This window comes from Sarcophilus harrisii, chromosome 3 (assembly GCF_902635505.1).
Source record: "Sarcophilus harrisii chromosome 3, mSarHar1.11, whole genome shotgun sequence".
In the NCBI taxonomy this organism is placed as follows: Eukaryota; Metazoa; Chordata; class Mammalia; order Dasyuromorphia; family Dasyuridae; genus Sarcophilus; species Sarcophilus harrisii.
The window spans coordinates 477,211,450-477,272,397 of NC_045428.1; the positions used below are offsets into that span (position 1 = coordinate 477,211,450).

At 33.7% G+C, this 60,948-nt stretch overlaps 1 protein-coding gene across 1 annotated transcript; it reads right to left on the reverse strand.

Moving 5' to 3' along the window:
* Positions 1 to 42,913: 42,913 nt before the first annotated feature.
* On the reverse strand, positions 42,914 to 54,382 carry LOC100934169 (stromelysin-1). The gene is made up of 10 exons (XM_003764280.3): positions 54,199 to 54,382; positions 53,083 to 53,327; positions 52,833 to 52,981; positions 51,894 to 52,019; positions 49,605 to 49,769; positions 49,334 to 49,472; positions 47,270 to 47,403; positions 45,603 to 45,762; positions 44,389 to 44,492; positions 42,914 to 43,321 (listed from the first exon to the last, which is right to left on the reverse strand). Exons 1-10 carry the CDS (start codon positions 54,307 to 54,309, stop codon positions 43,221 to 43,223), a joined length of 1,434 nt encoding a protein of 477 aa, XP_003764328.1. The 5' UTR covers positions 54,310 to 54,382; the 3' UTR covers positions 42,914 to 43,220.
* Positions 54,383 to 60,948: the final 6,566 nt, after the last annotated feature.

A 60,948-nucleotide genomic window follows, 5' to 3' on the forward strand; every position in this document is an offset into this window, starting at 1 on the left:
CTTTCCAAGCCTCTCTAAAATTATCCTCTTGATTTTTTCTTATAAAACAATAATATTCCATAGCATACATATACCATAACTTATTCAGTCATTTTCCAACTGATGGATATCCACTCTGTTTCCAGTTTATTGACACTATGAAAAGGCCTGCTGAAAATATTTTTGTACATGTGGGTCCCTTTCCTTCCTTTAAGATCTCTTTGGGATATAGACCCAGTAGAAATACTGCTGAATCAAAAGGTATGCACAATTTGATAACTTTTTTTTTATCATAGTTCCAAATTGTTCTCCAGAATGGTTGGATCCATTCACAGTTCCACTAACAATGTATTAGTGCCACATATTCCAACATTCTTCATTATCTTTTCCTATCATCTGAGCCAATCTGAGAGGTGTGTAATGGTGAGTCAGAGTTGTCTTAATTTGCATTTCTCTTATCAATAGTGATTTAGAGCCCCTTTTTATATGATTAGAAATGGTTTTAATTTCTTCATCTGAAAATTATGTGTTCATATCCTTTGACCATTTATCAACTGGAAAATGGCTTGAATTCTTATAAATTTGAGTCAGTTCTCTATATATTTTAGAAATGAAGTCTTTATCAGAACCCTTAAATGTAAAAATGTTTACCCAATTTATTGCTTTCCTTCTGATCATGTCTACATTAGTTTTGTTTGTACAAAAACTTTTTAACTTAATATAATCAAAATTATCTATGTAGTGTTCAGTTATGAGTTTTAGTTCTTCTTTGGACACAAATTTTTTCCTTCTCCCCAGATCTGAGAGGTAAACTATCCCATGTTCTTCTAATTTGCTTATAATATCACTCTTTATGTCTAAATCATGAACCCATTTTGACCTTATTTTGATATGTGTTAGTAGGTTGGGTAAGATACTGTTATTTCAAGATGAAGTTGAATAAGTGACCAGAATTATATCTTAATTAGTAATTCTGCATCATCATCAAACCTAACTGCTCAAAGGAGACATTTGGCAACTAGGATCAATAAATATCAATGGTTTCAGAAACTGCATTATCAGCTGAACTTGGTTAGAACAAAACTGTTTCAAGTTCTTTTAATCTATTTCCTAGTTAGATAAATTGTACTCTTGGAGAGATCTGTGGCATGTACCTTAGCTGTGTTTTTGTTTAACCTAGACAATCAAACACCTATTAAGGTTTTACTGATAATGAAAGCTATATATTAAAAAAAACACTTTCTAGATAACTACCTGCCCTTTATTTCATTAAACTGTTCTCTGGGAAAGAAAGGGCAAGAGAAACAGTTTTTCAAGACAAATGGCTTGTTCCCTGCCATTGGATATTTAAAAGACTAAATTGAACTATTAAGTGAAACATCTCTATATTCATGAAATAGATGACCCTGATGACCCTAAGGCTGAAAGTCAATCTTAAGTAAAAAAAATTCCTATAAGGTTATTAACATGAGTAACTAAGGGAATGCTAGGGCTATCAGCAAAAATAGAGAAATTTATCGAAATGACAACTTTAAAGAAAAGTTGACAAATTGCAGCTTGGGAATGTTATTTCTGAAATTTCTTTTTTCTAGTTCAGTGCTGCTACCAAAGTGCAATGGACACACAGTAGATACTTTTCGATTGAATGATTAAAGGTAGCATCATGTAATAGATTGAATAGTAGATTTAGCCCAAATTCAAATCCCAACTCTCTCACATACTTTGTGTAACCACAGGTAGTTTCTTCACCTCCTCAGCCCTTTGTTTCCACCTGTACAATGAGAAATGTTGGACTAGATGATTTCCAAGATATCTGCCACATTCAGATTTATGATCCTATGAATGATAGGTATATTATTTGCATGCTTCTTAAATATAAAGAGTATCCCTGAAGTGAGTCCTTTCTATCTTACTGACTTTTAGCGACTTGGTAATCTAGTTATGGGGGATAGATTTAAGCCAAAGTAAAATTCAAGAGTATACCCTAATAGTGGAGAAGCAACTTCTATAAAATCAAAAGAGGGCTTCTCTAAGATTTTACTAATCTCTTCCCTCCTGGCAGAAAGTTTCCCAAACTTGGCTGATGATAAACAGGCTGAATGAAGTTATATTATACAGTGGAAAACACCTCCAGTGTCACAAGGAAAAGCTGAAAAACAATGTGACCCCACTGTTTTTTTTTTTTTTAAGTTAATTACCTTTTTTTACTTTTAGCGTAATGTTTGATTCTTCCTTCTTCCTCATTGCCCACATTCATCAATGCCCATATCCAATCTTTCCTTTCCTGTTCTCTGGCCACCAGCTTTGTCCATATTTGCATTACCTGTCATAAATAATAACTGCAGTAAGTTTTTTAAATCATTATTCCATATAAAAGTCTCATTTAATTCACATTCATTCTACATAAAGATAACATATTAAATTCCCTAATGAATAGATCTTATTCTGTTGTTCCTTTGCTTAGAAATCTTTAATAGCTCATTTTTGCCTTTGGTTGAAACACCTTATTCTACCATTCAGTGCTTTCCATAATGTGAATAAATCTTCCTCTACTCCCTTATTTTATGCCATTTACCTTCATCTATGATACATTTCATTCAATCTTCACTTTGTTATTATTACACAAATATATCCTACCTTTTCTTATTGTTTCTGTTCACATTATTCCTTATTCTTCAAAGGTTTTTTTTTTATTTCCTACAATATTCTTTCTTTCCTTCAATATCCATTTTTAATTTTATCTACTCTGTGAAGATTTCATTGCTGCCCTGTTCAAATTTCTTTCCTGACTATTAATTCTTATATATACATATAATATATATATTATTATTAATCTTATATTATTCTGTTTTTTCTCAGACTTATTCCTGCTATGAGATTATACATTCTTTGAGAACAAGTTTATTTGTTTTTATTGGCATCTCCCTCAGAACCGAGCATAATATTTTTCAACTAATAGTCTTTAATAAATGTGAATTTGAAAAAATAGAAGTTACTACAGGATTACAATCTGGAAAATATTAAAATATATACACAATAAGATATATGCAATAATGAGGAGAGTGAGGATCTTTTTTTCTTTTCCCTTTCCTGAATTGACTACAGATAACAGGAAAGTGAGACCTTGGGTAAAAGGGAGGAATGTTTTGGTTAGGAGTAGATTGAAGAGTATATGAAGGGATTCTAAAAATGAATCCCTGAATAGTATGTCTCAGATATCTGCAGCAAGCTAGAGGCACCCTAAAAAGGTACAATTCTCTTCTTGCTGTATCTTTTTCTTGTTTGGGTTGTTGTAAAAATTTTGTCTTTCAGCCAAATTTCTTATGTGTCTATATGTAATTACTGAATATATTGGTTTCCTCTTTGTACTTTGGCCTTGGGAATGCAACCTTGCCACTTAATACTTTAATATCCTTCAATACAAAATTATCAGCAATAGCATACTCTGCCAGCGCTTTCAAATATAAGAAACTATTTTATGACTGGGATCATTGTCAGAAACAAACAAGTCAGCAAGTATCAGGTACATAATCTTAGGAAAAAATTTTCCCCATCTCAATTTAAGAGATTCGTTTTGTTTATTTATTTCCCTCCTTTTTGTCTTCTTTGTATTTTTTTAAGAATGAAGTGATTTGCAAAAATATTTTTAAATATATAGAACAGAACAAGGAAGAATGAAAATAAAAATCTAGTAGAAGCCTGCAAAGTTCTTCAATTCAATAAAATTTTTTTCACCTGTCTGCTATATATCAGACATTCTGCTAGTGCTGGGGGACAAACAAAAAAAGGAAAAAATCCCCATTCTTAAAGAACTACTGTTAAACAGCTCTACTATTGACTATTATAATTGGCCCCATAATTCAGCTTAAGTGGCCTGGTGGAGAAATGTGTTGAGTTAATGAACTTTTGTTAAGACCCAAAGAACTATTATAAATTACCATAGTAACCTAGTGCAGGGCTTATTAAATTTTTTTTCATTTGTGACTTCTTTTCACTGGAGCAAATTTTATATTAAAATATTAAATTTTATTTAATTTTTATATACCTTACTTATTGTGTATCTAATTTATATTTTAATATATTTAACATCTACTGGTCATCCTGCCATCTGGGGGAGGGGATGGAGAGTAAGAGGTAAAAAATTGGAACAAGAGGTTTGGCAATTGTTAATGCTGTAAAGTTATATGTATAGACATATAACCTGTAAATAAAAGGCTATTAAATAAAAAAAAATTTTATATGCCTAGGACATAGGTATATAAAATAGGCATACAGATCAAACATTTGCTTATAATAAATCATAATTTTGCAATCCCCAAATTCAGTTACGGGACCCTGTATGGGGCTTAAAAACTTTGATCTAGTGTATAATAAATTCAAAGTTCTAAGCTTTTGGAACAAAAGCTCATTACCTGACAAAAACCACTGTGAAAACTATAAAAAATATGACAGAAATTAGATAAAAACCTACCTCTCACTACATATGCCAAGATAAGATCAAATGGGTACATGTTTTATAAGTAGGAGATTATATCATAAGCAAATTAGGAGAATATGAAATAGTTTACCTGCCAGATCTATGAATATGGGAAAAATTTAGGACCAAATGAGATATACAGAGCATTATAAAATGTAAAACAGCTAATTTTTATTATCCTGTTTAAAAGTTTTTTTAATTTTTGCACAAAATCAATGCAAAAATATTAAAAGAAAAATGGAAAACCAGAAGAAAATTTTGTAGCAAATATCTCAATAAAGACTTCATTTCTCAAATATGTAGAAAATAAGATCAAAATTATAAGAATACAAATCACTCTTTAATTAATAAATGACCAAAATATATGATCTGCTGGTTTTCAGACAAAGAAATCAAAATTGTCTGTAAGCATATTACAAAATTCTCTACGTCACTATTTCTCAGAGAAATGAAAATTAAAACAACTCTGAGTACCACCTCACTTTATTACGGATGAAGAAATTAAAGCCATATCTAGTCATATGAAAAAATGTGGTCAACAACCTTTGATTAGAGAAATGCAAATTCAGACAACTCTGAGGAACAATTTCACACCTCTCAGATTAACTAATATGACAAAAACAAAAAAATGATAAATATTGTAAGGGATTCCCTGGAAGGAATCCCAGGGAAAACTGGGATACTAATGCACTATTCGTCAATATGTGAACTGATCCAATCATCCTGAAGAACAATGTGGAACTATGCCTAAAGTGCAATAAAACTATTTATACCCTTTGATCCAGCAATCCAGAACTTCTAATTCCAGATCCCAAAGATATACAAAAGGGTGGAGGGAGAACCTCGTTGTACAAAAATACTTATAGCAGCTCTTTTTGTGGTGGCAAAGAATTGAAAATTGAGGGGATACTCATCAATTGGGAATTGGCTGAACAAGTGGCATATTCTTTCCTTTTTTTTTAATTTCCTCCTTTCTTTTTTGTTTGTATCTTCTTACACAAAATGACCAATATGGAAATGTTTTATATGATTGCATATGTATAACATATCAGATTGCTTATTATTTTAGGACAAATTAAATTGTTAGTTTCTGAATTCTCCTAGCTACAAATGGCTAGACATTGATGCCTAATAAAAAGTTTAGACTTAGAAGGAAATTTAGAGATCATTTAGTCCAATTGCTCCATTTTACAGATTAGGAAACTGAGGTGCTGAGAGATTAAATGATTTTCCAAAAGTCATTGGGTATCATGTGGCAGAGACAGGATTCAAACTGAGATCTATTTAAATCAAATCCATTACCCAACCGAACAAAGCTACTTATTTGTTTATTAGTGGCGATTTATGCTTCTCAGATTCTTTCAAATTTACTCTATAAGTGAACAAGAGTTTTAATGGTTTCACCATTGTTTCTGACAATTGAAGTCAAAACCCCTATATTGAAATCTACTGTGATTCAGGAATTTTTGTCAAGGAGTCAAATAATTTATATGTGAATGGATATAAGATGTTTTAAAAATCTTTTAAAAATTTATTTATTTAAAACTTAAGTAGAAAAAGAAAAAAAAAACCTTTCAATATAAACAGCAGAACATAATAGAGAATTCAAAATATGAAACAAGAAAACCTATATAATAAATACTATACACTGGAGTCAGAGTTGTCATTTTTTTTTTTTTGTTTCCTTGTAAGTTTTCTTTTGTTCCCTCTGAATTTTTACTTCATTATTTTTTCCCTTTTACTTCCTAACTTCATTCAAGAAGGCTACAATTAAGCACAGATTTATAGATATAGATAATTGCGCATGCTCATATACACACCCAAATATATATACATACATAGATGTAGATTTATATAATTCATACACATGTACATTTATGTATGATCTTAAGATTTAAGTTTCATTCAAGTCCCTGTTCAAAATGCACAAATTTATCTTGCCTGTATACAGACCTTTTCCCTTTTCCAAAACTCTTTCTCATTAAAAATGCCTTTTAATTCAATAACTTTGAGGTGGGGGCAGGATATAAGTTTTAAAAACAAACAACCCCCTCCACCCCATCATCCCAGAGGATAGTGTTATTTTTTCAATCCTTAGACTTTAAGTGGCTCAATTAGGAATATGAGATCCTCAGGTCCCCTTAGCCTCCTTAAACCATAATGCCACTATTTAATTTTGTGTGGTGAGATTCAGGCTCATTAATGTTGAGGGTCCAACTCTAGGAAAGAGAAAGGCAATGAAGAATTGGTCATTAAAGAGCCAAGCTAATAATCATCATCATCATTAATAATGATCCTGAACACTGACATTTACATAATTATGTTAAAGTTTCCAAAGATATAAAGATATCTTATTTGAGTCTTATAGTTACCGGGGAGGTAGTTTTGTTTTCTAGAAGACATTGTACATTAAAGATGTAGCAGAGAATCATGAAAAATCTGTTGGACTTGGAGTGAGCCCTAAGTTTGAATCCTTACTGATAATGTATAGCTATGTGATCTTGAGCGAGTTATTTTGTGATACCTCAAGACAGTTGCTAATCAATGGTTTTGATTTGCAGTCCAAAGGAGATGTACACAAGGAGATGATATTGCTCATTTAAAGTTGTTTTGGATTTTTCAATATACCTTCTTTCATATCAAAACCCAACAAAATCAAAGGAAATGCTCATGTCATTCTCAATGGCTACATAATCAAGTGCAGGAATAAATGGAAATACAAAAAAGCAAATTCATTATTGAGAAGCACTTGCTTCAAAAAGATATAAATGAAACAAACTGCTAAGCAGAAGCTGTAAAACGGAATGTAGGTGGTATACAGTACAATTATAGCAGCATGTGAATGGCTACTCACAAAAGATAAAAGAAATAAAATGTTTCTTCAGATATAAATTGTTACACATGGCAATCACCCATCAAATTACAACAATTTCGTACTTATATAAAATGAGAAGTTATTTCCCCATTTAGATGGTAAGATCCTTGAGGGTAGGGACATTATTGTTTTGGCCCATTTTTGAGCTTTCAATGCTTGGCACAGTGCTTGACACAAAGCAGATTCTTAGTAAATGTATGGTGACTGACTTAGGTTCATAGGTAAAAACTCACCAAACTTAAATCTTATTTTTATATTTGTAAAATGGGAAGAATAATTCATTTTATCTATAGAGTGATTATGAGAAGAATATTTGTAAATCCTGTGGATCAATATAAACATAAATGATATTGTGGGGCTTACCCAAGCTCACATAGCTAGTAAGAATTAAAGTTGAGACTCCATTTCTCCTGACTTCAAATTCAGTGATGCTTTTGGACTGTTAACTCTAGTTTTCCAGATACATCTGAATTTCTATTTGCTCTAGAAGCTGTTATTTATTTTATTTTAAAAGTTTTAAAATATATTTTTATTTAATCATTTTTGCTAAAAGGATTCACTATTTGTTATATGTTAATTGTGGAATTGGCATTTGATGGGAAGAGAGTAAGCCTTGAATATATTCAATAGTTTGGGTTCCCTATTAAGGAATATTAAGCAGAATCTCATTTTTAACCTAAAATAAAATAAGAACAGCAAAAGCAATATTTAAGAGGGACAGGAATATATAGGTAAAATTCCAGTGCAGTGAGATTTTTGTTTTGTGGGTTGGTTTTGTTTGTTTGTTTTGAGTACAGCAAAGCAGCCAAGCTCTAGTGCTAATGTCCTTCCTTCTCCCCTTGGAAAAAATCTAATTTTTCCTTGGAGAAGAGTTGGTATAGGAGACTAAAGATATATCAGTTCGTGCCACATCTGTGAGCCACATCTAGACACCTAAAAATAGACATTCATAATTAATAAAGTCACACACACCACCACCACCACCACCACCACCATTGCCCTCTTCCTACAGTAATAATAGTAAGGAGAGAGTGCAGTCTTAGAGAAGTTGTCTCCTGGAAAAATTAAATGGTCCTTCAAGTCTGGTTCACAGTCAACAAAAAGATCAACTCTCTTGATTTTAATTATGATATAAAGGATATTTCCTTTAGTTACCAAATGTAAATTTTCTCTGTCTTGTCAATGAGTCTGATATCTCTGAAAAACTAAATACATACTCTATCTTGACATAGGCCATGATTCTATAGAGGCAGATGAACTTTAGAAAAACAAATTAAAATCACATGCAGAATTAATTCTTTTAAACACAACTGGGGCCTTAATGCCAAATGCTTCCACTTTATTTTTAAGGTTTTATTGATGCATTTTTATACAGCAGGGCTTTGTCTTGTATATACTAGTCTACTAGACATAAAGAAAGGTCCTATATATACTAAAATATAGCAGTTCTTTTTTGATAGCATAAATAGCGGGGGCTCCAACATTTGTGCAATGTTCAAACAAACTATGAATGTAAAAGAACTTTGTGGCACTGAATGATGATTATGAAGAATTCAGAGAAAGATATATATATATATAACCTGTGTAAAGAGAAGTTGGGAAAAATTATTGATTACTAAATAAAACAATACAAAATTATTGCAAATCAGATTAATTGCAAAAGTCGGTTTTGGTCTGGGAAAAAGATAATGAAACATACTTCTCAACATTTTTTGGTAAAGAAATGGAGAACTATAAATGGAAATGTTGATGTATGCTTTTGATTGTGGTAATTCATCAATCTATTTTGCATATCTTTTGTTAAAAGGGGAAGTTGGGGCAAATGAAGAAATGTCTGGTGTGAGATAAAGGCATTAATAAAATTTTTAAAATAAAAAAAGATTCTAAAGCAAGTAGAAATTCCCATGTATCTGGAAGACAATTATGGTTAACAATCCAACAATATCATGGCTTTGAAGTAAGGATAAAATCAAAATGTCAAAATAGAAGCAGGATGAGAGAGAGAGAGAGAGAGAGAGAGAGAGAGAGAGAGAAAAGAAGAAGAAGAAGAAGAAGAAGAAGAAGAAGAAGAAGAAGAAGAAGAAGAAGAAGAAGAAGAAGAAGAAGAAGAAGGGAAAGAGGGAGAGAAGGAGGGAGAGAGGGAGAAAGAGAGGGAGAGATAAAGAGAACTATAGAGAATTCCACATTTCTCCCATGGAGAAATTAAAAATTTGGGAATAGGATCATGCTCAAAGTGCCATGTTTTTTCTATGTACATTTCTTTCTGGGGAAAAATCCTTTCAGGGACTGAAGAAGGTGTAAAACCACATCATCCTTACCAAAGCTGAAAACCAGAGAAGTCAATTCTCTCTTTTGCCAAGCTCTCGCTAATTTTGCACCTCATACAGGCTCAGAATCATGAGTTTCCACCAGAGAAGAGGATTTGGGGCAAATAGACTTTGAGCTGGGGGCTACATTATAGTTTTATTTGGCAAAGCAAAAAACCCAAACTTAATATTATGTATTAGGTTATATTTCCTATAAAATGTAAGTTGAAATTTCCTGAAGGAAAGTGGGTATTCTGAAGAACAGAAGGATTCCTGCCCATTTGAACTTCTCTCTATACAGAAATAATTGCATATTAATACATTATCTCTAACAGATATTAGCTTAAAACAGAGTATAACTTGTTTTCTATTACACTATAGGATTAGCTTAGGGGAAATTTTCATATCTCAATGAGTTAAAATTACATTGTTTTCATCTTCCCCACCCCCACCATCCTTTCTTCTAGTCAATATAGTAAGTTTATAAGTAGCCAATATAAAGAAGCAATAACAGGAAATAAGATTTCAAAAGCGAACCTGGAAGTCATGTACTAATCATCTCAAAGACCAAAGCAGCATAATTTACAAATTGTATCATATACTAACTAAATTCACATCCTGGTATTAGGTGATGAATCAGTAAAAGCCATTCATCTTGTCAAAGTTTCTGGTCTTATAATATGTAAATTCCAGACAAAATCCAGACCTCTATAGTTCCAGATCAGGATAGCAAAAGGTGCTGATGACTTTGAGATAATAACTTGGCTATGTTAATAAACTACTCTCAAGATGGCATAGATAAGAGTTTCTCAGAAAGATTATATGAAAATGAGACTTCAAAATCCTGTGCCCAGAGTATTCTTCTATCTCTATGAGGTCCATGTTGCCTAGAGCACCCGACTCTAATTTACGTCTATTAGTGATTCATTATCTCTCTCTCTCTCTCTCTCTCTCTCTCTCTCTCTCTCTCTCTCTCTCTCTCTCTCTCTCCCCTTCTGCTTCCTCCACACTGCCTGCCTTCCTTTACCACCTCATGCTTTATTCCACTGCCATCTCCCTCTAAACATCTGTTGCTGTTTACATTTATATTTGTTCTTATTATAGTATGGTTGCTGCCCCATTTCTACTGTCAATCATGTTTGCACTGATTATCCAAAGAACCAGGTGTGCCTGCCCCAATTTCATAATTTCATGAATTAAGTACCAACCACTCAGATAACATGGGTGTAAGTGAGATAAAATTTGTGAGGGTGTGTGTTGGGGGGCTACATTATGTCATGTTAAAAAGTCATGGTGATCCTTTTTCTTGTTGTTTGTTTGTTTTTTCTTTTTTCCTCATTTTCCTCCTTTTGATATGCTTCCTTTTTTTGCTCAGAATGACAAATATGGAAATATGTTTATAAGAATGACATACCTATATTAGAATGCTTGCTGACTTGGGGAAGGGAAAATAGAGGAGAGGGAGAAAAATTTGCAACACAAGTTTCTGTGCAGGTGAATATTGGAATCTATCTTTTGCTTGTATTTAGAAAAATAAAATACCATTAAATTAAAAAAAACCCAAGATTGCAGGGATTGATGACTTAGTTGCTTTGTTCCGTCCACTGAAGATTCCCCCATCCAATCTGGGTCGTAGACTTCCTGACAAAGCTCTCTTACATAATAAACCTTGCCTGAATCTTTGCTGACTATAATGTTCTTATTTCATCAAATTGTTATGTCAGCTAATGACATTTGATAGAAGAGAAAGTTCAAAAGACTATCAGAATTTTCCATCATTTGAGGGATCAATGTGCAAACTATTGCACAATATATACACATTAAGACAACCATACCATGACATTAGATCAGAAATAGGAGGAAACATTGTTATATAACTAGGTCACTCAGAGTCTGACCCCTGATCTTGAATGAACTCAGAATTATTAGCCCCCCATTAGAAATAAGAGCCTTAGAAAGGGGTTAGTGATAAGTACTGAATTTGTGATTTCATTGGCATAGGGAGCTCTCGGATGAGAAAACTCCCTTTACCAATACAGGCCAGTACCTTTTCTGAGACCTGCAATGTTAAAGCATTGTCTAAAGTTAAGTGACCTTAACATACAGGCAGTATGTGAATAAGATGGGATTTGAACCCATGTCATCTTGATTTCAAAGTTCTAATTTCTTGTCCCCCTTAAAGTTTTATTGATGACCTTTGTTTTTACATTACAATCATTTACAGATCTCTTGTTTAAAAAAAAAAGTAAAACTAATAAAACTAATAGCATGACTTCATCTGGAAGTGCAGTCTATATATCCCCCTGTATTAAAAATTCTAAGAAATCTATTTTCTCTCTCTCCTATCCCTTACCCCATAGAAAAAAATAAAAGAAAACCAAATTTCTTGTAATAAATAAAATTGCTTTTCTAAGACTTTGATTTCATTGGTTTGAGTAATTCCACATTTGTCATGGATCGGAACTCATAACTACATTTTAACTTAATAAGTAAGAGCTGATGAAAGAGAAATAAAGTATAACAAACTATGTAAAGACATAGAAAGGCAAATATCTTCATCGACTTCATCGACTTGTAAAACTATTTATTGTCCCTGAATAAGAGATAAATATAGCTTTATGTAAATGACTAACTCAACCCTATTTTCTTTGAATGAACTCCTTCATTAACCATAAAATTATTTGGTTACCTTCTCTTTTCTACTGCCCTTGAACAGAGAATGTTTTTTCATCTAATCAAAAACCCTGCCAGTTGCCTCAAATTTTACCCCCAGAAACCTGCTATTTTCCCTTGATTATCTTGCTATTGACTAATTCCACCTTACTCTCTCTCCATCTCCTATGGAATACTATATCTATCTGTGCTAAGTTGCTTTGAGTGGCTGTGTATGCTAAATAGGCATGCAAAGTTATGAAAACAAAATATTTTCTGAGGCAACTGAAGCTGATATTGATAAGCAACCTTTGTTACCATACTAATAAATATTTTCTGTTCTTTTTGGCTACTCAGATTATTTGACTTCCAATTGATGGATCCATCATCCATGGGTAAAATTTTCTCTCAGTTCTCTAGGAACCCAGGCTGAGAGAGTTTTCAACATTAACATTTAAGATTTATAGATGATCATTGATTCTGCTTTAGCTGAAAAAAATTATCATTATATAACCAACTTAACAAGGTTTGGTAAGTCAATGGATAATGGGCATACAATTTATTATGAGATGGATTAAAGAATGTCAATTCTTTGAAGGCAGGGACCATGATCTTGTCTTTCTTTATATCTCCATCATGTAGTCTAGTACCTGGGATATGAATGCTTGTTGACTTATTTAAAATTTCTTTCTAGCTTGATGGGATCTACCAAAGCACTGCTTTTTACTGGCATAGCATTAAGGAATTTAGAATCACCTCCATTAAAGTGATGTGTGATTAAGACTTTTGTATTTATATTTAGCTCTTATATTTAGATGCTTATTATACAAGGTGAGAATAAAAAGGTAATTTTTTGTGCTTAATTTTTTATTGTGCCTAGAAGAGGACTTCCAGGCTTCAATTTATTCCTAGTGAGAATTGTAAAGGAATTACAGTTACTAATAACTGTAGTGTTCATAGTGTTCACTGAGTTCCTTTCCCTGAGGAAAAATATATGATTGGGGGGTGGGGTATTACAAATTTCCTGGTCATATGACCCTCACAAAGGAGTGTTGGTGTCTTCATTAAGATGTGTTTGTTAGTATATGTATAGGATCCTGTTAGATAATAAAATAATCAACTGAAATATACATGTCTTCCATTTGAAAGTTTCTGTTTGAAATAATCTTGCCACTAAATTTTTTTCTGTTGGCTTTAAGAAAAAATAAAATAAAATACTCAGCATGGTATTTAAATCCTTTCACAAATAATCTGACTACAATCTACCTTTCCAGGCTCATTTTGAATCACTCCCCTTCACTTACTATTCTTTCCATCCAAGACCTTCTTGCTGTTTCCCAAACCCAATATCCTTTTATTCATCCCAAAGCTCTTACACAGGCTTTCCCTCATATTTGGAATGTATATCCTCCACATCTCATCTGCTTAAATTCTCAGCTTATGGATCATCTCCTATAGAAAACCTTCAGATGATCATCCCTACCTATTGTTAGTGCTCTCTTAGTCAGTATTTATTAAGCATTTATCATGTACTAGTTTCTAAAGCAGGATTTGAACTTATGTCTTCCTATATCATCCATCCACTTCCAATATTCCATTTACTGTGTAATGTGACTGCTTAGGCAAATGGCAATTAAATTTACAGGAACTGGTGTTAGAGAATATAAAAAAGAAAAGAAAGTAAAGGATTGAATCTGAGATTGGGGGGTACCTACAGTAACTAAAATCACATAGATGTAAACCATGAAAGGAAACTGAGAAGTGGTGAGGAAAGTAGGGGAACTATTAGAGAAATGTGTCATGAAAATCCAGAGAAAATTCATAAGAAAGTCAAATGTTATAGAGAGGTTTAAAATAATAAAGATTAGGAAAGGCAATTAGATTTGAAATGAAATATAATTGGTAACTATGCAGAAAACAATTTTAGTTTGTGAAGTTGGAAGATAGAGAGAAGAGAGATTGAAGGAGAAGCAGAGGCACCAAGTATAACTAATTTTTTTCAGAGAATTTACTTGAGGTAAGATTTTCTGGCCAGTCATTTTAGTCATATCAGACTCTGTGATCTCATTTCAAGTTTTCTTGACAGAAATACTGGAGTGGATCACCATTTCCTTCTCCAACTTATTTTATAAATTGTAATGGGCTGAAGCTCAAGTTGATGCACTGAGGTCCCAAGCACGTGAGGCTAAATAGTAATTGGACCATACTCTATTAATATATATGCTTGGAGAAAGAATGGCCCCGCCTATTCTTTGTGCATGTCCTGATGTGTTGTATAGGAAATGACGATTTTGGTGGGTGGAGGCAGACTGTTGGAGAGAGGAGCAGAAAGAGACTGCTGGCTGGCTTCCTGTCTCAGCTGCACACATTGCTATCATGATCCCCCTTCACCTCTGCTGGCTGGGTCCTGTTGCAGCTGCCCATATTGCTATCACAATTCCCCTTCACCTCAAAAAGAATAAAGATTGAAGATTTTCCCTTAACCTGAATTTCTGACTCTGGCTGATTTTAAAATATGCGGTCTTCACAACAGAAAAAATAGAAAATGGAGACAACTAGGATAGACTTGACCAGGGTCACACAGCTAAGTGTCTGAAACTAGATTTGAACTTGGGTAGATGAATCTTCATGAATCCAGGCCTGGCATTCTTTCCACTATACTACCTAGATACCTGCTTAAAGTATGAAAGAGAAGACAAAATTTAGAATAGCTAGCAGAAACAGTATGGTATAATGGGGTCTTTTTTTGCAGGATAAGAGAAAGAAATGTATTTGTCAGCTGCAAGAAAACCAAAATTGGTGAGAAGTGGGAAGAGAATAGGAACAATCTGCTGAAAAAAATGAAAAATGAGGAGATATAGGTTATCTGCTTAATTTTTCAACATGTTTGTGATTTTTTTTAAACAATCATTTCTTCTCAAATTACTGTTTTCCTTTTACCTTTTTAGAGAAGCAGCTTGATAGTACAGAGTTAGCTCTGAAGTCAGAGGACCAAAGTTCAAGTTTTTCTTTCTGCTACATGTAGTTATGTTCACGGATATATATTGTTCAGCCTTTATGAGACTGAAAGTATCTGTGATCTAAATGATTTCTTAAATTCTCTGTCCACTAAACCCCAGAGTTTCCTTAGAGGTAGGTACAAAGTTTTTTGGATCTCCAGTGAAGAAACTCAGAGAGAACTGATCCTTTAGTGCAATGTGCCCAGAAGGTCCTGGGTATCTGTGGGAAGTATATAGGGAGATGAAAGACTCAAATTTGCCTAGAGCTGCTCCCAAATGCCATGGAGAGTTAATGAGAAGTTTGCTTCCTTAACTCTTGCACCTTCTTATGTTTTCCAATATACTTGTTATCTTCTTTATTTACATATTATAAGGAATAGGAAGTAATTCTGTCCCCATTTTTCTCTAACTGACTCAGCAAGATTGGCTGAACAATGGTAATTGTATAGTGTAGCTGTCCTTAGGCCAATTGTTTGTGACGCATTTAAAAATCTTTGGTGAATCATGGAATTACTGATATCAGTAAAGAACTTCTAAGACGGATGTTTATTTCATTCACCTCAGGGATAAAAGGGAACATGTTAGGGCTAGATATGAAGAAAAACAAAGAAATACATTCATATGAGGTTATTCTTGAAAGAAATATTTAATGTTCATACTGTCATTTTTAAACAGAATTTGACTGTGTTTTTATATCATGTTCCATTAAGAGTCACATACAATGATTTTATCATTAAAAAAAAATCTCTATTTCCTGGGCCATCTGTGAAGTTTTGCACCAGAATTAGAGGAGTGATCAGCAAGACTATTTTATGAATCACCAATTACATTTCTAGTCATATCAAGACTTGTGTTAATCCATTATGGAATTCACCCAATTTAGTCAGTTCAATTTAAATAATGTTTATTAAGTGTCTATTTTCTGCAGAGCACCATGCATAAGAGAGTGAAGAGGTGAGGAAACAAGAGTTAAGAAAATAATCTAGAAAAGGTTCCTGCCCTCAAAGTGGTTAAAATCTACTATAGTAGGGGAACTAAGCCATTCATACTAATGGAAATACAATACCAAATAAAGCAACATAAGTACATGGGAACATTTTAGAAATTTTTTTAGAAATGGATCTTGAATGATGAGTATGATTCCAGCAGATAGAGTTGAATAGAAATGGATTCCAAGAATAGTACAGAGGAATTAGAAGACCAAATGATAGATCAAATATATAGGCCAGACTGTAGAAGGAATGAGGGAAAGAAGAAAGGAAGGAAGGGGGAAAAGGATGATGGGAAGGAGGAACAAAGAAAGGAAGAAAGAAACAAAAGAGGGAAGGAGGGAAGGAAGAAAAGGAGGGAGCATCTATACAGCACTTGCTATGTGTTGGCAGGTTCTTGAATGCCACTGTAAGTCACTGAATGTTTCTGAACAGAATGATGATTATAGATCTATGCATGGGAAAATGAATCAAGCAATGACATGTAGGATGATTTGCCAGGGACAGAAACTAGGGGTAAGTGAACCAATAGAAAGCTCTGTGATAGCATGGGTAAGTTGCAGGAAGGAGTGGAACATAGATGGTGATTAATTGTGCTGTTCACTTGTATCTGATTTTCATGACCCCATTTGGGGGATTTTTTGTGGAGATACTACAATCATTTGCCATTTCCTTCTCCAGCTCATTTTACAGAGGAGAAACTCAGGTCAACAGGCTTAAGTGACTTGCCTAAAGTCATACAACTATTAAATGTATGAGGTCCGATTTGAACTCAGGAAAAATTCTTCCTGATTCCAAGCCCAGTGCTCTATTCACTGAACCACCTGGTTGCCAGTGATTAGTGACAATCAATTAGACCAACTAATTTATTAAGCACTGATTATATTCCTGACACTGTGCTAAGCTTTGTGGATACTAGGCAAAGAAAAAAAAAGTTCCTGCCCTCAAGGAGCTCACAATGTAATTCAATCTTGATTCAGACAGTTTGACTTAATATGATGCCCTGATCCTAAAAAAAGAAAAAAAAATCAAACCAGTTGCTCTTCCTTATATATATTTTATATATAAGGAAGGGGGTCACTATCCCCCTCCCCAAAATTCTCAGTTAATATAACCACAGAAGCCCTAGAATGTAATCATAAAGCATAAAGGTAACAAGGAGTTTTGCTACAATCCCATAATGAATATGTGAATTAGTTCTTAATTGATTTCCATGACATTTAAAAAGGTTTTGGATAATTTGATCATTTTGTTAATAAAGCTAGCATGTTATTAGTAAAAAGAGATATGTGAATTCTTGAATGCCAAAGACCCTTCATGGCAGCCAGCTCATAATTTATATGCCATTGGAAGAACATGTGTTCCTAAGTGTGGTAATCAAGTCTAATTGGTTAACAATTAATGAGAGAATGAATATTATAAATAGCAGGTAAACTGTATTACAATGAAGATTTGAGGATATATTACTTGGACTTATTAATTTCCATATCACCTGATTGACATAAGAGAGAATCAACACTTTCCCAAATCTGACTGAGTAAAGACAATGAGCAAGAATCCACCCATTAGCCTAAACTTAATATTTTTTTTCTGTCTTTGATTTAGATCTTTATTCTGGGTAAATCTTTAAGAAAGATTTCTCACATTGATTTCTGATTGAGGAAGTAGAAAAGGAGAAAAACTTTGGCCTTAATTCAATAATTAATTATGAATACAAAGGGAAAATAATTTCTTTCACTGGAAGGGATTTTAAAACCTTAGTCAGTGGATAAAAGCAAATGAATATACCTTAAGCATCATAGTTAATTGAATCAACCGTTCCCAACCTTGGACCTATGCATAAAAACAATAATTAACAGTTTATTTTCAGATATTCCTCAGAAGCAGATCCCTTCACTTCTGTCAGACACAGCAAGGTGGGAGACTGAAATTTTTCTCTTTCCTTTCACCTTGCCTAAACCATTTTAGTAGAATTACTGGACCAGTAGGAGTCACTATATTCATCTGAGAACATAAAATACAGGAATGTATGGGGAAAATAGCTACCTGAAAAGAGAAGAATTTTTAATAGTGGCTGTGTTTGCTTCACTTATCTTATTCCAAGTATGGGCCAATTCTTCTCTGAACACTATGGTTATTATATCCTAGTTTGAGGAGAGGGGAATGTTTTGCACCAACTATACCATATTTCTATATTATCCTAATTAACGTCTTTTAAAAATTCTATGTGGAGGCAGCACTGGATAAAGCACTAGCCCTGAAGTCAGGAAGACCTGAGTTCAAATCTGGTCTCAGACATTTAACATTTCCTAGCTGTGTGACCCTGGGCAAGTCACTTGCCTCAGCAAAATTGCCTCAGCCAAAAAAAAAATTCTATGTATATTGACCGATTGTTAATGGGAAACATCAGTAGAGGCTCATTAGTAGTCACCCACAGGGCTAAAGTTGGATTCTAAAATCCAAGATAGCTGCCATCATCTGGGGATCCAATCTGTGAGTACAAGTTAGTGAAGTACTCCATTGACAATGCTACATATAAATTCCTTCTAAAGAATGGTACTCATATCTGGATATAATAATTCTTTTGTGATTTGACCAGGAAACCCTAGAACACATCACTTTCCATTATTGTTCTGAATGCTTTACTTGGATACTTCAAAGAATATCTGATTTCTTCATAGAGAGTTCTCTCCTTACATTCAGACCCCACAGTTCTATTAATACAATACAATCTCACTTGAAAAGAGCAGTGAAGTTCTCATCAACAGTCCTGACATATTCTGCCTTAATCCGGTTCCTAGAGATTTTGGTAGATTCTTGATTTTCCCTAGCCTATTGTACTTAGGATACTTGACCTATAATTTGACTAGTCATTATGAAAAAAAAATATAGCCATAGACATAGGAAATGAGATCACAATCTATTGAATTTCAAGCATTACTAATTAGAAACAGTTCCTTTTTAACCAACCACAGACATTGAATCACCAGCATAAGGCAATATGATTGTATAAATTACATTGTCAGCAGGCTGAATTTCACGTGTGAATTTTGAAAATTCTTACATAAGATAGTTGAAGAACTTTTTTCCTCTTTCTTCATAATTAGACACTCTATGATATCTAACAGGACTTGAGAACCAATTACCTTTTTTTACATCCTTCTGTGGGGATTTCCTTGAACAATCATCCATTCTTAAAATATGTCCATTAATTTACCTTTCTACTTTCTATATAATGAACCTTATTTACTGGTATTTAAACACATCAGAAGACCTAGGTTCTAGAAATAGCATATGGAATTTTAGAACAGAAAGTGATCTTAAAATCAAATCCAATCCCTGTATTTTACAAATAAAAAAGTAGAGGTATAGAGAACCTTACAAAATTGGGATTACGTAGCTAGCTCGCAGCAAAGCTCATACCAATACTATCCAAAAAACTCAATGCATTGATTCTATGATTGCTCTTCATGTCACTGTCCTTTGTGTTATTCAGTCTTTCAGTGTTATGCAACTCTTCATGATCCCATGGACCATAGAGGGCCAGGCCTTTCTATTCCAATTATTTCTTAAAGTCTATCCAAATTCATGTTCATTGTTTCCATCTCACCCTCTGCCATCCCCTTCTCCTTTTGCCTTCAATCTTTCCCAATATCAGGATTTTTTTCCAATGAGAGGAAATTATGTGGCCAAAGTATTTAAGCTTCAGTTTCAGTATTTGACCTTCTGTTGAACAGTCTGAATCAATGTCTTTAAGTATTGATTGATTTGATCTCCTTGCTTTCTAAGGGAATCTCAAAAGTCTTCTCTAGCACCACAATTCAAAAGCATCAATTCTATGGAGCACAGCTTTCCTTATAGGATCTCTCTCTCTCTCTCTCTCTCTCTCTCTCTCTCTCTCTCTCTCTCTCTATATATATATATATATATTATATCATGTTCCATTAAGAGTCACATACAATGATTTTATCATTAAAAAAAATCTATTTAGAGTAGATTCTCAAGGATCTAAATCCAGAACTGCATAAAATGCTATAAATGTGACATAACCAGAACAGAATATATCAGAAATGTTGTCTTTTGAATATATACCCTTCTTTCTACTCACAAAACCTTTATTCTAGTTCAGATTCTCTTTACCTGTCACTAAAATTATTTTCAATTGATTTTTCCCTCATTGTTTCCTCAATTCAATTTATCCTTCCCTCAGAAATCATAGGTCTGATCATGTTACTCCCTGACTCAATAAACTCCGCTATATCCCTCTTGCTTCTTGGATTAAATATAAACTTCTCTGTTTGGCCTTTAAAGCTCTTCACAACTCCACCTGATGTTTTCCATTTCCTTATATATTATTCTCTTTCATGTATCCTTTAGACTAACCAAATTTCTCTAATTTCTTTTCCTCATATACAAAGCTTGGCTCAAATGCTACTTTCTATAGTAAACTTTTCTTGATCTCTCCTCACATCTACTAATGTTTCCCCTCCAAAACTACCTTCTGTTACTTTTCCAAATATTATATATATATATGTATAAATATATGAGTATAAGTATATATATATACACACATATATATCTGTTTCTCTTGTTGGAATGTAAGCTCCTTGAGATAATGTACCATTTCACTACTTAGCACAGTATCTAGCATATAGTACATGTTTAATAAATGTTTATTGATTGATTGCCTTCCCCCAACCTGGAAACTATGTCTCTACCAACAAAAAGTAACATGGCATTAGTTGTTTTTTTTTTTTCATTTGTTTGTTTGTTTTGGCTATGAGGCCACACAGTTTAATTTGCATTTCTCCTAAAACCATTGGGTTTTATTTCACACACAAAAAAATTCTAACCATGTCTCCCACATCCTCTACTTTTGCAACTGATTTTTTGAATTCCCTAGTTGTTTTTCTGATTTTGTAACCAAATTGGTATGCCTTGTTTTCCTTGATGTCTGCATATTTTTATTGATGCTTAATTCCATAGTTATGCCCCATTTCTATAAACTATTTAAAAATAATAATTAGCAGATTGCACATTTTGAGATAACTCATTTTTATTACTCTTTGAGAATATAAATCTAGATGAGTTTATTTTAATAAGAAAATGTACAGGACATATACAGGCTCTCATGGTAATATAGTCCCCGGAATATACTATATTAGGACACTGCAGAAAAACCAAGAACATGCCTGGATTTTACACATATTTAATACATTTGTATTCTTCAAATACTTCAAATAATAATAAGAGTGAGAGAAGTACATTTTCTAAATCACAGGGACATAAGAAGTTATTGTTGAAACAAGTAATGGAGTTAGTATGGGGAAGTGACATATATAAAATGCAGCATTACGTTGGAATAACAAATCATCAAATGGATTGATCCATGGATGTTTGGCATATGGTGACACAGCTATTAGAAACTCTTCCATTAAAACTGCTGTTTAGCAAACTGCTGGTTTAGCAAAAACTGCTGGTTAGCAAAAATTCTGGGAATGCATTTGGAGTACCTAATGCCCTTAGACAGTTTAGAATCTAAATGAGGAGGAAAGATATATAGAGAGATAGTTAGTTAGCTGGGCCTGGCATCAGAAAGACCCCAGTTCAAATAAAATCTCAGACTCTTACCAGCTATCTGATCCTTTGCCTTCATCCACTGCAGAAGGAAATAGCAAATTCTCTGAAATTTTTTATAGGAAAACCCCATTGGAGTTTTATAGTCCACAGTCACAATGATTTGGACATGACTGAACAACAACAAAAAGGACACACATACACAGATATGGGTTAATAAGCCCATCAAATACACGAGAGGAAATATACATGAAAAAATTACTGCAGAAATCAGATTTCCAATTAGTTCATTCAACCAACAGTCATGACTCCAAAAATAAAGGAAAGATTTTTGAACAAAATAATTTCCCTAAAACTCAGGAACTTTACTTTGTAATGGTCTCGGAGATATGATTAGGCCAGAGAGAACAAGAATTTGATGGACAAGTCACCTCCTTTATCAAGCAAACTTAGCAAAGAATTTATTAGGAGAACTTGGGTAGGAGTGATAAAGGGAGCCACTAAAATTGGAACACAAGCCAACTCATAGCCATGAGAAGACACCAGGTTTCCTAAGTCAGATACACCTCAGTAATCCTTGAATTCATCACCGAATCACAGTGTAACACAGTAAGTATGTTTGTAAGGATCAGTCTGAGGAATAAGAAATGGATAAATTATATTCAATGTATTTTGTATAAGAAAAATATTTCATGTATTTAAAGATTTTTGTCAAAATTGATTTTTTGAAGTATTGTGCTTAAAAGAATAAACTTCAATAATCTGGAAATTTTATTTTGGATAAATCTCTCATTCTTCAGCATTGCCAGATAAACAAAATGTCAAAGAATACTCATGTCAAAAGAGGGGATGTTCACATTGTTTATATAGATGGTACTCTGGAAGGCACTTCAGGAGGTTGATGGGTACAAAGTTAAAAAAAAAAAAGGACTCATGAAAGAGAGCAGATGGAATTAGGTGGACAACTGCACAATAACAAGATGAAGAAGATAGAGCTAGGCAGTTGATGTGAAAAAGATATGGTGGTATTTAGTGGACTGCAAGTTAAATATGAATCAGTAGTGTGAAAGGATTACTCAACAAGCAAATTCAATTTAGACTTCTTTCGATGGAAAGAGACAAAGTGTCCAGAATGAGGAACTAAGTCAATCTGTTAACAAGTAGATACTGTGTATATGTCAGATACAGTGTTAGGACAGACAAGATAACTTTGGTCAAGTAATTGAAGAGCAATCATCTGGAAAAGGGATTAGATGTGTTCTTGAAAAGAAAAAGTTTCAAATCAATGTAATGAAAAACTTTGAATGAGGTTCCTCAAGATAGAGTGAGTTCCTTGAACCTGGAGGTCCTCAACGACAAGCTCGATAACCATATGTAGGAAAATCACAACAGGGGCTCTTTTGTGGTTTTGGTCTGGGATGGATGACTTCTGGAGCCTTTCCCAACTATGTCTAGAGAGCAAGTTTAGCTTAAATTCAAAATTGTATGTCTAAAATATCAGCTGATGTGAATAAATGTTAGTATATCAGAATGATAAATAGTGAATTAATAGGTCACAAAAAATTTCAATAGTTTTTGCCTGAGGAAATTGGGGGGGGGGAGTTGTGAATTTCTGAGTCAGCAGAAGTTTCCTGATGTTCCAGAGAGTAGCTATTTCTGTGATACCAAAGTGTCCATGAGCATTATACTTGAAGCAAGATTTGGGATGAAAGCTATGCTTCATTATGCACTTATATTCCAATTTGTCCTAAATAAGTATGCTCAGAGTGAGATTTGTCTGCATAATTAACTAGTAGAATGAAAAAGTAGGAAAATAAGTTTCACTGAAAAATATTGTTGCACTTATTTTGCTTTCAATCCCTATTAATTTAATTAGCTGACTAGAGCTGACATTTATACAGTGTTTGCAATTGTTATATTTTTAATAACGAGCTTTACAACAATCCTATGAGGATGTTACTTTTATCTCCATCTAATAGATGAGGAAATTGGTTCTCAGAAAGGTTAAGATAAGTGAGACCTTGCAATTATCTAGCCCAAAGTGATGTGGCTAGTATGACTCATAAGAAGAGGTTCAACTTAAGTTTTTCTGATTTCAAAGCCTCACTCTTTTTACACTGCAACTGTGTCTTTCCAGAATTAGCTTTATATTGACAAAATTCTGTCTGCAATTAACTTCTAATCTTTTAGAGAATCTCTAGTCTAACAGATTAAAAAAAAAAACCCAAAATGACAGACTACTTAATTACCCTTTCCAGCCCACATCCAGGATAAAACAGATTACTTAGTATTAGATTATCGTCTGTGGGATTATGCCAGGCTTCTTTAGTAGAAAATGGCAAATGAGGTGGAAGAATGTCACAGTTTGCCAGCCTCTCCTAATTAAGTCGATCTTCATTGTGGCCTCCTTGCTTTGTGCAGAAGAGCTGCATTTTTATCTCAGAATTAGCACAAAGAAAAACTCCAGAAGCAAATGTAAATTATTTCTCTATTGATCACTATTTTAGATAATGTGTGTTCCTGCTATGTCTCTCTACTCTTCTATCTGATTAACTGCTACCTCCATGGACAACAGTTCACTGCATGGTTCACCATTCTTTTTGGCAAGGATGCTTAATATGTATGAGTAAATAGCTTAGTATGGTCATGGGATAGTTAGTCTCTGACATGATTCACAGACTAGAGATATAAAAATATCAGTTATGGTTAATGATAATAATAATATTAGTAAATATTTACATAGCTTAAAGGTTTGTAAGCATGTTACTTATCATTTCAATTGAGCATCTCAACCACCTTGTAAAGTAGATGCCATTTTTATCCCCACTTTATAGATGAGAAAATTTGCCCAGAATCATATAGATAGTAAGTGTCAGAGGCAGGATTTGAATCTATGTCCTCTTGAACCCTTGCCTTAATACCATGCTATCTATGGCTTGTATATATTAAGGAAGTATTGATTATCAGTTAGAAAATAGTGGCTGAACCATTGTTTAAGAACATATAAAGGTATCTCAAGTATCTTTAGAAGCTTTTGCACTCGTTCTCTAATACACTTAAAGAGAAGCAGAGAGTAAAAAATGTAGGTATAATAAACATGCATTTATTTTGAGCCTACAATGTATATTAGTACACATACTAGTATATGTACCCACCTACTATGGTGGGTACTAAGAATAAAAAAAAATAGAAAATAAAAAGTTCCTGCCTTCAAAGTGTTTATATTTTATTACATGGAAATGAAAAGTCCATATATATGAACACAAAACATAAAGTAAATGTAAAGTAATTTTGGGGGAGGAGAGAAATAATAATGAGAAAGTCATAAAAAAGGCTTTTTTATTGTACAATTAGCTTGTGAAGGAAATCAAAAATGCAGGTGGGCATAAATATAGGGATGGGAAATTCAATGTAATGGTTTTTAGTCATCACCCAGAGTTCTTTCTCTGGGCATAGCTGGTTCAGTTCATTACTGCTCCATTGGAAATGATTTGGTTGATCTCATTGCTGAGGATGGCCAGGTCCATCAGAACTGGTCATCATATAGTATTGTTGACCCTGCTCATTTCACTCAGCATCAGTTCGTGTAAGTCTCTCCAGTCCTTTCTGAAATCCTCCTGTTGGTCATTTCTTACAAAACAGTAATATTCCATAATATTCATATGCCACAATTTATTCAGCCATTCTCCAACTGATGGGCATCCATTCAGTTTCCAGTTTCTAGCCACTACAAAAAGGGCTGCCACAAACATTTGGGCACATAAAGGTCCCTTTCCCTTCTTTATGGTCTCTTTGGGATATAAGCCCAGTAGTAACACTGCTGGATCAAAGGGTATGCACAGTTTGATAACTTTTTGAGCATAGTTCCAAACTACTCTCCAGAATGGTTGGATTCATTCACAACTCCACCAACAATGCATCAGTGTCCCAGTTTTCCCACATCCCCTCCAACAATCATCATTATTTTTTCCTGTCATCTTAGCCAATTTGACAGGTGTGTAGTGATATCTTAGAGTTGTCTTAATTTGCATTTCTCTGATTAATAATGACTTGGAGCATCTTTTCATATGACTAGAAATAGTTTCAATTTCTTCATCTGAGAATTGTCTGTTCATATCCTTTGACCATTGTAAAAAAGGCTTTTTAGGAGATTATATACTACCTGAGACTTGAAGGAAGAAAAATTCTAAGAGATAATGATGAGGAGGGAGTGACATGGGGACAACCTATGGAAAAGCATGGTGGCTGGAGACTGAATGTTGTATATAAAGAACAATGAATTAGACAGTTTGACCAGAATATAAAGCATGTGAAGCTAATTGAAATAAAAATAAAAGCTTACATTGTGAAAGGTATTAAGTGCCAAAAAGATAGATTGGTCATTAATCCTAGCATTAATAGGGAGCTCTTGGAGCTTTTGCAAAAGGCTAATAATTTTTTATGAGTCTGGCAGCTGATTAGAATGAAGAAGGGAAAGATTGAAGGCAGGAGACCAATTAGAAGTTTACTGCAGAAGTCCAGAACAGATACAAAGAATATCTGACCTCTTGTGAAAGAAGAATGTAAGGGAATAAACATTTCTATAGTTCCTGCTATGTGCTAGGCACTGTGCTTAGTGCTTTTCACAAATATTATCTTATTTGATTCTCACAACAAGAAACTGGTGCGGGATATTCTGGAGAGGTACTAGTGATAAGACTTGGCAATTGAATGGATAGAGTCGTGCAAGAGTATAAGATTCAAGAGTGGGAACTTCAGTGACTAGAAGACTGGTGTTGCCTTCAGTAGATTCAGGACAGTTGGGAAGAGGGTTATGTTTGGGAGAATGTATGAGTTCCATTTTTAAATGTGATGAATTTAAGTCAAAGGGCACACAGTTGAAGATGTTCAGGGGGCATTTGGTGATATGAGACTGAAGCAGGTAAAAAAACTAGGGAAGAATATTGATTTAAGAGTCATATACAAAGAACTGATTGTTGAATTTATGGGAAATGAGATAAATGGTATATATATAGAGAAAGGGGAACTCAAGATAGAGACAAGTCCATGATTATAAGTTATATGGATCATGAGCCCACAAATGCAGACTGAGGAAGATTATCCAGACAGGTAGAAAGAGAATTAGCAGTAAAAAGAATCATAAAAACTTAAGGAGAAGGTCTCATGAAGGAGACAGAAGACATCAGCTGCAACAGTCCTCTAAAGAAATAAAAAAGAATGAAGAGTAAGACAAGTTCAATGGCTTTAACACTTAAGAATTTATTCAATAACATCGCAGAGAAAAACTTGAGTGATGAAGTGAGAAGCTATATTGAAATAGAATAAAAAATGAATAAGGAGGAAGAAAGAAAAGGAGATTGCATGTTCACATTGCTTTTTTCTAGATATTTGGCCCACAACAGTCCAAAACATGGTGCATTAGGAAGGCCATTGGAGTTGAAGTATAAATTCACCTCAGATCATTGGACTTAAGCACAAGCACAAAGAAGATATCTTCAGTTGTGAATAACGAAAGACATACTTAAAGCTATTTACATTAAAATATTTAATACTTGCCAATATTTTTCAAGTATCAACTTATGACAGTTATATTGGGAGCTATTTGGCTTTAGAGAAGCAATTTTTCCTAGTCCAGGTGGGCTCTTCATACTCAATTATCACCCTATCAAGCCTTCTGCATTTTTAATTAATGGATAGAGAAGTAGAAGCTAATATGTACATCTATTACATAGGTAATACTTAATGGACTTTTATTTTTTTAAACTTAACAGGCTCTTAAACTTTGAATGAAATCAAGGCAAGGATATGTATGAATCACAAGAAAGATCATCCTTTGTTCTAAAGGAATTCAGAGAATCTGAGTTTATAATAGCTTATCCTCACCCGATTCCAAACCTACATGTGGAATTATGGAAAGAGTGAAAACCTAACCAAACTTTGAAAAGTATATGGATTTTGCGATGCATTTTGAATTTCATTGAAACTATGTTAGTTTGTGGGATTGAAAGAATTTGGATGAAGTTTTTAAACCATTTTTACACTCCAGGTTTCTTCATTTTTTTCCCTTCAGAGTTGAAATAGCCTGACATTCTATACATTGTGCTGACAGATAATCAATAGTTCCATTTTTGCCAGCTGTATAGAAGGCAAGGAGCCCCTCACATATTTTCATGAGTGAAAGGGCCTGGGTTAACTACTATGGAATAATGAAGTAATTTGCTTCCTTTGTGGTGGAAACAGGAGCAAAGGAAAAGTGAGAAGATAGGGAAATCATGTATATCACCTTTCCTCCCAATTAGGCAGTTTGTTAACTCCTTGAGAGAAGGAATAATCCCTTAGAATTCTGTTAACACTATAGGCAATGTGGTGTAGTGGAAAGAATATAGCAGCTCAAAGTTCTAGTTTCATCTTCACCACTTGTCTTTGGCAGGGTCCAGACCTCAGTTCCATCCCCTATAAAAATAAAAGTTAGATTAGATGCTTTCTAAGATTTCTTCCAGCTCCAAAATTTTGCAAATTTCACTTTGAAGACAATAAGGCACAAAATCATATAAGAGACTCCATTCTAAGCCCAGATAGTCTTAATGGGGATCTCTTAGATATAAACATAAAAACAGATTCCATGTGAATATACATGTTGGGATAATTTGTCATTCTCTTTGACAAATTACTTCAGCTGGACTGTGTAGTTAGTTTCTTCATACTGTGAATGTTTCCTCAAAAAAGTTGGACAGCTATATGGTAGCTTAGGAACTACTAACACACAGAAGAAATCGGGGCAGTGTTCACAGCTGGACCCCCCCCCCCACTGTTGAGTCTTTACTCTCTATAATGGTGACTATAACAAATCTCTTGGAGAGTGAGAGGATGACTTTTCTCTTTGTTATTGCCCCTCTCTAGCATCTCTTTAGGATGTGCTGATTTTACCAGTTCTTCTATTCTAAATGTAAATACAGATAGATCTCTTCTTCACTTTAGCTCACTGAAGACAAAGGTAGCATTATTTTTCAGAAGTTCCCCCCCCCCCAGCATTTAAGGGAGACATAAAACAAGACAAGGGCCAGAGAAATTATAAATTTACAGAGCATGAAAAAGTTAAATATTCAAAATGTAGCACTGGCTGTCTGGCACAGCTCACTAGCAACGGACCTCCATCCTTAATTGCATCAAGGTTTAGCTTTCCAATTCAAGCCAGCGCAATAATTACTGGAAAGGTTCTTGGGCATGGCCCCATCCAAAAAGCTTTCAAAATCTAATTTATTTCATAATTTCAGAGTTGATATTCTCCGTACCAAATTTCCAGTCAAAGTTTAATAAGAGATGTTTTTTTTCAAAATTCTCCAGTCATCTAAAGAACTGAGAACACTGGTGTTACTTCAGTCCTGTCAGCCAACAGAAGAAATTTTTAATTGAAACATACAGTAATAGTAATATGCCATCTTTAAAGATGTTGAAATGGAGTTTAACTAACTTTGAACCTTTGTAACTCCAACTTGGTTTTAAACAATCATAGTTCTACTTTAGTTTGCTAGAAGAGCAAAACCCACAACAATAACTATAACAATGTTTACTTGAGAAAATCTCTCCATTCCCTATTGGCTATTCGAACAGCTATTTCTTAGCTATAGTTAATTGTCTGAACTATGTATTAGTGATAAACTTTTCTAATTATCAGAACATACCATAGTATGCATACCCTTTTGAAGGAATTTCCTAATGATTTAAATGTTTTTATTTCCATGAATTTCTGTATCTTTTCAGTAAAAATATTATTACCAAATATTAGTATAGCCTATTAGAACAGAACAATTATTTCTTTTGATTTTGTTATTTTGCTTTATGACTTTTTATTGAGCTCCCTACCTCAGAAATCAAAGAATGATTTAATATATTGTATGTATTTACTTACTTCTAAGAGTAATACTAATGATAATAATAATAAATGACATATTTATAAATCATATGTATTTTATCCATATTATATATATATATATATATATATATATATATACATACATACATAAACACACATATTTCTCTTCAAAAACAAAGGATGAACAACAGGATATAATTTCATTAAATCTTTGCATAATATCATCTCCAGTTTGGAAACAACTACCAAGGACCTTACAATTTAGAACTGTGAGGGAGCTTAGACATTTAGTCCAATCCTGTATTTTAGAGATAGCATTTAGAGAAATGAAGTAGTTTATGTTGATAGTAGACAGAAAAGCCAAGATCTGAACTCAAGTGCTCTGATGCAAAATCTATTGATTTGTTTTTGTTTTTAACTACACCAACCTTACACAAAGTTATTCTTCATTTTCCCCCACCCCAAAATTCAGTCTACTGGCATCAGACTTCTCTGTCTCACTGTTACCACTACCCTTTCTATAACCCAGACTTGAAATCCCAGAATTGTCTGACAATTCCTTCAACTTTTTTCCCATAATACTTATATTCAAAGTAGGATTTTAAAAACACATAATCTATTATTTTTATGAATAATTCATAATTTATCATGGATGTAATGTTTTCTGTTTTGTCCATTAGTACTTATTAATTCAGTCGATCATGCTTGAGTAGCTCAATGAAATTTATGAGCTATATGGTGCAAAACTACTCAAAATGGAAAGATTATAGTGGAGAGTTCTGACAAAAGGAAATAGAGAAGGAAATAGCCTACCACTCCAGTATTTGTGCCAAGAGGAGCCCATGAAAAGAAGATCCATGGGGGAAACAAAGAGTTAGACATGACTGAATGACTGTACAACAATTGACTAATTCATAGTTGGACTTTTTACTCAGGTGAGATTTTAAGCAAGTCACTTTATTGTGTCCCAAGAGAAATTAATGAAGTGTTCTTTGGTACCCCTTCATCTGAATATATGATCTAATCTATCATGAAAGGATTCAAGGGGACTATACTCTTTCTCAATAGTGTGAATTCTTTTCTATTTCAGAAAAACTATATAATTTTTATGAAATTGTATGCCATACCTCAGGTGTAGTAGAATATATATTAGTAAACAGTACAAATTTGGAGTCAGGGTGATATGGTTTTGAGTTCTACCTCTGACACTTTGTAGCTTTCTGACCAAGATATATAACTTCTCAGTTTCTCCATCTCTAATTAAGACTGTGGTAATTAGCTCACAGAATTCTTGTAAAATTCAAACATGATAACCTATATGAAGAATTAAATAAAATTCAATAAATAAAACACTTTGCAACCCTTGAAGCACAACACAATGTTACCTATTATTGTGATAAGTGTTTTATAAATTTTAAAGCATTACACAAATGTCAGTTATTAGTAACAGCTAGCATTTGTACAGTGCTTTAAGGCTTGCAAAGCTTATTTGTGTATCCCATTTAATCTCCTTTGGTCCTCACAATCCTTCTATAAGGATGGAGCTGTTATTTATTAATCTCATTCACTCAGACTTCCTTCAGTCCAACACAGCGCGCTATACATTGTACTATCTGGTTATCTTTATTGTTAAAAGGTAAAATGCCATAGAAATATAATGTCTTACCTTTCTTTCGCTTGAGGATCTTTATGTTGTATTAATGTATTTCAATTGCTTAGAAATCATTTTTGTCTTGTTTTAGAGTACAACTTGTTCTACTCTTGAATTGGGTTATTTTTTGGGTCTTTCCTATTCCTCAGATCCTGAAGCTTTGATGTTCCCCAACTATGGCTTTCAAGACCCTAACAATATTTAATTTTCTCAGAAAGATATTAATGGCATTGAAATCCTCTTTGGTAAGTACAAATAAAAATGAATATTTACCTAATGGTTTCTCATAGATTAATTATTGATTTCATATTTAAAGAAATGTGCTTTCATTCTAACTATTTTCTTATCATACAACATGCCAAATTAGCATTAAATTTTCTCTTATATTTTAGGAACTGCCAAAATCTCATTCAGTTCAACAGGGCCACCAATACTATGAGGTTGATAGGAATCTAATCCTTAATGCTCTCATCATAATCCAGAAAGAAAATTTAATTGCAGCAGATATATTTAGGCATAAAAAGTTGCAAATATAATTGCAACTTTTCCTTTAAGCTTTTGGTTTTCCTATTATTAATGTTGACACAATACTGTTATTTCTAAAAATGGTTTTGCATTGCTTAACTTTGTCCATTTTTCAAATTGATTTTATATCCTATTCTTTTTGAGCCTCAAATAGCCCAAAAGATAGATGAAGAAGAATTATCGACAATCCTTCCTCCATTCTCTTTGTTTCACACTGGAAGTAGATAGTTGAACTGGTGTGCTCAAATTCACATCTGAGCTATCTGATGACAGAACAGACTTATAATCCAGGTCTTGACTTCTTTCCTTTATTCACTTTATTATGATAATGATTTTGGTGTTTTATAAGAAGATATGATAGATAGTAAAGCACAGTGGATAGAGACAGGCCTCAGAGCCTAGAATATCTGTGTTAAAGGCATGTCTTTACTTCTTACTTTCTGTGTGGTGCAGGGTAAGTCACAACCTCTAAATCTACAAGGTAACTCTGTAAGACTATAAATTTCAAAGGAGATAGCAACTTAAATTTGTATAGAAAGTTTCCTTTTCCAAAAGTTCCATATATAAATGAAATAGTTGACCTAGTCCCATTAAAAAATCATTAGGCTCTTTAAAAACTTTTAGTAAAATATAATAAAATCTTCATTTTTCCCGGGAGACCATGAATGCTAGGAAGCACTCAGGAACAAAGAACTGAGTGGCCATATGCAATACCAGTTATGGATTTGCTCCACTTATGTCCAGCCTAAAAAGCAAAACAATTGCATAATTATAAACTACCCAGTGGTAAGAATGAGCAAACTGACCTCTGAAAGGTATTTTATAAAAACAAATCAGATACTCAGTTTCTTAAAGAATGAAAACAAGAAAAGACCTACACAAGAAAAGACTATTCAGTGTTCTCCTCTCCCCCAACACACAAATCCCTTGGGATCTGGGATAAGATCACTAAACATGAAGAATCTTAGGAGCATGATCATAATTCCTGAAGTAGAAGGGATCTAGGAGATCATCTAATCTAAGGACCTTTAATCTTTTTGTGTGATGGACCTCTTTGGCAATCTGGTGATGCATTGACATGATCCCCTTTTGTTTTGTTTTTAATGAAAAAAAATACATAGAATTTACAAAGGAGATCAATTAGAGTAAAATATAATTATCAATATATTTTTAAAAGAAGTTCATGGACCTCATAGACCTCATTTAAATGAGGTCCAGAGAGGTTAAATGTCTCACAGGTAAAAAATATCAGAGAAAAAAAATAACTTGCCTAGGGTCACCTTATTTGAAGATAGATATGAATTCATGTGTTTCTCTGCACTCCATGCCCTGTATCCCCTCGTTGCCCTAATTTGTTCACAGCAAAAATTTAGTAAATATTTGTTGGATTGAAATATATAGCCAAAAATGTAGATCTGAAAATGACTTTAAATATTATCTTGTTTAATATCCTCATTTTTATTACAGATGAAGAGACTGAAACCCAAAGGGGAAATTTGAGATTTGCTTAGAATTAAATAGGTAGTAAATAGCAGAGCTAGTATTTGAAACCCAAATGTAGAGTTATTCCAAATATAGAGTTATTAATTCAAAGTATTTTAAATTTCCCTTTAATTTAAAGATAAAACAGGATGTAAGGGAGGAAAGAATGGCTTGTTACTAACAAACCTTGATTTTTTATTGTTTTCCATAACATCTTCTCAATAAGCAGGCAAGTAATATAATGTTTAATGGGACAGAATTTACTGGAGAGAATTTTTTTAAATGATCTTAAAGGCAAAAGAAATTCCCAGAGAATGACACAACTGGAGGGTCTAGTCTAGTCTCCTCCTTTTATAAGTGAGGAGACATAACCAGAAACTAAATAAATTTCCTAAGGTCACTTTTCTAGTTAGTGTTAGAGCCAGTCTTTTAGTCAACAAGCAATTATTAATTCTTACTATGTGGCAGAGATATTACAAAACAATTACACCACCAAGAAAGGTGAAAATACAATCCCCACCCTCAAAGAGTTCTTATTCTAAGGGGGGGGGGAGACAGCATATAAAAAATAAGTGGAATATAATTCCAGAAGGAAGATGCTTGCAGCACTCAAGTAGCACTGAAAAAAAATAGTCCCTGCAAAAGGTAGAATTTGAGCTTAGTACAGAAGAAAGTTAGAGAACCTAAGAGATAAAAATGATGAGGCGAACTATTGCAAGCATGGGAGAGAGCTAGTGTCATATTTGAGCAATAAGAAGTCGGTATTGCTGCATAATAGGAGGTGTTAGAATAATAGATAAAAAACCTGAATTTGTAGGAAGGAATCAGGTAGTAAAAATTTATAAATGTCAAAGAAGACTTTACATTTGATCCTGGAGCCACTAGAGTCTAATGGTTGCATTTAGAGAGTGGCATGAATTTTCACTTTGGTAGCTGAGTGAAGTGGAATGGGGAGAGATCAGAAGTCTATTGCATTAGTTCAGGAAAGAGATGATTAAGACTTTTTTAAACAAAGATAAACATCTTTAATTGAATTATGAGGTTTCTTATAAGTAGGAAAGTTTTGATCGATATCAACAATTTCACATTAAAACAATTCTGTGTCTTTATGACTACATTTCTAAGAGAGCCATTGTTTCTGATGCAGCTACTACTAAACTCAGATAACATTTACTGAGAATCTCATCCTGTGCTGTGTACTATGTACACAGTCTAAAAAAATCACTATTACAGTTTCTAAAGTTCAAATTCCTCATTTTATAAAGGAGAAAACTTAGACCTAGAAAACATGCTTGATATCTCATAGATAGGAGTATTGGAATTTGTGCCCTGGTTCTCTGGCTTCGAATCCCAGGCTCTTTCCATTAATTGACTGTGGTGTGGGGAAGAGACAAAAACTGATAGAAAGGATATTTTAAAGTTAAAATAATAAGATTTAGCAAATTATTGAACATATGTTACAAATACAGGGATTAAAGGATGTCTCCAAGGTGGGCAGCTCAAGTAGCTGTGAGGATGGTGGTTCCTTTGATAGTAATAAAAAAGTTGAGATGAGGAGAAGATTTGAAAGGGAAAGAATGAATTCTGTTTGATCATGCTAAATTTGAGATGTACAAAAGTCAGTTGGTAATTTAGGATTCTAGTTTAGGATGTAAATTAGGGAAAAATATATACATTTGGAAATCATCTATACAGAGATAATTACTACATCCAGGGAACTAATGAAGTCAACAAGCAACACAATATAGAGGGGAAGAGAAGGGAGCACAGAAGTAGAATTCAATTTATCTTCTTACAAAAGTAAACAAATTTTGGTATTTAAAACATTTTTGTTGTTTTGGTAGATATTTGAGCTCTTCTATTAATCCAATAAAAAACTTTAAATAGGGTTTATCATTCCAGGACCTGTGATTTTTCTTTTAGCTTAGAAACATATAATACACCAGGATACAAGTGTTTGAGGTAAATATATATATATATATATATATATATATATATATATATCTCAAATAAAGAAAAATACAATAGAAGAGAGAAGATGACAGAAAAATGATTTCCTACAACTATTCCATGTAGTGATAAAGGATGGATGATCTAGCCAAGACTCACAAATTTCATAGTAGCAGTTCCTTTCTAGCTCCTAATCTATTGCTCATGCTCTGATTTAAAATTTACTACTACCAAGGGAAAGGGATAAAAGGAGGAATATATTGAAGAACACTGGTTGATTTATTTCTTTTTAGGAAGTTTACTAGCACACAAATCAGTATATTTGATTATATGATAAGAGAAAATGCAAAACTAAGATATATCCTAGAATTTAGAGAACTGGAATCTGTTCATAATGTTTGCAATCATATTTGATCCTCTCAATTTTATTTCAAATCAAGTTCCATATCTACTTGAATCCTGCTTCCTCACCAGAGAGGAATTCTTTTTCTATCTTTTGAACAAACTTTACAAGTGGGATTGAAGTTGCATGTGAAAGCACAAAAGTTGATATAGTTAGCTTCTTCAAAGGAGATGCTTCTGATTTTCCCCTTAATGATAGTGTTAGTAACTTCGACCATGGAGGTAGGCTGCTCTGATTTCTTTTCCTCTATGGGATTTCCCCCCATGGCCTAATCCAGACCACAAAAATCATTCTGAACAAACACTCATAAATGAAATAGCACGAGGTAGTTGTTATTTATTCATATTAAATAGTTACATGAGCAGCTTTTCCATTTCTGTCACAGGAATTGTGAAACATGAATTTGCATGCTAAAAGCTTTATTGAAACATATCCTGAACTTAGGGGCAGAAAATCTTGAGACTAGTGCCAAATTAATAGGGCAAGGAAAAGAAAGATGTATTCTACCAAATTTCTTGTTACAATCTTAATGATAAAGACTGGAGTCTTTCTCATATACCCCTAAAAATAGAAACTAGAGACAGATTGACAAAACATAGAATAGTATCATTCCCTAGTAATGACTTTAGTGGCAATTCTTGTGTTCCTTCCCAAATCTCAACTCAAAGTATATAGTTAGGAAACAAGCTGCCAGTAATTTGATGGCACCGAATACTTTGTTTATATCTGACTCAACCACAGTCACATATCCTCTACCCCAGGCTATGATGCACCATGCCAAACATCTGACTGTAGCAGATATCCAGATGTTTGCATATGTAGCAAAAAATAAGATGTTTTACTATGTGGACATGGATTAAATAGTTCTATGTACAAAGGAAAGAGACTTTGTGAAACTGGTCTAATTATTGGCATATATATCTATATCTATCTATATATATATATACTATATCAAGCATATAATTATATGTGTTTTAATACAACTTTGAATTGCATTACTTTCATAATGGGGTGGGATTTATTGCATTTTATACTCTATATTTGCATTTCACATCAACACATATATGTCTTGGTTTTACATTGTAAGTCAGCTATCATAATTCAAATATATTGACTTCGTTATTTTGAGTCTACATAAAGTCAACAGGTACTTTTAGTTTGTGTATGAACAACTAGATCACAATGCTAAATTACTTTTGAGAATTCAGTCTCTACTTATTGTAATGCTGTAGAGCAGCAGGTAGATCAGAGGTCTGATGGAGATGTGGTTTCTCTAGACTTAATCCTAGCATCTGTCTCTTCATAAATCCTTTTAAAATAACCTTGTGGAAAAAATGGCTTTAGGCTGAATAATGAGTACCATTGGATGGATTTGGAATTGACTGAATGATCAAACAGAGGACAGTCTTTAGTGATTCAATATCAGTCTGGAGAGATGTCTTTAATGGAGCATATGGAAGATATGTCCTTGATCTTTTCACATTTTTGTTCATGAAATAGATGGAACCATAGATGTATAGTTTGTAAAAAAAATTGGGAGAGATAGCTACTATCATTTTCCTTTGGCATGAGACAAAAAAAATATTGATAAACTGGAACAACAGGCTGAACATCATGATAAAATTGACTAAAGAGAAATAAAAAGTCCTATGATTCAAAAGCAAAATCACATGAACAAAAAAACATGTAGCTACCAACATTTTATCTCATAATTATCTTGGTAGATTGTAAATTTAGTGGATTGTGGAACCTTGGTTCATAAGTAACAAGTGATGAATCTACTCAAGAACAGATGAACATGCAGGCTATTCCAAGAACATCTACAATAATTTTGGTTTTACCACAACTATGAAAAACATTGATACTGCTGTTTTTGGAAAAGCATACTTCTTTGAAAATGTCAATTTTACTCAAACTAATTTACATATTCAATAACATTCCAATTAAATTACCAAAAAAATTTTACTGAATCTTGCAAGAACAGAAATTCAAGAATATCAAAGGAAATAATGGAGGGGGAAGACAGAATGTAAAGGATTTAGCAATTCCATATCTATAACATATTATCAAAACTATCTGGTACTGGTTAAAAAATAGAAAGGTAGATCAACAAAATAAAGTAGACATGCAATTTATAGAAACAAATAAACATAACCATATTTAATGAATGTAAAAACTATTTGGCATAAGAATTCTTTATTTGGTAAAAATTGATGGGGAAACTGGAAAGCAGTATGGCAGGAACTGGACATAGAACAGTATCTTACACTATTTCCTGAGATGAGGTCTAAATATATATGATGTTGATATAAGCAGACACATTACAAGAAGGTTAGAAGAATATGAAACATGGTATTTATCAGATCAGAGCTATGGATAAGTAAATAGTTAATATATAAATAAAAGATAGAAAGCAAAGATAGGTATGAAATGGATAATTGTCATTACATTAAATTGAAAAGTTTGTGTTCAATAAAATAATTGTAGCCAAGATAAAAAGGGAAGCCAAAAATTGAGGAAAAATCTATAAAGTTTATTAGAAAAAAGTTTCATATCAAAAATATATAAAGAACTTAGTGAAATCTATAGTAATGCAGGTCATCCTCCACTTGATAAATGGCCACAGAATATGATCAAGCATTTTCCTGATGAAAAAATTAAAATTATTTAAAGTCATATTTTTAAAATGCTCTAAATCATTACTGATTAGAGAAATGCAAATTAAAACAACCTTGAAATATCATTTGCACTGAACTGATTGGCTAAAATGATTGAAGAGAAAGCAATAAATGTTGGGGAGGATGCAGAAAAATTGGGACACATTCATTGTTGTTGGAATTGTGAACTGATCCAAAAATTTTGGAGAGCAATCTGGAATTATGCTCAAAGAGTTATTAAATTACTTATATCCTTTGACCCTGAATAATAAGTTTCCAAAGCTTAATTAGGGAGAAAGGGGAAAAAAACCTATGTCTACTGAAATGTTAGGGAACTGCTGAAGTTGTAGTGTATGATTGTGATGAAATACTACTGTCCTCTAGGAAATGATGAACTCAATCATCTTAGAAAAACATGGAAAAACTTCCATGAAATAATGAATAGCAAAATAAACAAAACAAAGAAAACATTAATTTATTCATTAGTTCAAAAATGATGCAAATGATTTCCCTAGAATTGAAATCAATGTTAATATTGTTTTTAAGGAATTATAAATAAATTATTTTTCTTTCTATTTATTCTATTTTGCTTCACAATTAATAAAAGCTCTCAAGATTCTTGACACACCTTATCATTCATGACATTTCACTTAAACAGGACATGGAACAAAAATTTTATTTACTCAAATAAAAATTGAGTATTTTTAAATATTAAAAAGTAGTATTTAAGAGAATATTTATATCCCTAAAGTCTTTATTACAAAAAGAATAAGAAATAAATAAGTAATAAATTGTGAATGCACAAATAAGAAAATTTTATGATTATCATATATTCTAGGAAATATAGGATCCTAAATTTAGAGCTGCTAGAGACCACAGGGACCATCTGGTCTAACCACTTTATTTCACAGATAAAGAAAAAAAGAATCAGAGAGATTAAATGACTTATCTAATGTCGCACAATTAGTCCATATTGGAGGCAAAATTTAAACTAAGGTTTTCCTAACTCCATATCCAGCCCTCCAGGACCTATGCGACCCTCTTTGACATACAAAAAGAAAAAAGTCCTTTAGTTTTCTATTGCTAATAACAACATGATTGTCTCTATGCTAAGCAAAAGAGGAAAAAAAACTTAACAAAATATTGTTTTGTCGTTGTTTTTAATAGACTATAGGATGCCACTAATGGAAGGAATTTCAGGTATATTGAAGTCCAGCTGAGGAAATCTGATGTTCCCAGTTTTAATTACTTATATAAGGTTTCACATAAGTAGCTAGGTGGTGCTATAGTGCACAGAATGCTAGAACAGAGTCAAGATGGGACTCATCTTGATTTCAAATATGTTCTTAGATACTTACTATTTATGTAACCCTAAGCAAGAAACAAGCCTTTTTGCATCAATTTCTTCATCTGTAAAATGAGCTTGAGAAGGAAATGGAAAATCACTCCAGTATCTCTGTAGCCTTTTGGCACTGATTGAATTTCATTTTATTAGAATGACTACATGATGGTAGTCTGTCTTCCATTTCTCTTAGTTATAGTCATATGTATGGCTCTGCAAAAGGCTACCTGACTGGCCCCTAGATGTTTCCTCTTCCCCTGACCTCTCTCCTAAATAGAAACAAAAGAGAAAGTGAAACAGAGGGAGATTGTTGGGGAGAGATAAACAGGGTGGGAAGAAGAGCAAGAGAAAAAGTGGGGGAGAAAGAGAAAGAGGGAGGGAGAGAGGGAAGAAGAGAGGAAGAGAGGGAGGGAGAGAGATAATTCAAGCTGTTAATCATATAAAGCTTTATCATATCAATCATATCAAGCTTTATAATCATATAAAGGACACTCTATACAGTATCCCTAAGGGTATATGCAAGTTAAACTATTAATAAGTTTAATTGTATAGAAATAAAATAATCTATAAAATGCTAAAGAGAAATGATTTATTCATTTTATAAAACCAAATTTTAGAATCATTTCAATACGTTCACAATTATTGCATATACAAAGAATTGTGTAGTTTTTAGTTCCATGAACAAATTCTACATCTGTATTAAGGTACTCAATATATCTGTGATACTAGGATGAAGTTCATTCAAAGAGCAATATTTTGAATACAAATGTTCACCACTCAAATTAACATATATTATTACTATATAAATTTTTGTCCTAATAGCTGATGGAGATTTAAAGTAAACTAACCAAAATATACTTTATCTTGTATTAAAGCCGTTTAGCCTTTTAGGGTAAGATAAGGAGAGATATAAAAAAATTGAATAAAATGATTACTTTGTTCATTAAAATTTGATTAAATAGCATGTAATTTATTTGTTTTTGACAGAATAAAAGTTATTAAATATTTCACATTGCACTTGGATTTTACAGAAAGATTTTATGCACAAACATATAACCTTTTTAATTTGAGAATTAGATTTTTAGACCAAGACTTAAAGGATTACTCTGTTCTTGGCCAAGGATGGAATACATCAAGCAAGGGCCAGTAAAGTACATATTTCTCTAGAGATTTATAAATCTAATCAAAAGGGCTTTAAGAGAAAAATAAAAATATATACCCATGTGTGTATATACATATATATACACTTAGTTACCTACATGTATCCATCAAAACAGACATCAGAGAAAGTAATAGTTATTACAACAGAAAAAAGATTATCAATAAAGAGGAACAATAATCAATAAAAACACCAGCAAGAGAGGTAATAATAAAACTTATGGACCAAAATGCCTATAAAATGTACAAAATGAAGATCATAAAGAAAAATCATAAAGAAAAATCTTAAAAAAAAGATTCAACCTCATTGGTGTCATAAGTTAGGTAGAATGTGATTCAGAATAGTAATATGACAATGGAAGGCTATGTTATGTTTCAAAAGGAAGTATTTAAGAAAAAAAGAATAATGGAATAGCATTATATATTAAAAGGACACATTGAAGTGATAAAGAATAGTGAATTATGATGGAGAAAAATTGAGTGGCAATCAAGGGAAGAAGAAACAACAATGATTCTTTGGTGTATGGCCTGGTCACAAGGAAAAACAATTTGATGTCTTTCTGGAAAAATTTCTCTAAAAGAGGATCTCAGTGTTTTGCCCTTAGTCCTGCTCTTTGTGTTAAATGGTGATTTGGATCAAAGTTAAGTGAATGATTATCAGATTTGTAGATGATACAAAACTGGGAATATAAGGTTCCAAATGCCTGAACTGGCTACTATAATGTAATGATTCTTAAAAAATAAAAATTTTGGGGGCCAATGTACAAGGTTAAAGTTTATATATAGATATATCTATATATCTATATATTAAATCAACTGCTAAAGTATAGAATGGGGTGGAAAAAATTTAAATTACAGTTCATGTGTGATTTTGTGAACTATAAATTCAGTTTATTGCGTACTAATTAACTAACTTTAGTTTTATCAATATAGCAATAAGGAATAGAATATAGATAGAAGTTAGACCCATTATACTTCTTAGGTGATATTTAGTTTTAAGGGCACATTTTGGGAACAATATTAATATGCCAGAGTGATCTAGGAGAGGTTAAACAAGAAGGCAAAGGTGTTATTGTAAGAAGATCTGTTGCAGGAACTGTTTAAACTAAAGAAGAGAAGATTGAAAAAGAGGGGAGAGAGCTTTGACTCCTCACCCTCTCTTATTCAATATATCCAAACAATTACCAATTCTTATCATTTAATAATAGCTAACATTATATAACTAAGTGCTTTACAAAAACTATCTCTTTTCATATTCACAACTCTAAAAGGTAGATGCTATTATCATTATCCTATTTCAGATGTCCCTAGACTAAATGGCTCATTAGATAGTGGATTGGCTGTGAGTCAGGAAGATAAGTGTTCAAATTCAGCCTTAGACACTTGGTAGCTATATGAACTTGGGCAAGTCACTTAAACTACTTGCCTCAGTTTCCCATTTGTGAAATGGAGATAATACCTTCCAATGATGTTGTGAAGATCAAATGAGATATATTGTTGTTTGTTTTTTAGTCATTTTCTAGTCACATCCAAATCTTTGTGACTCTATTTGGTTTTTCTTGGCAAACTCACTGAAGTGATTTCTCATTTCTTTCTCTCCAGCTCATTTTACAGATGAGGAAACTGAGTTAAATGATTTGCCCAATCACATAGCTAATAAGTGCCTGAGGCCAGATTTGAACTCAAGAAGATGTATCTTCCTGTGCTACCTAGCTGCCTAAAACTTATAAAGTGCTTTGCAAATCTTTAGACATCACATAAATGTTAAATATTATCAACTACTATTATTCCTTCTTAATATCCTATCAGTTAGAGCCATCAAAAAATAGAATGGGTTTCTTTGTAAGGTATGTAGTTCCCTGAATAAAAGTCTTCAGGCAAGGGTTTGATTACTATTTGAAAATACTTTGCAGATGGGATCACTTTCTAGGTCTATTTTGGCCTAGAAGACTTCTAAAATTCCTTCCAAATATGAAAATTTGCAATTCTATGAAGTGATTAATTTATTATAAGCAAAATTTATTGGCAAAAATCTTTATTGAATAACAAGTAATAACTTATTAAGTCACATTCTTTTGTCCATTGTACATCAATGTTTCCTCCTGCATCAGCAGAAACTTAGTAAAAAAAAAAATAAAAGAAGTATGGCCCAAATTGATGTTTCATAATAAATTAATACACTTTTAAGGCACACATATCAGGTTTGTATTCTTCCTTGGTCCTTGCACATTCATCAGAACATGAACTATTTTCATTCTTAGTGGTTTCAGTGAAGAAATTAGTCCATTAGTTTAGACAATACTGCCATCTTATGACGATCTCTCTTTAACAATTAAACCAGCTGTTGCTCTTCAGGGTTCTGGTCACCCTCTTAGCATTAGGATCAAATTGAAACTGGGTGGATCCACTGAAGAAATAGAAGAATCCTAAAAGTAAAAGCAAGGGAAGTAATTATTTTTTCCTAACAAAAAACAAACAAACAAACAAAAACTTAGAGGATATACTTAATCCAGAATCAGACATTGTTAAGCTTTAAACTGGAATTTTTCTTTCTTTGCTTCCCTTCCTCCTAATGCTCACAGAACATTTTCTCAGTTCTTCTGATAAGTGTTTGTTGAATTGGATTAAAGTGTAGCACAATAGAAACTAGAGCTGGAAGAGATTTTTAAAATGATCTGATCCAATGCCTTCTTTCATAGTACAAATGAGGAAACTAAAATCTAGAAACATTGAATTTCTTCCTCAAGATCATATAATTGGAAGTAAGCATCAGGACTGTATTAAAACTCAAATGTCCTGTCTCCAAGTCTATTTTGCTCTTTTCTTAGAAAATGTAAGGGAAAGAAATAAGCATTTTTAAAGTACCTACTAAATGCCAGGCATTGTATCCAGCACTTAATAAACATTACGTAATTTGGTTCTCACCATAACCCTATGAAGTAGGTACTGTTAATATCCTTATTTTACAGATGAAGAAATCGGTAAACAAAGGGTCAATAATTTGCCCAGAATCACCCAAGGAGTATGTGTCTGAAACTAGTTTTGAATTCAGACCTCCTTTATTATAGTTCTACTGATCTATCTGCTATATCATTTAGCTGATCTTTCAGAATTCCTTTTTTTTTTAAAGTAATTGCAACAAAGACTTTCCTATATTTGAATATCCACAAAAGAACCCAAAATATAGCAACTCAATCCATGAATTAGAGAGAAAGAAATATGCTTTCCATCTGATTGCAAAATCAACTTGAAAATTGTTACAATAATCAAATAGTAACTTAATTGTGTCAAAGTTGTTGAGGGGAAATGGGGAGAAAAGTTGGAAAAGAGGATCTGAGTTATTATCTAATGGCTTTAATTTTCTACCACATTTTAAATTTGTAGAAAGTGTCACAGTCCAGCCAGAAGTTGAATCAGATAGAAAACATTTTAGAATCCACCCCCTTATAATATTGTGTAAGATTTGTTATTGTTGAAATCTATTATATCTTACCAAAGGCCTCAAAAGCAGCATCGATCTTTTGGTTAACTCCTGGAAAGTCGGTTGCTATCTGTCTGGGATAGCCATGATCCATAGAATGTCTCTTTTCATCATACCTAATCAAAACAAAAAGAACAAAGGTTAGAATGTAAGATCCTTGAAGGCAGTGATTCAGTTTGGTTTCTGTATTCCTTACTAGTACATAGCAGGTGCTTAATCAATATCTATTGATTGATGGATCATCCTATTGAGGTTGAAGACATCCTACTAAATGTAGTCCAGTGCATTTGTTATAAAATAAAAATTTGCACTAGATTAGTTAGATCCCCTGTTTTCCTGTTCAGTTATTTTAGCCATGACTGACTCTTTTATGACTCCACACCATTTGAGATTCACCATTTCCTTCTCCAGTTCATTTTATAGATGAGGAAACTGAGACAAACAGTGTTAAGTGATTTGCCCAGAGTCACATAGCTAGCAAGTGTTGGAAGCCACATTTGCACTCACCACTATGTCTCTAACTGCTTTGCTAGAGCTGCAGGCTACTTCAAAGGGATTATATCCTTTTTATCCCTTTTATTCTGTATGTAGCTTTCTCTGCATATATTTGTTTGAATATTGTCATACCCTCCTCTACAATTATTAGCTCCTTGAGGGTAAGGACTGTCTTTTACCTATTTTTGTATCTTCAGCAATTAGCACAATGTTTGGCACATGATTAGATAAGAAAAATTATCTTGTTAGGTTTCTAACATGTCACTTTGAAAAATAATGCAAAAATTCCAGGATTTACAATTTCATAGATGAAGGAAGCTTGTAATACTACCTGGTAGACTACATTCAAAAGCTGTTTCCAGCTTGATAGATTAATACACAGACAAATAGATAGAAAGGCAGAGACAGAGAGACAGAGAGACAGACAAACAGACAGATAGATAGATGATAGATAGATAAATGAATGAAAATTATCACCCAATGGCCAAATTGGAGATGAGCCTCTCTAACTCAGTTATGCCAGTGCTCAGACAACAGACTCATAAAGGAGGCCTTTTCCTGTTCAGCAAAAGATATGCCAGAATTCAGCTTCACTGGCACAACCTTTGGAAACCTAGAGTTATCTCTAAATCTTAGTGAAGTATCAGGATAAATATTCACTAAAGGACTGGGAGAAAAATAATGGTATACCTCATAAAACTTTATAGAAAGGTCCTTAAGTTGAGTCTTACCTCCAGTAAATGTCATTCACAAAGAAATATGTTTTTTGTTTTTCTTTGTAGAAAAAGGCTGCATCAATTTTCTTTACAGTTCGTGGAAAGCCCAGAGTGTAGATATCTCTTGGATAACCTGGCTGAATGTCACTTCCTTTGATAGACCAGAACTTGCTCTCTATGAAGAAAAATCAATTGGAGCTTTGAGTGAGAGAGAGGTCAAAGTTTTTTATTGCTTTTTTTCATTACAGAAATACATTTTGTTGAAAAAAAATATAGTAGATCACCAAAAAAAAAATGGAATTGGGAGAGTTATTTGTTATAATATAAAAACTTACACCTGATTGGCTGTTTTCCTGTTCAGTTATTTCAATCATGACTGATTCTTTGTGACCCCACCCTATTTGGGATTTTTTTGGCAAAAATTAATTAAATGTTTTGCCATTTCCTTCTCCTTGGAAAATCTGGATGTAAATTCTTGCTCTGCCTTTAATGGCTGAGAATTTTGGTTCAGTCATTTTGATCTCTCTGGATCTCAATGTCCTCATCCATAAAATAGGGACTTATGCATATTCTTGTTTTGAAGATCAACTGAGATAAAAATGTGAAAGTCTTAGAAACCTTAACTGTCATGGAATGTTATGGTTTTATAGTAGGTAAAAATTTTTTTAAAACTTTGTATGAAATTTGAAAATAATATTCAAAACTATAAATAATAGCTAATACTTGTACAGAGTCTACTATTTCTGCACTCTATTGAGTGGTTGGCCTAAAGTCAGAAAGATTCATGTTTCTGAAGTCAAATCTGGCCTCAGACAGATATTAGATAGGTGACTCTCGACAAGACATTTAACTCTGTTTGCCTGAGTTCTCATGTGCAAAATGAACTGAAGAAGGAAATGGCAAACTACTCTGGTATCTTTGTCAAGAAAATTTCATTTAAGGTCATAAAGTGTTGGACATCACTGAAAAACAACTGAACAACAATAAAATATACTGGACAAGGTGATTAGTACTTTACAAACTGATCTTCCTCACCATTCTGGAAGGTATTATTATTATTATTATTATCTCCAAGATAACCCCCAAGAAACTGAGACAAACAGAAGTTAAGTGCCTTGCTCAAGATCACAAAACTAGAAAGCAGGTCCCGAAACCTGATGTGAACTTGGGCCTTCCTGACTCCAAGCATAGTACTCTATCCACATAGTATATACTTGCCTTATTGCATTTTTTTATTAAATGAATTTGTAATCAATTATGTTATATGTTTAAGCAAAGAAAGGCAATTTTGAGATTTAAAATCGTAACTTCAGATTCTTTAAAAAAAATAACTTTAAGAAACAAAATTTAAATCATGTTCTGACATATTGTGTTTTCCTACAATTCTCAGGAAAGAATGTGTTTCATAAAGAGGCAAAAAGTATTAGGTCAAGATTCAGAGAGCCTGGAGTAGGGCAAGTCACTTAACCTGCAAAGGGCTCAGTTTCCTATTTGAAAAAGTGGATATTGGTTAAAGATCTTTTCCATCCCTCAATACTATGATTTGTGATTTCACATATGATACAGACATCAGAAATGCTATGTTATACACTAGTGTATAAAAATGATTTGGCAAAATAAGGAAAATCAAGTTTTATTAGTTTTTACCTAATTAGTTAAAGAAATGAATGTCCAATAGTTACCTTTAAAAATAAAAACCATATCCTTAGTAGTGAGCTCATAGACAGCATCAAAACCCGATGGAAGAGAGGGCCAAAAGGTAGTCAGCATATAGAGTGCCGGTTCTATATTGTTGGAGGACTTACGCCAAAAGTACCTGAAACAGTTTTAAGAGAATTCCACACATCATTGGTTTTAGATAGTTGAAAGGTGATCAGTTACCATCTCTGGAGGAGGGAGAGGTGGGGAGTGAGGGTTTGGAGAGGAAGATTCTCCTATTGGATGGTCAGAAGAACTTTTGTCCTAAATCCCATTTCTCACAGGTATTCTCTCTCCTGCTGAGGGCCTTCATGCCCTGGTCAATCCTCACACTATCCATGGTACTCCTACAATAGTTTAGAGAAAGACTGCTCAGTAATAGCAATATCTCAACTAGGACATCCCTCAGAAACACACAGGGTCATATGCTCCAGGAGAAATGTTGACTGAATACCTGTGTGGAGTATTTCTACCTAGCCTCTCTATAACTTACTCTTAATCTTCTTTAAGAATCTGTGGTAGGTTGCCCTCCACAGTGTTATTTGATTTGAATCTGACTTGTGGAAGGTAAACATGGCTGTGTATTGATTGATTTGTAGGCTGTGTTCTAAAATGTTAGTCTCAGAGAGTATTCTTTTGGGCAGATGTAAAAAATGTCATTACCCATCTATAAATTACTCAGAATATGTCAATGTTTCTGCATGAGACTCCAGTGGCAAGACAGTTCTTTGGGTCAGAGGACATAAGTTCAAACTTCAATTTTGCTATTTAGGAACATGAGATTTAGAATTGGAAGAATCCTATAGGATCAGTTCCCTAACAAAAGGTAAGGCTAAGACCCAGACAATTGAAGTAAATTACCCTGACTCAAAAAGTCATCTTAGAGCCTAAAGGTAAGCTAAATGAGCTTTCTTCTATGACATACTCCTTTCATTATTCTTTAAAAGTCTTCTACAAGGTAACAAATGACATTTCTCCCCATTTTTCTAGAACTTGATTAAGATTTCAAAGTTAGTGGAAAAACCAGGAGTACAACCTTAGGAGCACAAACCACAAAGGCGTGGTGGTGACTCTCCAACCATCATGAATCATAAAATGCAGAGGATTGAGTACTACAGGTAAACTAAGATCATCTAATAAAATCTCTTTCGTTTCCAGATAAAGAAACTGAGACCAAGAAAAGTAAAATGACTCTTCTGAAGTGACAATTATGATAAATAGCAGAACTGATATTTGAACTGAAATCTTCTAATTCCAAATTTGGTGCCCTTCTCCTAAAGCAGATGCATCAAACTCATTATGCACATAGCAGGCAACACTCTTTAATGGGGCCTGAACCAGATTAAAATTTAATTGGGAAATATTTAACAAAATACGTAAAAATATAATACAACATAGAAAGTGTTGATGTGTGATTCCTGAGTCAAACAAGCTACCACTTTAGGAATTTATTTCTATTTGAGTTGAATACCACTGTAAACCTAAGCTTCTTTGTAGTTTTCTGATTCTGGGTCTGGAGCTCATTATACCACACTATGTTGCCTTTTAGGACTATACAACTGGGTTGCACATTAGGGAAGAATTTTTTAAGAAGTGACTGATTTGAGATTTTTTTAAAAATAAAATCAGAAGTAATAGAACTGGGATCCTATATCCTCTGACTCATAGAATGGTATTTCTGATTACACCATGCTTCTTCTTAATGATCCTGGGACCTCAGACAGGTCACTTGATTACCCACACCTGTTTTGTCATTTGTAAAATTAAGATTTTGAACAAATCAGACCCTCTAAGCCATATCAGTACTATTTATGATTCATGACAGTAGAGGCAGCTATCTTGAACCAGCATCAATCATATTCAAGTCTGCAAACATGATGTTCATTATTTAGAGAGACAGAGAGTGCCTGGGGAATGTAGACCAGATCTGGACTTGTTGACAGCTTAGAGGAAAATTTCTAGTTGTGAATATTAAGAAAGTTTTGCCTTTTTATGGTTCAACAATTCCACGAACTAGGTTAAGAGTAGGGAATGTCATTTGAGCTTACCTGTCTTTAAAGAACAACATTTCTCCCCGAAGAGTGCTCACTGCATCAAAGGACCTGTTTGAATCACAAGTTACTGGCTTCTCTTCAGGCTTCTCTGTATCTGCAGACTTGGTGGGTGGTACTGGACCATCTGGAGAACCTGAAGGATATCCAAGAGGGAAAGTTTGGGAAAACAAATGAACACAAATTCTTGTTGATAGATATATAGACAAACATCAAGAGATAGCTTTAAGAACAACTTAGAAAGAATTTAACTCATTTTTGTACTCACCATATAGAGACTGGATGCCAGCAATATCATCCTGAGAAAGGAAGAACCTTGTAAGGTCTGTGTTTGCATTGTAGATTGGATACATGAGAGCTTTGGTGTCAGTAGAATGAAAAAGACCCAAGGAATGGCCAAATTCATGAGCAGCAACAAGAAATAAGTTGACTCCTGGTGGGGAATGATCAATTTTCAGTGATCAAAAAGCTAATTTTTGAATTATTCAAACAGTGAATGCTATATAACTATCGTCAGATTGGACAGTGCCCCATCCCTAGGAAGATATTTAATAAACTCTTTTTAATGAATCTCTCTAGAGGAAATTAATCAGTATGTCCAGAGTTAAAGAAATTATTCCTTATTAACTTAAAGAAGATGATCTTTGAAAGAGAAGGGCTCAATATGTCCTTCCAATGATAAATAAGGTTGGAGAACATTATCTTTTTCCTTGATGGTGTTGGGATGCACACTAAACATAGAAAACTGCTCTAGAAAATCATTTTTTAAATTAGGAGAATAATATATGCAGAATTTTAATGATATATAATATCAAAGGAGCTAAAATAAAAAATTAAATGCTATTTAAGTCTTCTATGAGCTAATTACAATATCACAGCTTTTTCATTCTTCTTTGAGGTCTTTGAGTAACCAAACTCTTGTTTTGGTAGAATTTTCTATTCTATCAACAAATAGTTTTTGACAGCCTGATATATAGGGCATTATTTTTGGCTTGGGAGGTTTGCTTACTTTTCTCTCCACCATTATTATCAAACATTATTCAAAGGCAAGATAAAGGAAGAGCGGATAGATTGGACTTAGGGTAGGAAGACCTGGCTTCAGATGTCCCCTCTCACGGTTATTGATATGATCCTGTTTAAGTGAGTTTATCTAGTAATGCCTCACACACTACATAGAAAATTGGGCTAAATGGAATTCCCGATGCTGAGGGAATCATTACATCTTTAGTAGGTCTATTGGGTTTGCAGATAAAGATCAAATGCAATACATCATTTAAAAAATAAGACAAAATATTCCTAGCGTATCTATCAATCATTTTTACATACATATCTTGTTCAGTCTTTCTCTGTAGTTTTAAAAACATATCCAAAGACAGCAAAAGAGAGTGGATAAAGGATCAATCTTGGAATCAAGAGAATTCATTTCAAATCCTGCCTCAGGAAAATACTAGTTGTAAGACTAAATACTTACTGTGAGTAAGGGGGTACAGTGCTGCATAGCATGCTGGACTTAGAATAAGAGAGTCTCATTTTTGTAGGTTTAAATATGGCAAATATTTGGTTTAAATATTGGGGTTTAAAGGAGTCTGATACTACTAAAACAACAACAACAAAAAACTCATGATCCTGAGCAACTCAGCTCCTTGGTGCCCTACACAATTTCCTAAGATGTTACCTTAAATGGTAAGTCAATGTTATATAAAAAGGTTATAGTTTAAAAAAAAAAAAACAAGCAAACTGAATGATTTCTACTCTGACATTTTAACTCGGGTAAAATTTTGTTTATGTTTAGTTGTTGAAATTATGTTATTTATGCCTAATATGGTCTCAATGATCCTTTACCCTGTCTAAAAGGACACGACCCAATCGAATCTAAAAGTTTTTATTTAGTATCCACTTTAATGATAGCCTCTCAATAAAGTGTCTACTTCCATTTTCATTGCTCAGTAATTGTAACTGCTTCCCAGTAACTGTTTTTAATATTAGTAAAAAGTTAATACATGGTTCATTTTAGACTCTTCAAGAGTGCTCTGAGACATATGCAACTCATTAAAAAATATGAACACTGAAACATGGATACCCTATTTAGGAGTTGGAATATTCGAAAAAGACCATGAAAGAGTATCTGAGCTTAGAGACAGTAAAATTTCAATTAAACAAAACCCACTAACTGGAATTCTTACCAAATCTCTCCAACCAGGGATTTAGTCAAATACATAACTTCCTAAGTATAACTTTAGATAAGCAAACTTCAATTCACTATATTATATCTTCTACATCTATAGTATTATAGAAATTGCCACTGATAATTATAATCTTCAAGATGATGAGATCGCATATTTAGAGCTATAAAGCATCTTAGAGAACTATGAAACATTAAATAAAGTTTTGACTATGCTCCTTACATTATATTACTAAGGCAGAGGGACAAATTAATGCATTTTAGAAAACTTCTCAATAATAAATATAAATTCATCAGCAGGGTTATCTCATTTCCAGAGCATTCTAGTTAATCATCATTTTTATTAAAAATCATCCTAAGATAATTTTAACCTACCAGTTGTATCTTTTGTCCATTTTTCATCATCATCCAGGTGAACATCTCCATTTATCTTAGGCCCAGGTGGATAAGCATGACCCAAGACTCCCCCAGGTCCATCAAAGGGTATAAAATCTCCATGCTCTAACAGAAAAAAACAACAATATTTGTGTAGAAGTAGTTAGGGGTTTTGTCTTCAGAAGTTTTGGAAACAATTATATCACAATGGTTAGACCACACAGTTATTTGCCTTTTTACTAGCTTACTTTCCTCTCACAAATCCCTCAGCTCCACCCCTTATTGCCAAATGAAATGCATAAAGTTGATTCTTTCCTATTTGTTTCGCTGCTTTCCAACTGGCATAAATTCCTAGGATCAGAGATTAAAATCTTAAAAAGACTTTAAAAGTCATGTCTTCAAAACTCAGATTATATGCCACTCAATAAGAGACATTTATATAACTCTCACTGTTAGTTCCCAACCCCAATGTAAATAACTTCACATTTTAAAATATATTTTGCATTTACTTAACTGTCTATATTCCAGTTGGCTGTGTAGATGCATACTGTTCTGTTTTTTACTTTGTTTCTCTAGCACCTATCCCAATATTAATCCACGGTAGGCACTAAATAAACACTTATTGAATTGATCAGAAAATCTTAGATTTATCACTGCAAGAGAACTCAGGGACCATCTAATTCATCCCTCCTCCAACCATTCATTTTTAAAAATAGATGAAGAGACAAGCCCAGCAAGCATATATGACTTGTCCAGGATCACACAGTAAGTATCAGAGGCAGATTCTGAGCCCAATTTCCTTTATTCCAGACCTAATGAACTTCCCATCTTATTATGCTGTCTACCAATTATTGAATTAGTTTAGAATGCAGCATTCTTTCCACTGTGGAAAGGTGGCAGGGAAATGGAGGAAAGAGAAGTGCAAGAAAATTTTTTTACCTTGAACGGCAAAAGAGATCATTATGTCAGCCTCTCCTTCCCTGAGCCTGTGGAATGTGAGGGGAGTAACATCACTCCAGACTTTAAGAGCTCTCTCTATGGCAGCATCTGTATCAATCTGATTCATATCAGCTGTGTAGTTTACAATCCTTTATTTTAAAAAATTGAAGAAAATTAACCCTCATTCATTTTTATATCAAGAGTAAATGACAAAATTAAGACTTCAAGAAATCTCTACACCAAGTATTACCTGTATGTAACTTCATTTTTTTTCCATTTAGGCATATAGGGAAATAAACGGAAAGGGGAAACATCAGGAAATCCACATCTGGGCTTCTTCATCATCTCCATAGTGTCATCATCCAAATTTCCAGTTACCTTCAAGCCAAAGAACCTTTGCATGTCTTGGATTTTTGCAACAACAGGGTTACTGTCCTTTCTACGAACAAACTGCTTTCCATTTTTTTCAAGGTGGTAGAAGTCTTCCAGGTATTTCTAGAGAATAAGAAAAATTTATTTAGTCACTTGTAAGATTTTTTTAACCTATTGTTATTAACAATACTAGGAAATAGTATGGCATAGTGGATAAAAGGCCAACCTTGGAGTAAGGAAGACTGGGATTCAGATACTTCCCCAAATATATACTGGCTATTTAACTAATTAATTAATTAATTAATTGCCTCAAGCAATTCTCTAAAACTATAAAGTACAGATAAATTGTCAGTTTCTATTAGTGCGGAGCATTTACATACTAGAAGTTCTTACAGTGAGAAAGTCATAGGTTTGAACAATAAAAAATAGAAATTATAATATTGTAGAAATATTATCTTATTACTCATGTCTCAACTCATTTGAAGTATTTTTCTAGCTTTTTAAAACAAAAGTGAATTGACTATGTCCTTACAGTTACCTTCAGGTAACCATCTTCATAGATGATTTTTCCTTAAAATTTTAAACACTGTGAGTGGGTTTGCTGTTCAAAGAAAAGTAATGTATGTTACATAGATAAAGAAAAAAAATACTTTTGACTTAATTGTGTGACTTTCAGGTGAATTTATCTAGACAATTTTTATAATTTTTCATATCTCCTTACTAGTATTGATTTCTCCATGGAGAGTACGAAGAAGAACCTCTATCTCCAAAGACTTTTGCCTTTGCCAAGAGAAGTATAATCAGCTAAAAAAATTTCTGGAATATCATAAGCATAGTTTCCTACCTTTTTGGTTTTAAATCATGGTCTTTGAACCTTAAACAAATAACAGGAATGCAAAGATTAATTCTCCAACTGCTCCACTGGACTGCTGTCTGCTTGCCTGCTTGCCTGCCTGCCCGCCCTAGGGAAGTGAAACCTGTCTTTATACATTACCTGGATACGATCCATGCTCATCTTTCCAGCTCTGGCTGCTGGATGAAGAGGGTGGGCTGCAGAAAATGCCAAATATACCAAGAGTACTAGAAGGCTCTTCATTGTGATCATCAATGCTGGTCTTATAGCAAAGTTTGTCCAATTCTGCCAACTATCTCTCCTGCAACTATGTCTTCTGCATGCCTCAATGGCTCCACTTTTATAATCCTTTTTGGTATTTGGTAATATGACCCACTGGCTTGAGTCACAGCTGAGCAGCAGCAAAAATCATTCCCCCAAAATAAATAAGGGTGACACAGGATTTCCCCCCCTAATTCCTCTCAGCTTTCCAATTTTGCAATGCTGAGGCGTGATTAAGATGCAGGAAATGCTTCCTGTGTTTTCATGAAGGAAAACTTTAATATCTGTATCTGGAAATAAAAATTACACTAGACCTTCTAATAGAGAAGTATGTGGTATATGTGTGTGTGTATGTGTGTGTGTGTGTGTGTGTGTGTGTGTGTGTTTCATGTGGTGAGGATGATGACTTTATAAAAATTCCAAATGTTCCAGATTTTTTTTTAAAACAAGGCAGTTTTCTGCCCAGTTCATTTTACTCTGTAATACAAGTATGTTCACACAAATAAGAAGAATACGAGCCCCAGAAGTATGGAAGTTCTTTGGGACGGAGATAGTTTTATTTTTTTACCTTTTATGAAATGCCTGGCACGGTGCTTGGCAAATAGCAGAGTATTTTAGTAGAAATTAAATTGAATAGAAGAGGGAAAATTGCAGGAAAATTGACTATTGTCTAATGATCATTTTTATTAATGATAATTGTATTAAATCTATTTTGCAATTATAGATAATTAATTCACCAAATTTTAGAGTTGAAAGGGCAGCTAGGTAACTTGGTGGATAGAGTACTTAAGAGTCAGGAAGACTGAGTTTTCTCAGTTCAAAACTGGCTCAGATACTAGCTATGTGACCCTAGGCAAGTCCCTTAGCCTTGTTTGCCTCTGTTTCCTTAACTGTAAAATGAGCTTTAGAAGAAAATGGCAAGCCCCTCCAGTATCTTTGCCAAGAACACTCCAAAAGGTGTCAGGAAGAGTTTGGAATAACTGGACAAAATTCATTCATTGACTGGAAAAGAACATTACAACTAATTTAGTCTGGCTCTTATCCAAGGCATGATTTCATTCTACATCGTCTTTAGCTTATGGTTTTCAGCCACTACTTGAGACTTCCAAGGATAGGGAACTTATGAAACGATAGAGCAAGCCATTCTTCTTTTGAACTAGTCAATATGTTAGAAAGTTGTTTCAAAGTGAACTTTTGGGTGAGGATCTAGTATACAAAGAGTCTGAATGCATTTGAGAGAATTCTTTACTTTTTTGGCTTATAAGTTTCACCTAGGACTGAGGAAATATATGCTTGATAGGTAATTCCAATATACTGAGATTACAGGTCACAATAAATATCAAAGGAGGAATGTTATTGTTTTGTTATTTTAAATTAAAAGGCCATATAAAACAAAACTAGTTCTAACCAAATCACTTCCCTCCTCAATAAACTCCACTGGCTCCCTATTATCTTCAGAAATAAATATAAAATGTTCTGATTTTTTTAAAGTCCTTTACAACTTGGTCCCTCTAGACCTTTCCTGTTTTCTTATACTTTATCCAAACTAGGCACACTAATGAAACAGTAATACTGGCTTTTTAAATTCTTTGATCCCTTTATTTTGACTATCCCCCAAATGTTCTCCCTCTTTGTGCCTTTGCCCTATGGCTTTTCTGCCTTCCTTCAAAACAATTCAAATTTTCTTTCCTTTCCTTGGCCTATGGCCCTCTACCTCGTCTCTAATTCTTCCCTTTTATACTATATTTCCTTGCTCTCACCCACAATAACAAAAGACTATTTTTGCCTTTCTTTTTATTTCCAGTGCTTACCTAGGTGCTTAATAAATGATTTTTTTTTTTTACTGATTGAAAATAAAACTCTTAAGTAACAAACAGAAGTCTGCCAAGTAGCAGCCCTATTTCAAATATCTACATAAATTTTCACTCAGTTTCAGTCTAGAAGAGGTAGGTCCCTCTCCCTACATAGGGCCTCTTTGTTCCCAATAAGCATCACCAGGAATTGCTCTCACCTAGCAGCAAGGCTCCTCTACATCTTCTCTCAACTCACTCAGGTATCATCTGAATGTTTCTGAGAATAACCAGTTATTCTCCACTCTAGTTTCTCTTGTAGTTTTGCATAGCTCCCAGCAGGTGTCTTCAGATGCTGCTCTTTATCAGACCCTCATCTGTAGCTCCCTGCAGTGGCCCTAAAGTGTTACCCTCTCTGACTCTTCCTCCTCATTCCCACATCTCTGTGGTTCATAAAGTAAAAAACCCCTCCTGGGGCAAAATCATTTATCATTAGATATTTCCTATTAGTTGTATTTCTGGCTTCTGGGACAAAATGGAAGAAATCACAACAAAAAACTATAAATAGGGTATATTAGTATATGTTTAACAACCAGCTCTGGGGAGGAGGGAGTATTCACAATATGCTTTTAAGTTTAATCTTCATTTATTATTATATTCATATTGTAATCAATCAATAAAATAATAAGCCAAGTCCTGAGTTGTAGTATTTGCCTACTTCCAAGGTATAAATACTTACCCTACAAATTTAACAATCAGCTCCTTGGAACTGGCAGGGGTTAGTTCCAATAGACCCTTATAGAATAGGATAGTACCTTGGAGAGCATCTAGACCAGTGCATTTTACAGATGAGGAAACTGAAGGCCAGACAACAGAAGCCACTTTTGAATGATCATCCAGCAAGTGGCAAAGCCAGGATTTAAATCCAGGTTTTCCTGACTCTAGCAGTCTACTCACCATTCCACCCTATCTTCAAAAATTTGAAGACAATGGTTATTTTTCCCCAGGTTTCCTTTTCTCTAGGACAACATTCTTAGTCCCTAATTAAAAGAGCCCTGAGGGTAGCTGGATGTTGCAGATAGAACACTGGCCCCAAAGTCTGGAAGACTTGAGTTCAAATCCAGCCTCAGAAACTTAATACTTACTAGCTGAGTGACTCTGGGCAAGTCACTTAACCCCAATAGATGAGGGGAGGGGAGAGGGAAAGAGGGAGAAGAGGAGAGGAAAGAGGAAGAGGGAGAGATGGAAAGGGAGAGGGGAGAGGGAGAGATGGAGAGAGAAGGAGACAGACAGACAGACAGACCTGGTAGTACTGGGGCAAAGGAGAGGACAAGGTGAGAGAGCCTGGTGTGGAATGAGCAAATATATTTCTTCAGATTCCTTTTGGTGCTTCTTGCTTCTCCCCTTTTTCCCAAATATTTTCTCTTCTTTTTCTCTGAAGTCCAAAAGAGACATAGAAAGATGTGTGGAGAGGGTTAGGTTCCTTCTCTAGTATAGAAGTCATCTAGTTCAGCTAAAATGTGAAAGGTGAAAAAATCCATCCAAACAAATAAAGTCACACATCTGCAGCTTCATAGAGGAAGGAATTATTCAGTCATTTCAGTCATATCCAAGTCTCCATGACCCCATTTTGGGCTTTTCTTGGCATTGATACTGAAGTGGTTTGCCATTTCTTTCTCCAGCTCATTTTGTAGATCCAGGAAAAGAAGTCTCCCTAACTCCAGATCTGGCATTCTATCCACTATGTCACCTAGCCGTTCTTAGGGAGAAATTGCTTTGCTTTTCTGGAGAGATTGGGGCAGGATGGATTACTATGAATTATATTGACTATATTTGAATCACCTATTTTCCAAATTATGAGATACGTGACTAACAAGTATGTGTTATCTTACTTGTGACTATAGGTGTAGAATACTTTTTATGTTATAAATCATTCAGGGTAGGATGCTGGAAAATTTGCCCCGGAGCAGGTAAGCGATTATCAAAATGAATCTATGGATATCTTCTGAGTCAGAAAAGTGTGATTGTTCACTGATCTTAGGGTAAATCAGTCATCTTTGCTCTGCTAATGTCTTGAGAGCTAAAGACAGACTGAAGTCAGACAAGATGAGATGGTGGGAGGTAGAGCTAAATAGCACATCATTTGAAAAGTGAAAGGATTTTAATGATTACAAACTCACTGACAGCCAACAGAATGGGGTAGCCAAAAGAGCTAAGTGTTATCATGGCTTTATTGAAAGTCATAGGGTTCAGAACTAATGCTACTTTGCTCTACTGGTCAGACCAAATTTAGATTATTATTATTAGATTATAATTCTGGGTACTATGTTTTACGGAAGACATTAGTAAACTGGAGAATATCCAGATCATGGCACCTTGATATAGTACAGGACTCTGAGTTCATGTCATATAGGATCAGTCAAAGGAACTGGGAATATTTTGCCTGGAGAAAAGTAAACTTGCATGGACATGATTGTTGTTTATAACTAAGTGAAGGGAAGTGACATCAGCAAGGGAGTAGACTTGTTCTTCATGGTCCCAGAGGGCAAAACCAGGATAATGAGAAGTTGCAAAAATGCAGGTTTAAATGGGTCAGGAAAGTTTTTCTAACAAGGAGAGCCATTCATAAGTGGGATGGACTGCCTCTGGTGGTAATAGACTTTTCCTCACTGGAGTTGTTCAAGCAAAGGCTTGTATGATCCCTTGTCACATGTATTTGACCAGATACCTTCGTGATTCTGTGAGCAAAGGGGTCATTACTGGCAGCTCTTTGCTTGTGAACTTTCAAATAAATCAGCTTCTGGCTATCAGAAGAGGTGGTAAAATGCTAACATTTGGAGAGGAGATGATACCTACCTTTGAGGTCACATAGCCTTTTTGTGTGACAGAGAATACTAATATGACGAGGTTGAAGCTTAGAAAGCTAGTAAGGCAATTGACGGCAAGAATTCCATAACTCTGGAATCATAAAAACCTCCAGTATAAAAGTGAGGTAAGTAATAGAAAGGAGATTGTGCTCAGCACATGGATATAGCAGGCAGCTTGTACAATTTTGTAGCTAGAAACTAGTTAAGGAATCTCTGGTCTAAAAATCTTATTATTTATTATTTTCTGTTTTGTTCTGGTTTTTGAATTTGTTGTTGTTGTTTTTTGGTTGTAGTTCTTTTTCCATTGACTTTTATTAGTTTTCTTAGAAAAAGTTTCTTCTGAAAGATGATCATTTTCCCCTCTATTATTCCTGGACAAAAGACAAAAAAAAAAAAAAAAAAAGAGAGAGAGAGAAATGATTAAATAGTTCCATCTTCTTTTCATCACATTTTTTCACTTTAAGTTGCATTCCTTTCCCTTCTCCATCTCCATGCATATATATATATATATATATATATATATATATATATATATATATATATCATGCTAGACCTGGAATTAAAGGAGACCTGAATTCAAATCTAGCTTAATATATTTACTGGCTGTGTTACCCTGGACATATCACTTAACTTGTTTGCTTCCGTTTCTTCATCTATAAAATGTAATTAATATTTCCTATCTCCCAGTATGGTTGTAAAAATCCCAAGATAATAATTATAAAGTTCTAAGCACAGTATCTGGCCCTAGTAAGTGCTATACAAATGTTAGGTGTTATTTTTATTTAAAAAAAATTTAATTGGTTCATTGGTTCATTTCCATAGGTTGGAAATATTATCGTTCAAAATAAAGCTTAAACTCAATCAATAAACATTATGAAGCATCTGTTATGTGCTAGATCCTGTGCTACACACTAGGGATATAAATGCAGAGTGAAACAATCTATACTAGCAATAAATACATTTTAATGGGAAGAACAATAAGCACATGTAAAATGCAACATAAGTATAAAGTCTATAAATGAGAATGTAAAGAAAATAGTTAAGTACGAAGTAATTTGGGAAGAATGACTTTAAAAGCTGGGGGGAATCAAGGAATTCAGAAGACTTTGAGATATTTCTTAAAAGAAAAGAGGGACTCCCAAAAATGAAGATAGGTAGGGAACTGCCCGGACCACAGGTTTGAGAGCACTCAGTACAATAGGACAGAGATGGAAGAGGGAATGTTGTAGTACGTGAGGAACAGAAGATCAGTTTGGCTAGATTTCAGAGACTGGGAAAAATGAAAAAGGAATTCTTTTGAATAGGAATGTCCCATAGACATCTTAAACTTCACATAGATGAAAGCCACTATTAGCTTCAAAAGAAACAAAGAATTAAAAAAAAGACTAGTGAATTAAGAGGAAAGTTAATGAATTCTCTTTTGTGAACATACAAGGTATGGAGGGGGATCCCCTGATATAAATGTAATTTCTTGTTGTGATGTAGATTTGAAATTGTATGTGGCACCTGGCTGGAGCTGAGAGGCAGGTAGGAAGCAGTATTGGTGGATGGTAATCAAGATGGAGCAATGGATAGTGTGACTTTTGAAATCAGAAAGACTCTTCTAGAATTCAAATCTGATCTCTGACATTTATTGGCTGGGTGACCCTGGGCAAGTCACTTAACCATGTTTACCATCAGTTTCCCATCTGTAAATTGAGTTGGAGAAGAAAATGGCAAACCATTCCAATACCTTTGCTAAGAAAACCCCAAATGGGGTCATGAAGTTAGACACAACTGAAATGACTGGACTATCCAAGGATCTTGGGTAGTACTTTGTATAGTTTGCTCCAAATAAATTGTAAAATCACTTATGTTGCAAGAGCAATCTGGCCTTGTAGTTTCTAGATGAAATTGAAAAAAATTAATACATTTGAAAATAGAACAGTCTTTACCTGAATAATGTAATTAAATTTCTTTTAATGATCTCTTTC

What these genes read in the sequence shown, in the direction of transcription:
- LOC100934169 (XM_003764280.3), bottom strand. Translation starts at nt 54,309, where the DNA reads ATGATCACAATGAAGAGCCTTCTAGTACTCTTGGTATATTTGGCATTT. An exon ending in TGGCATCCAGTCTCTATATG is followed by an intron (nt 49,473 to 49,604) that starts GTGAGTACAAAA and finishes GATATCCTTCAG; the next exon opens with GTTCTCCAGATGGTCCAGTA. An exon ending in TGCTGCTTTTGAGGCCTTTG is followed by an intron (nt 43,322 to 44,388) that starts GTAAGATATAAT and finishes TTTTACTTTTAG; the next exon opens with GATTCTTCTATTTCTTCAGT.